We start from the raw sequence: 71,758 nt of genomic DNA on the forward strand, positions 1-71,758 counted from the left end.
CTTTTGCAAGTGATTGGTTTCAGCCTTAGTTTCCTTTTGAAAAAGAAATTTGGAGTGGTAAATGCTCTCCAAAGTCCCTTCTAATTATCAATCCTTTGAAAACATGTTATTTTCTTGAAAGCATCAAGGCCATTTAGGATCACATGGTTAATAGATTTAAAGCTGGAACGAACTTTAGAGATCATCTAGTCCAACCCTCTCATGAGAAAATGAGGCATAAGGAAATTTAAGTGGTAGATTCGATTTGTGGAAAAATTTTGGAATATTAGAACTAGAAGAAGGGCTTACAGACAGACAATACAAACTTCAAACCTCGCCTGAACTAGAATCCCTTCTGTAACCTCCTCGAAAAGTCGTCTTACAGCTTCTGTTTGAGTGTTGTCAGTATTCAACTGCAAAGACAACCCTTTCTGGTTTTGGACAGCTTTAATTATGAAGTTTCTTTTCCTTTTATAGAGATTGAATCTGCCTCTTTCCAATTTCTACTCATTTCTTCCAGTTCTGTCCTCCAACCAAGCAAGACAAACCTTCTTCTATATGACAGGCTTCAAATATTGGAATAGGTTTGCCCCTATTAAATTATGTCTTCTCCAGACCAGAGTTTGTTACAAATGTTTTCTCAGTTCATGCTCACAACCAAAAGATAGGTACTATTATTATTCCTGTTTTACAAATGAGAAAACTGAGGCATACAGGTAAAATGACTTACCGAGACTTAAATAGCTTCTAAGTGTCTGAGGATGGATTTGAACTTAGCTTTATCCTGATTCCAAGGTCAGCTCTAAATTCCATTCAGCCAGCTAGTTGTTCCAGTAGCAGTATTTCATTTTATTCCATCATATATATATATGCTATTACAAAAAAATGTAGCTAATTAAAGATTCTCTAGAGTTGATCATTTGGCATATAGTTTAGTAGTTGCTAGTGTCTTCTTGATCAGTTTTTTGAATGATAGTATTATCTATTTTCTTTTCCAATTTTTAGGACCATTATTTTTTTTTAGCATTTGTCAAGCACTTTATTTTTTTTAACATTTATTAATATTTATATTTTAGAAAAGTTAACATGGTTATATAATTCATGCTCTTACTATCCCCTTCACACACACACACACACACACCCATGGCTGATGCGTATTTCCACTGGTTTTAACATGTGTCATTGATCAAGACCTATTTCCAAATTGTTGTTAGTTGCATTGGTGTGGTAGTTTCGAGTCTACATCCCCAATCATGTCCGCCTCAACCCATGTGTTCAAGCAGTTGTTTTTTTTCTTCTGTTTCCACTCCTGTAGTTCTTCCTCTGAATGTGGGTAGCGCTCTTTTCCATAAGTCCCTCAGAATTGTCCTGGGTCATTGCATTGCTGCTAGTACAAAAGTCCATTACATTCTATTTTACCACAGTACAACGTTCTTCTGGCTCTGCTCCTTTCACTCTGCATCAGTTCCTGGAGGTCTTTCCAGTTCACATGGAATTCCTCCAGTTTATTATTCCTTTGAGCACAATAGTATTCCTAGGACCATTATTTTTTAGATATCCTGAAAATCTTTTCAGATTATCCTCAAAATTGCATAGCTTTCATTATGTATTTCATCATGCAGGTGCAACCTTTTACGGATTTAATTTTCCTGAATGACATTTACATCTCAGAACCAACACATCTGGTACTGAGTTAGAGTTCATATATTATAGTTTCAGTGTGATTGATTTTGAAAATAGATTTCTATTAAAATGTTGGCAGAGGGGGCAGCTGGGTGGCTCAGTGGATTGAGAACCAGGCCAGAGACAGGAAGGTCCTGAGTTCTAATGTGACCTCAGATACTTCCTAGCTGTGTGACCCTAGTCAAGTCACTTAACCTCCATTACCCCTAACCCTTACCACTCTTCTGCCTTAGAACCAATACACAGTATTGATTCTAAGATGGAAGGTAAGGGTTTAAAAAAAAGTGTTGACAGATCTGTTCCATTTTACATCTTTTTCCCTTCCAGTTTTGTAAAATGCTCTTGGAAAGATCTTGTTTATTTGTAAGATTTCTGTAGGCTTCTTTTCTTCAAGACTTTTAGTATTTTCTTTTATCTTTCTTTGTATTTGTAAATGCTTTTGTATTCCTTGACTGTCTTCTCTCTGCTTGGGAAGGAGGCTGAGGATTTTAGTTTGTTAGCTTTCTGGCCTTATTATTTTGATGATTATTTTATATCAATTAAATTTCTCTAAGAATGGTGATAATAAGTTGATGTCTTTGTTTTTATCTATATTAAAAACTAGTATTATGTTAGTACTTTGATCTTCACAATAACCCTCTGAGGCAGGGACCTACTACTATATCCATTTTACAAGTGTGGGAAGGCACAGAAAAGTGATTTTCCCAGGGTCCCACAGCTAGTAAGTATCTGAGGCAAGAACTGAACTGAGTTTTCCTGACTCCGCAGGTAGCAATATATCTACTATAAAATCTGTTTTTCTTTTTTTCTTTTTTTTTCAGAGCTAACGGCTTATTTAAATATGTTAGGTTGGAATTGTAATTCTACATTTTACTCATCTTTATCCTTTTTCTAATAGTTTGACCTTTGCTCTATTTCAGGACCTGATTGCATTCATACAGCTGATTCAATCAGCAAATAAGTATTAAATATCTACTGTGAGATAGCACTGTGCTAGGTTCTATTGATGCAGAGAAAAAAAGAAAACAGGTCCTGTCTGCAGGGGCTTTATTGTCTATTGGGGAAAAGGGGTATATAGCATATGCAAAATATATTAAAATATAAATATAAAGTCACAATTAGCATCTAGTTGCTTCTAGGAAATAGGGAATGAACTAAATTTAATCAGCATTCAGAAAGGATTATGTGTTGGTTAACTAATAGGCTCAGAATTTCTGTCTTCTAAGAGACTTTAAAGATCACCTAGTCTAATGCTATCTTTTCTTCTTTTTAGAAACATGCCTGTTATCATTCTTGGTCATTGTGTTAGAGGTACTTTATTCCTCCCATGTGAAAAGGAAAAACAAACAAAAATATTCAATAAAGCAAACCCTTCTGGCCACACACACAATATCCTATCCTATCCTAATAGTTCATTAACTTTCTGCTTTTTGGAGAGATCAGTAGTCTGCTTTTTCTGTTACTTTTGTGATCTTTTCATTTACATTGTTGTAAATGTATGTATATTGCATTTTTTTCTTAGTTCTTATTTTGTTCTGTATTAATTTATAAAGACATTCTTATTCTTCTGATTTAACCATTTTGAATTGAACAATAACGTTCCATTACATTCATAGACCTTAGTTTTTTCAACCATTGAAAAATTTATAGGTATCCATTTTGTTTTTCTATCTCATAGAGTGCTGCTGGGATTATTTTGATCTATATTGGTCCTTTGTTTTTATCTTTGACTTCATTGGGGTATGTACCCATTAGTGGGATAGCTGGGTCAAAGGGAGAGGTTGTTTTTTTATATATTTTTTTTATATAACTTTTCTTATATAATTCCCAATAGTCCTGAAAGTGGCACAGTGGATAGAATGCCTGGCTCAAGAATCAGGAAGAACTCATTTCAAATCTGGCCTTAGATTGTACTGTGTGACCCTTCATTAGTCACCTAACTTCTATCTGCTTCAGTTTCCTCAGTTGTAAAATTGGGATAATAATACCACCTGCCTCCCAGGGTTATTGGGAGGATCAGATGAGGTGTAAGCATTTTGCCTAGCACCTGGTCATCATATAAATGCTAGTGGTGATGATGATGGTGATGGTGATGACGATGATGATGATGACAGCCATAGTGGCTGGACCACTTCTCAGGTCCCCATCAGCATGCCTATTTTCCCATGGCCTCTCCACCACTGACTATTCATATCTTTTATCATTTTTGCCTGGTAAGAGCTGAAACCTCAGTTGTTTTAATTTGCATTTCTCCTTACTAATAGTGATTTGGAGGCTGTTTTCATATGGTCAAAGTTTGCAGTTCATGAGAATTGTTCATATTGTTTGACCTATTAGGGAATTTGATGATAATTAGATATTTGTGTCAGTTACTTCTATATATTTTATTGTTATTTCCATTTTAATGCCAGACCTTTTGGTTTTTTTTCAATGGATTTTATTCTTGTGTCTAGTTCAATAAGCATTAATAGTTTGGAATAGTACTGAATATGGAAATTAATTAAAAATCATATCATTTTTATTCTAGTGGCACAGATCAATCATGAACGCTATTGCTTTTGTTAATACTTGATGTCCCCGTGGACCATAGCTATCTATGAGGTTTTCCTGGCAAAGATTTTGAAGTAGTTTGCCGTGTCCTTCTCCAGTGGATCCAGGGTATCAGGCAATCAGAGGTTTGTCTAGGGCAGGGATCGGCAACCCTTTTGGCCGTGAGAGCCATAAACACCACATTGTTTAAAATGTAATTTCGTGAGAGCCGTACAGTGCTCACAGTGCCGCTCCTGTAACAGCGCCTGAAAAAAATTTATTTTATGGCTCCTGCAGAAAGAGCCATATGTTGCTGACCCCTGGTCTAGGGTCATACAGCTAGGAAGTGTCTGAGGCAGGATTTGAACTCACTTTATCTATTGAGCCACTGAGTATCTCTTTAATTTTTTATTTTGTAAAAAGTGTTTTATACTTGTAGTTGTGTTGATAGAAATCTTACATATATCTGGGTAGATTAACTCAGATTTTTTTTTTTAAACCCTTACCTTCCGTCTTGGAGTCAATCCTGTGTATTGGCTCCAAGGCAGAAGACTGGTAAGGGTAGGCAATGGGGGTCAAGTGACTTGCTCAGGGTCACACAGCTGGGAAGTGTCTTCTGAGGCCAGATTTGAACCTAGGACCTCCTGTCTCTAGGCCTGATTCTCAATCCACTGAGCTACCCAGCTGCCCCCTTAACTCAGATATTTTATTGTTATTTTTGTTTTATTTGTATTTTTAATGGCATTTCCCTGTTTTTTTGGTTAGTACTATAAAGAAATGCTAGTGATTTTTAAGTTTTATTTTGTATTTTGCTACATTGCTAAAGCTAGTAATTGTCTCAGGTGCTGTTTGGTGATTTCTTAGACTTTTGTAAGAACATTATTATGTCATCTACAAATAAGGACAATTTTGACTTCTTTTTGTTGAAATGACAATTATATTACCTTTAATTTTGTTCTCTTAACTTGTTGCTGTAGCTACTGTTTCTAAAACCATGTGAAATGATTGTGGCAAGAGGAGGCATCTTTGCTTTGCCCCTCTTTGTACTGGGAAACCTTCTAGGGTTTCTCCATTGCCAAAAAAAAATACTTCTTCATGATTTTAATTAATACTTGCTCTTGATCATAGACAGAATCCTTTTTAGGGTTTTTTAACACAAAAGAATACTATATTTTGTCAAGAGCATTTTCTTCAACTATTATAATTATGTTTTTTATTTGTCTATATAGTTGATTATACTAAATATTTTCCTAATGTTGCTATACTTACTGTCTTGATACAAGTCCAACTTGATCATAATGAATTATTTTCTACCTTTGTTGCCACTGGCACTTTTTGAGGATTTTGTTTGTAATCTACATCAGTATACATTAGTGAGATTGCTACTTGGTTCACTTTCTCTGCTTTTTTTCTCCCTGGTTTGGTATCTCAAAAGGAGTTTGGTACAATTTCTTCCATTTATTTTGAGAATATTTTCTGTAGCATAGGTACTAATTGCTTTACAAATGTTTGATAGAGTTTACTTGTAGATCCATCTGGATCAGGATTTTTTTCTTCAGCAGTTCATTTATAGCTTACTCAATTTCTTTTTTTCTAAGATTGGGTGGTTTAATATTTCTATTTTTTATTTTGTGTGGGTATTTTGTATTTTTGGACACATGATTTTCTTTGACTTCTCAATTCTTTTGGCACACAATTATGTACAATAATTTCTGATGACTATTTTTCTTTCCTCTTTTAAATTTACCTTGTTCATTTTTTATTTTAGTAATTTGATTTATTCTCTTTCTTGGTTAGGGTAGCTAATTATTTATCAACTTTTTAGCTATTTCAAAAAAACCAACTCAAACAAAACTATAAGTACTCTAATCTTTTTATTCTAAGGTTTTTTTAGTTCTCTAATTTTTCAAAATTGCTTCTTCTGTGCTTGTTTTAGGTTTGCTAATTTTTTAAATTTTCATGGTCAGTTCTTTGAACCTAATTTTGTTAATGTGAATGTTCATAGACACACATTTTACCCTAAGAGATGCCTTACTTGTGTCCAATATCCTTATTTAATAGTAAGAAAATTGATACTGAGTGAAGTCAATTAGATAGTCATATAACTAATTTATTTGTGAGAAAATTGGAAAAAGGGCCTTGTTTTGTTCAGTGACCTTTTTTGTTCCTAGTTAACAAGACTCCCTAAATAGTAAGTTGTAGATTATAGCATCACTTTAGTTAATGTTCACTGAATGCCCACTAGACAGAATGCTTTGTCACTATTTCACTCATACTAGGCACTCAATAAATGTTTGCTAATTTAAATACTAATACTATCCAGCATTTATATAGCACTTTAAGGTTTGCAAAGTACAGTATGTAATGTTATATCACTGATCCTCACAACACCCCTGAGAGAGCATAGTTTATATGATAAAGAGGAAACAAGAATGAGCAGATGACACTTGAGTCTCTCTTCTGAACTGGTTAAAGGAGGAAAGAAAACACCAACATATACAATTGAATATAGAAATGTGCCTTATCAAACAGTGAAATAAGAGTTAAAGAAGGGAAAGGGAGGATTATTAGGGAGGGTGGATCAAGGGAGGCATTAATCAGAGGCAAAGCATTAAAGAAGTAATAGGAAAAGTATGAGAATAGGACGAAGGGAAACAGTTAGCACTCATAACTGTGAATGTGAATGACATGAAATCATCCATAAAACATAAGACTATAACTGAATGAATTAGAAACCAGATTCCAAATATGTTATTTACAAGAAATACACTTGAAATCAAGATGTGCACAGTTAAATTAAGGGGCTAGAGCAGAGTATTACTAGTTGGCTAAAAGGGGGAAAAATGCAGGAGTAGCCATTTTAATCTCAAAAAAAAAATACAAAAATAGACCTAATTGAAAGAGATAAGTAGGAAAGCTACATTTTGCTAAAAGATACCATAGACAATGAATTGATGTCAATACTGAACATATGCACCGAATCATAGCATTTATATTCTTAAAAGAAAAGTTAAATGAGTTCCAGGGAGAAATAGACACTAAAATTCTTAATAGTGGAGAGATCTCAAATTGCCCCCTCTCCTACATGGATAAATCTAACCAAAAAATAAACAAGAAAAAAGTGAAAGACCTGAAAAGAATTTTAGAAAATTTAGATATGAAAGATCTCTGGAAAATATCAAATACAAAAGATTATACCTACTCTCAACTTTGCTTGGTACCTTTATAAAAGTTGAACATATATTGGGCATAAAACCTCACCAAAAATGCAGAAATAGGAAAACCTCATCAAAAATGCTGAAAAGCAGAAATATGAAATGCATATTTTATCAACCATAATGCAACAAAAATTAGATTCAGTGAAGAGCCTTTGAAGCAAAGGTTAAAAATTAACTGGAAACTTAAATAACTTAATCTTAAATAATGTGTGAGTCAGAGAACAAATCATAGAAATAATCAGTAATTTTGTTAAAGTTAATGACAGTGAGAGAGTATACCAAAATTTGTGGGATATAGCCAAAGTTATAAGAGGAGAAAGAGCAGGACAATGAGTTTGCCCTATATGATACTATCCTTGTCCTCATGTAGTTTAAAATCCAGTAAGAGAAATAAAATATATCCATATGTAACACAAATTATGTAGTACAGTGGAAAATATGCTGGTTTTGTAGTTGGGAATTGTGTTTAAATCTCAGCTGTACCCACCTACTGTTGATTCCCCCTGTTGAGACCTACTCTTGGATAGGGGGAAATCAATCAGCGTTTCCTATCCTTGAAATTAATAAGGTGGGGCCAGGCTCACAGCTTCATGCTATTTCGTTTATTCAAAGTCATTCCCTCACATATATAGGAAAATTGTGCTTAAAGACAATACACAGACAGGTGATTTATAAAAAGTAATAAAGAGAAAGGAGAAAGACACAGCTGCACCATGATGTTATAGGCTGTTTTAGATTACATATAGAGTACAAAGATTTCTTTGGTCATTCATATACAAGAATATTTTTAGCCCTGGCTCAAGGAAACCTTAAGACTTTTATTGTTTTCATGCTAGAAGACTCCTAGCCTACTTATGAGGAATGCTTTTATCAAGAGCTATTTTTGCAGCTTGTATCCTGAGATGGCCTTGCCAAATCTGAGGCAGACTTGCAAACATGTCTTTTGTGGCCACTTTACTCAATGGGTCTAAAATATCCTATGACTCTGTCAACCTACTACCTTCAGAACATTATTTAACCTCCCTGGACTTTAGTTTCCTTATTTATAAAATATAGATCTTAGAGACCTGAGAGGTTTCTTATAGGTCAAACAAAATTTCAATGCAGTAAGTGTTCAGAAGGTTTCAAAGGGTTATCAGAGAACCAAGGAAGGAGAAAATAGATCTAGCTGGTATGTGAGAATTTTATTTATTATTATAACTTTCTTTATATTATTGTATGATATTATAGTATAATAGCTAGAATATTTATATTACTGGCATGATTGCAACCTGATATATCCTTAGTTCAATTAGATTATGTCTAAGATCAGTTCCATTGTTCAACTGTTTTCAGCAATGTCCAACTCTTCATGATCCAATTTGTGGTTTTCTTGGCAAAGATCAGTATCTTTGTTGTTTGCCATTTCTTCCTTCAGCTCATTTTAAAAATGAGGCACCTGAGACAAATATGGTCAAATGACTTGCCCAGGGTGACACAGTATGTGTCTAAGTCTAGATTTGAACTCAGAAAGATGAGTTTTCTCACTCCAAGCCTGGCACTCTAACCACTATGCCACTTAGCTGTCCCAGCTGGATAGAATGCTAGACCCAGAGTCAGGAAGATTCATTTTAAATTCATTTAAACTTGAATCTTCTTGAGAGTCAAGTTCTATGCCCTATCCACCATGCTGCTTTATTGCAGGTCAAAGATAGAAAGATCCAATATATACCAAAATATTCATAGTAGCCTTTTTTTGTGGTAGCAAAAACCTGGAGACAAAATAATTGTTCATATTTGAGGAATGGTTAAACTGTGTTATTTATATATTACTGTGCTTTGAGAAATGAATATGAAGAATTCAGAGAAGGTTGGAAAGACTTACATAAACTGAAGAATAGTAGATCTTTTTTTCCCCAAGTGTATCCATACAATAATAAACCAAGAAGTCAATACTCAGTCCTTTGAAATCAGATTGATAGATTTATAGGGAGTGATGAGGGTTTGTGATCATTCATAGACAGACCTCCCAGGCTTATCTTGCACTGATGCCGGTGAAAATGGTATGTAGCAGAGTTTAGAGAAACATGGAATTCACAACTTGTCTGATGGTCAGAACTTGACCAAATCAAACAAAACGAAATCCCCAAAATGAGCAGTTTCAGTTGTGTCTGACCCCATTTTGGGATTTTCTTGGCAGAGATCCTGGAGTGATTGCCCATTTCCCTCACCCATTGATTTTACAGATAAGGAAACTGAGGTAAATAGAATTAAGTGACATGCCCAGGGTCACACAACTAGTAAGTGTCTGAGTTCAGATTTGAAGCTAAGAAGAGTCTTCTGGACTCCAGGCTTCGTGCTGTAGCCACTGTGCCACCTACCTGTCCTAAAATGAATAGAATTGATAAAATTCTACCAAGAATTGATAAAAGTCTACCAAGAAAATAGTTCAGGCAGATAAAGGTTGTTTTGTCTAGCCAACAGTGCTTGGTTTTTATATAGCCTCTGGGAAATATTTTGTATCTCTACCCTGCATTTTGATTTCTGTTTCTTGATGCAATTCTTTTTATTCTGCCATATTGTTTCTTTGTTTGTTGCTATTTTAATCCAGTTATGATGATCCCAAATTTTTTTTTTCACAATTTACTAACAGTTAACTGTAAATTCAGCATTACAACAAATATCCAAGGAGATATCTGTTATCTATGACATTGCCAGGAAAGCTGCTTTGCTAGCAAGTTAATTAAAATTTTAACTTCAATTTTCTAGCTTCGCCTAGATGTTGAAGATGCCAAAGTGAACACAAAGGAAGAAACTGATTCAGACAGTGGGCAAAGCAGCTGTGAAACAGGATCTCCAGGACATTCCAACACAAAAAGCATATCCCTGGTTGAAAGAGGTGTGTAATATTATCTGATCCCTTGTTTTCACAGGTACAACTTCCAGAGTTCACTTAGTACATAAATACGATTAAGTATTATCCTTTTTTGCAGAGGATACCATCATCTTCCCAATGACCCAGGTTCCTGGCTTCAGAGTCTTCTTTGATTCTTCCCTCTTAGTCTCCTTTTCCCTCCTATTAGTTTTCAAGTCTTGTTGCTTCCCCTTCCCCATCTTTTCCTGAATGTGTCTTTTTCTCTTGTCATATTATAACTACCCTAGTTCTAGCCCTCCTTTGCCTGGACTATCAAGGTAGCCTTCTAATTGGTCTCCCTGTTTCTAATCTTTTCCCTTTCCTATTTATACTCCTTATAACTGCTAAAATGATCTTCTAATGGCATAGAGTCTGACCCAAACCTTTACTGACTTCCTATTATTTTTAAGATAAAATACAGATTCTTCAGTTTGACCTTTAAGGTTTTCCATAGTTTGACCTGAGTTCACCTTTTCAATCTTGTTTCACACTTTCCTTTGAGCTAAACTGCTAGATATGCATTGAACTCACCAGGTTACCTCCTTCTGTGCATTCACTCAGGCTCTGTCCCCTTTGCTGTAAATTCATTGCTTCCTCATCTTAGCCCTTGTCTTTTTTTTGGGGGGGGGGAGGTGTATGTTTGTTTTTAAGATAAGCCATGCTTTTTTTTTTTTTTTTTTTTTTTTTTTTAAGACAGGTCAGAGTCCACCTCTTTTGCAAAATCTTTCCTATTCCTCCCAGTTGTTAGTGCTTTTCTTCTTCAAATTGCACTGAAATCCCCTGGGCACATTCTGTATTCCTTCAGAAGAATATAAGCTCATTGAGGGCAGGATCTGTTTCATTTTTGTATTTGTATATGTAGTAATGAGCACAGTAGCATAAACTTACTAAATATTTATTTAATTGAATTGAATTGACTTGAGATCAGATGTGTAATTCCATTTTGAGAATGCCCATATGCATTTTGCCTAGTTGAACATTGGAATTGGATTGCTGGGAATCGAGAGATTAGTTTGATGGGCATTAGGAGACCTAAATTCTAGTCCCAATCCTACGACTAACTCATGTAATCTTGGACAAGCCCCTTCCCTTCTAAAAGCTAGTTTTCTCTTCTGTAAAAATGAGAACATTGAATTAGATGATCTCCTAAGTCTCTTTTAGCTCTAAAATTCTATGATTTACAAAATATATTTGGATGAATTCATTCCAGCTACAATATCAGGATTGAAAATTTCATACAGACTTGAAATGTTTTCTCCACTAGGCTGTTAAAGTGTGGATAATTATATTTCTCAATATGTGGAAGCTATGTTAGGCTTGGGAAAATGTTTTCATAATGTGGATAAGGCTCAATTTGCTGTGCTAGAATAAACCTTTAGTGGTGGTTGAAAGATTTCACAAGCTGAAATAAATCTTTGATGCATCATAACCATCCACTTCTGCTGATGAATGTTTTGGGGGGGAGTAGGGACAAGTCCAAGTGACTAACATTCTTTCATCTTTCATTTATTTCAGACTCAGATGAAGAGATCTTTGTGAGCAAGAAATTCAAACGTAACAAGTTCCTCCTGCAGGACAGTGACAGTGAAGAAGAGGACAGAGATGCCCTTTCTAAGAAGACTGACTATGACAGTGAAGAGAGAGAAAGTGGGGAGAATAAAGAAAACCTATATGTAGGAAAAAAAGGAAAAGCCCAAAAGGTTTACAAAGCTCTGAGGGATAGTGATGAAAGTGATGTTGGGGAGCCACTGTACCAGAAGAACCTAGATAGTCGGGTAATGGCTCCTTTGACTGACAGTACCTTGGAATTGGGTTCCCAATCCCCAAAATCTATGACTTTGCCAGCAGGTGCCAGGAAAAGTTTCAAAGAATGTACTCGGAATAAAGAGCATGCTGGAGGAAAAGTAAAAGGGAAATCACAGAGAAGACTTGAGAAAGAAGCCAAAAAGATGGAAGTGATTAGTCGGCTGAAAAAAAAAGAAAAGAAAAATGAGGTATTTTTAAAGGCCATTTGGATATTTCTAGGATATATTTTATATATTCCATTTGTATTTTAGTTACTTATGTCCATATTTTGTTTTTCATTCCTTAAAAGACAGGGACCATATCTTCCATGTACCTTTTCCCTTCATCACCTAGCACAGTGTGAAGAGATGGGTAAAAAGAGTGAAAAAGAGGTTGGACTTAGAATTATGGGATCTGAGTTCTAATCCTGTGTTCTCCTGGTGGCCAAAATCCTATTAACTTTCATGACCTCAGTTTCCCTCATTGCAAAATGGAGATAATAGTTCTTATATCACAGGATGGTTTTTTAAGGAAAGGGCTTTGTAAGCTCTCAAGTGCTATGTAAATATGAGCAGTTAATGTAATAGACCAGTAATGGGCAAACTTTTCAAAGAAGAGGCCAAAGGAAAGGAAATGCTCATTTGTCAGTCTGTTTCTAAGGCAACTCTTTCGAAGTTTCATTGTATTGCGTCCTACTCGGTGTATTCATCAGATTAGGAATAATGTAGAGCAGCCAGATAGAACATTTCAGGGGGCTGCATCTGGCCCGCAGGCCATAGTTTGCCCATCACTGTAATAGACTATTAGTATTTGAACTGAAGAATGCAAGTTAACTTTGAAATGAAAGTATTTTTGTACTTCCCGTGTGAATTAGCATGCTTCTACCAATAAGAACTCTTGTTTGCTTAGTCAAAATTCAGCCCTAATTAGTTTTAAAAGTAAGCACCTAATAAATGTGATTCAGCTTCCCAAAAGCCCTTACTAATTTTAAAGTAAATTGTGGGCAGATGTTTGTAGAAAGAACTTCCCGTAAGTTGTGTGTGTGTGTGTGTGTGTGTGTGTGTGTGTACACGAGTGTGTGTGGATAGAGACAGAGAGTAAAGTAATTAATTAGCATAAGTCTTCATTCTGATAGTTAGAGCTGTTACCTGTTTCAGAATATTAACTCAAATACTTCAAAGTCCTTTCCAGATAGACCATACATCTTAAATGAATAAACAATCGAAAATGTTAAGTTGAAGAATGAACAGAAGATGGGTTTTGTTTTTATTTTTGTTTTATTTACATTTTTATAATACCACATAGGAAAGTGAAACCAAACAGCCGCTCAATGATAGTGGCTGTCTTCTTGGGGACAGTGAACTTTTTGAGACTGGATTGGAAGAAGAAAGTGATTCCCCACCAGAAGATGAAGAATCATTAGAATCAATACGAGCTTCTGTGAAAGGCAAAGTCAAAAAGCATAAGGTGAGCAAAGGGTTAATGGAACCAGCCCTTACCCACCATTGCCAGTCATTGTTTTCCCTCCTTAGCTTAGAGCTGGATGTTGATAATGATTTTTTTTTTTTACTTAAGAAAATCATGTGCTGATTGATTTAGGTTTTTCAGCGGTTGTTAATTTTGGAAACTGTTGTACAGGTGACAGACATGCGAACCCGTTGAGAAACTGGGGCTGAGGTAGTATTGCCATATTAGGACTGACTGATAGCAAGTGTTGCTTCAGATTCTGTAAAAAAGTTAAAATTCTCTCATGGGAATGGGGATGGTCATTAGGATGTTTTTCCCAATTTGGATGGTAAATCACACATACCTGATAGGAGGCAGTCAAAAGGTGGTGTTGAATTCCATCCAGGGATGTGAAGCTCACAGCCCAGGATGAAACAGGTTCCTCCCCTTCCCCTCCCCCTCTCCCCCCCCCCATAAAAACATTCCAGTTAGGAGGAATAGAGTACAGGGCACACAGGTAGGGTGAAAAGGGGACAACTCTCGGAGAACCAGGGAGAGATGACAATAAGAACAGCCTTTCCCTAAGCCTTCTGAAAGAGACACACTAGTGATAATTGTTTCATTTCAGACTCATCCAACCTTTTGAGACCCTATTTGAGGTTTTTTTTGGGCAAAGATACAGGAGTGGTTTGCCATTTCCTTCTCCAGCTCATTTTATAGATGAGGAAACTGGGACAAATTAGTTTATGGGACTTGTCTAAAATCAAATAGCTAGGAATTGTCTGAGGCTGGATTTAAAATCAGGTCTTCCTGACTCCAGGCCACTTGCAGTATCCACTGTGTTGCCTAACTACTCCCTGATGATGATTACTGACGTGTTCTTGGTGCTTTGAGAGGCAGCGTGACATAGTAGACAAGAAACAGCCTTGGAATCAAGGAGACTTGGATTCTCTCTTATGATGCATATTAGCTCTGCAACTTTGAGCAAGTCACTGAGAGCCCTTTACAATGTACTCATTTGGCCCTCCCAACAACCCTGTGAGACAGGAGGTGGGTGCTACAGATATTATTATCTCCATTTTATAGATGAGGAAATAGATTTATCTATGGTTACAGAGCTAATAAAATCACAGGCTGGATTGGAATTCAAGCCTTCTGACTCTAAGTCAGATATTCTATATACTTCACCATGCTGCCTCCTTTACAGGTCTTAGAAGCATAAGAGGTATTTGGAGGAGAAGAAACTGCTATTGAATGCTTATTACATTGTAAGCCTTGTTAAGGCCTATTTTCTGGACATTCTTATGAATGTGTGAGATCCAAGCAACTTTACATTCTTTGGATCTTTTATACCCATTAAGTAATCAGTTCATTCTGAATGAAGACAGTGTCTGGTATGCACACAAATCTGTGCTCAAAACTTATTGCTAAGAAACATCCTCTCCAGGGCAGCGAGGTGGCTAGAATTCCAGGTCCTGGGCATTCAACCCCTGTGGCCTAGCCCTTACTGCTCTTTTGCCTTGGAGCCAATTCTTAGTAACAATTCTAAGACAGAAGGTAAGAGGTTTTTTTTTTTAAAAAGGAAGGAAGAAAGGAAGAAATCCTCAATCTACTTAGACTTTTGATCCCTTGAGTCACAGAAGAGAATTATAACATATAAGAACTTGAAGGTCTCTAAGAGAGATCATCTGATAGTTAACAATAATAACTAACATTTAGATAGCATCTACTGTGTGCCAAGCACTGTGCTGAGTGCTTTACAATTATTTCGTTTGATCCTTACAGCAGCTCTGAGAGGTAATTGTTATCATTATCCTCATAATACAGGTGAGGAAATTGAGGCAAACTAAGGTTAAGTGACTTGCTGGGAGTTATACAGCTAGTAGGTATCTGATAGATCTGAACTCAGACCTTCCTGACTTGAGGCCCGGTGCTCTAACTAACTGAACTATTACCTTGCTCTCCTTACTTACCTGGTCTGACCACCTCATTTTCACAGAGAAGGAAACCAGAAAGAGGATATGCCAAAGGTTGTCCTGTACTGAGTTAGTGCTTGTGCTGGGAGGTCCGGGACTCTTCACTGTGCCATGTTAGCTCATCTATTTGAGATGATCACTTTGCTGTCTTCCCTTTTAGAAAAAGGAGCTGTCTTTGGAAAGTGGGGGCTGTTCATTTGAAGATGAAAAGGAGCTGTCAAAAGGAATGATAAGAAAGGTGAAGTAATGCTCAGAAGCCATGTTTGCTCCCTTTGATTTTTCTCTTTTGAGTTGTTCATTTCTCCCTCCTCATGTTTATTCTGTACTGAGTCCTATAATAGTCCTGACACCACCCCTCCTCCCCTCTATTCCTTATCCTCTTTCCTTATTTCCTTAGAAAGAACCTCTTTCAGGATGAAGTATCTATCTTTATGCAAAACACCAACACAGGTTTCCTTTTTTTCTTAAGGAGAGGAAGGCAGCCAAGCTAAGTAAAGAAGCTATGAAAAGACTACATAGTGAGACCCAACGCCTTATTCGAGGTAATGTTATCAATGCATTGCACTTTGTGGAAAACATAATGTCTTTATAAGGAAGTCAGTTTTGGCTCAGAGGATGCTTCTGGCATTCTTATGTCTAAATTTGGTTTATACCCCTGTTCTGCTCAGTATTTATTAAGTTTTTGGATGGAAGAAGCTGGAAGGGAGAGTGAAGTAATTCATATTACTCCCATACCACTATAGGATTTGCCAAGCACTTTGTTCACTCATAGCAACCTTGCAAGGTAGGGGGTACAAATAATATTTACAGAAGGTGCCAATAAATACTGGCAAATATGATTTATTATTACTTGCCTTTTATAGATGAAAAAATGGGAGCAATGATCATTTTAGTTTCCATAGCCCATCAGAGCTAGAATTCAAATCTCAATCTTTTTCTTCTAACTCTCAAGTCTAATGTTCTTTCTACTACCATTGCTTCACAAAGCATATGACTTGCCCACGGTCACATAGTACATAAAAAGACCTGGATCTGAAACCCTGATCAACCGAATCTTAGATCCAAAACTCACACTACTGTACTTTGTTGCCTCTATGTAGAGGAAGGAATGAGGAAATCCAGGTTCTGATCTTGACATTGTTCTTCACTGGATGACCTAAGGAAAACGTATAAGCTCTCTGAGTCTCAGTTTCCTCATCTGTAAAATAAGAGAGTTGAATAATATGATCTCTAAGGTACCTCCTAGCTTTAATTTTTTATATTTTTTAGCACTTTGGGATCATATTCTTAAAGGACATTCCAGGTATTATCCTAAGTGTTCCGTAAACTGAAGGGAGTTTAGACCTAAAATTCAATATGCCATCTCCCATAAATGGTTTTAACTTTATACTTGCATTCTTGTATGACTGTGCAAGTCTCATGTGTATGTGTGATTCTTTGTAGCAAAGAATAATATTGTACCATGAGCAAAAAAAGTCCATAAACGATTGCATTGGGTAATAGAATTGGAATTCAAAAGGATTTTAATGGGCTAGAATGACGACCAAATTGAATAATAGTAAATATAATAATGATAAAAGCACTTAACATTAAAAAATTTCAGCTGCATAAGCCTGGGATAGAGACATAGCTTAATAGCAGGTTAGATGGAAAAAATTTGGATCTTTGTGGATTTGTGAGCCCAATGTGATTTAGCCAAAAAAAGCTAATATAATCTTAGGCTATGTTAATATTCATATTCAGGACCAGGGAGGGGTGGGCCTAGGTACTCAGCTCTACTTAGTCCATATCTTGACATAGGTTCAGATATATTGTAGGAGAAAAATTGACAAGCTGGAGAATGTCCAGAGGCATGTGACCAGGATCCTTGTCCAATGAGGAATGGTTATAGAAACTGTGAATTTTTAACTTGGAGAAGGGGAGACTTTAAGGAAACATAATCATCATCTTTCTGTGTGTGAAGGGTTTTCTAATAGAAGAGGGATTAAACTGGTTGGCTCCAGAGAGTAATGCTAGTACTGTAGTGTTAGAATAACAGGAGGCAGATTTTAATCTCAACATAGGAGAGAATTCCCTATTAGAAAAAAAAATCTAAATGGACTATCTTGGGAAGTAGGGTATTCCCCATCACTGAAAGTATTTAAGACAAAGCTACATGACTGCTTGTTAGATGGGCATTTTGTAGAGAGAATTAATGACTCAGGTAGAGTTAGACCAGATGTCCTTTGAGATCCCTTCAGACTTTGTGATTCCATGTTCTTCAGGCCTAGAGGATCTTGGTGAAGAGTCACTGTTGGGAAACTCATGGCCTGTTAATATAAACTGAACTGCAGTTACCTTCGCTTCTCCATAAGGAAGATACCTTGTTTCCAGACCTTCCTTTTGTTGGAATGACTTTGTCTTTTCTTTCTGCTGGGGCTCTTACCCACTTGCCGTTGGTCAGTAGAGTTTCATGCACTTGTTTACTGCGCATTTGCTTGTCTTTGACTTTTTTGCTTTTGTCTTCTTCCATAGAATCTGCACTCTCTCTTCCGTATCATGTACCTGAAAGCAAGACCATTCATGACTTCTTCAAACGCAAGCCAAGACCTTCTGGCCAGGGAAATGCCATGGCCCTGTTGAAGTAAGAAGTTTCTGTTTGTAACTGAATATTGCTTAGACAGATTAGTTGAGTAACCAGTTGCTAGAGCAAGCAGGTATTTCACACACACCCCCCTGTCCTTGTTCCAAATAAAAAATTCTCAAAGTTGCAGAAAGACTGCATAGTCTAATGGAAAGAGCCCTGGACTAGATACTAATGACCCTGGCCTTGGTTTTTGAGTCCTGAGTTGGCCTTGAATAAGCCGAGTCACCCTAGTTGGGTAAATCATTTCACCTCCATCTATAAAATAGGGAGGCTATTTCCTGCCCTGCCTTCCTTACAGGGTTGTGGATCATGTGAAATGGAAGCACTTTATTAAGGGTTGAGACTATGCCACATTGAAATGGGATTCAATTCAGGCTGTTTCCCTCCTGACAGGTCATCTAAGTATCAAGCAAACTTCAGCAAAGAAATCAGCACTGCTAACCCAAGTGATATTTGCAGTGCCAGTCATGCCAGAGACTCTAACCAGGTTGTGGGCCTTGAACCAGAAAGTGAGAATGGTCAGCCCCCTTTAGCTCCTGAAGCTGCCCAGACCCCTCCTGACTCTGCTGGCCAGCCTGCTTGTGAAAATGTGGCAGAAGATGATCCAGGATGTCATGAGAATGAAGGACAGAAGGAAGACTTGGAGGCCACTACAAACCCTTCATTCAGAGACATGTCAGAGCATCAGCAAGATTCCAGTGTCTTCAGTAATATGGGGGTGGAACAGACAGAGGCTAGGACCCCTGTAGCACTTGAATTGAATGCTTTGGAGGAAGAGAAAGAGCCACAGGATCTTAAGAAAACAAAGGGAAAGATAGAGGAGGTCAGGCAGCAGCCAACAGGGGCAGCCAAACTTCCAGCAGAAAAAGGAAGGAAAGTCACACTGGATAAACTGCAGCGACTGGGAGTAGATCTCTCCATTAAGCCAAGGCTGGGGGCAGATAAAGATTCTTTTGTGACTCTCGATGAGCCTGAAACCAATAGAGGTAATCTTTTGATCTGGGTCTTGCCTTCTGAACAGCAGTGGTTTTCCCCCCACTTGAGATAGCTAATGCAAACAACCTTCATATATCTGTGATGATTTTAGATGGGGAAACAGGAATCATTGACATCATTAGGTAATTCCCTGACCTGTTAGCTAGCTAGTACAAATAGAATCTTATTTCAGGAAGCCTGACAAGACATTACATTCATACATTGTATTTAAGCAGCATAATGAAAGACTGTTCATATATAGAGTGCAAAAAAGAGTATTTTTTTTATAATGGAAAACCAATGTTAGGTATACATTTGTAAGAAATAAAATTAATATAGAGTGATAAAATTAAAAATATCATGGTTTCAAAGGGTTTATTGAAAGCCATTTAGAAAAATGAAGCCACATGCCTGTTGAGTTATTTTAAAATACACAGGTCCTGTTGCATCCTCCTCCCATCCTGGCTCCTGCTCTGGAGACAGAAAAGAGGAAGTACCAATTCTGTCCTCAGCCTTTATACTCCTGTTTATGTTATTATACTTCCTGTATACACGGTTATGCAAGAGGAATCATGGGAAATATAGTTTGAAAGAGATCTAAATGTCCACAGGAAGTTTAGACCAGGGACCTCAAAATTAGTTCAAGGACCCCCAAATTTCTAATATTACACATTGTAATGGCAAACAATAAATTAAGTTAAAGGATGGGAGGGGAAAGAGAGTCCCTGTCCTCAAGGAGCTTACTATCTAATGGGGAAAGACGATACATAAAAGGAAGCTGGAAAGGAGAGGTGGAGGAGGACAACAAGGAGAACCTGGTTCCACAGAGTTAGCTTCAATTAGTAGATTCTCACTAACCTGGGGGACTTTGATGTAGGATTTATTCAAGGCTGTGGTAACTCCTTAGGCAGCCATTCTACCAAATACAAGTAATAAAAATGGCCTTCTGGCTGAACCAGGAAGTTTAATCCACACAATTTAGCTTTATGTCCTTTATTCCAAAGTATTTTAGAATTTGGTCACTTGCCAGTATTTTCTTCAGTAGATTGGCTGCTAACTCAATTTGTGAGCACATCTGTTATGCAAGATTTCTTGCTCAACAAAATTTGTTTGGTCCACATTAGTGAAGTGGTTCTGGTGTGAGCTGTTGAAACAGTATAGCATATTTTGAAGACAACAGGGAAGTGATCTCATAGAATTCAGTAAGAAAAAATCCTACATATATATGTAATTTGTAAATGTAATTTTTTTTTACCAAGTCCTTTACAAAACCTTTTATAGCATTAACTAGATTAACCAGCTGATTGATTCATTTGCTCTTTACTGGTAAAGAAGCCCTTAAATTAAACAGTGGATTGGGATTTTTGGTTTAGAATTGGAAGCTTTGAAGGAGCGTTTCTGGAAGCACACTCGTCCCACAGCCAAAGCCCAAACCATGTCTGAACGAAAGATGAACCTGAGCATTATAGTGAAGGAGACAGGTGCCGATGGCAAGGAAGAGCTGAAGATCGACACAGTCCCCCTGACTTTGGCAACAGAGAAATTAGATGGCGGGAACTATGCAAAGCCAGGTATGGAGGGAGTTCTTCTGTTTCTAGGACTTTTCTAAGTCCTAAAGAAAATGCCATCTGTTGGCAGATCTTTGGGATATTATAGAATTCTAGGAGTTTGAGATCATCTAGGTTAAGCACCTCATTTTGCGGGTGAAGTCTGAATCTTCAGGTAAAATCAGGGAGACAATTGGCTCAAGGTTCGATGGTAAGCTTAGTGACTGAGCCAGGATGCAAACCTAGGTCTCTTGGCTCCCTATTCTAGTAGTCTTTCCAATGCAACCTCATCTGTTCTCCTAATCTTATTACTGGAATAAAGGATTCCAGGATACAACATCCTGACTATCTGCATTTTTTGAGATCTGTCTCCATTGATTCCAAGATGGCAAATGATTCATTTCTTTTCCCCTGGGGCCACCTGCCCCAAGGCCCCAAGTCCTCCCCCAGATAGTATTATAGCAATTGATGTTGTCCAGGATGTGCTCCACAAGCATTTAGATGGCTTACTGGGCCTGGAGTCAGGAAGACCTGAGTTCAAATCTTGCCTAGACATTCATTAGCTATGTGACCCTGGGCAAGTCATTTAAACTCTGTTCGCTTTAATTCCCTGGAGAAGGAAATGGCAGACCACTCCAAAATCTTTGCCAAGAAAACCCCATACAGGGTCACAGAGAGTTGGAAATGACTGAACAACAATAAGGGTATTTGTTGCCCTAGCTCTCAACTGTGGCTAGCATTCAACCAGCCTCCTACTCCAAACCTCTTTCCCTGAAAGTTTTATACACTAGGAGATATCTCTGTCTCTGTTCCTATGTGCTGCTTTGCCCAGAGACATGATAGTGGATCTGATGATCTTTTTGAGGGATCTCTCCTTGATAAATTCAATTCAGTAAGCATCTATTGAGCACTTACTGTGTGCACTGTTCTAAGTACTGGAGATACAATTATTAATAATTTTTTTAAAAAAGATAGTCTCTGCCCTTAAAGAGCTCATAATTTGATAGGAGGAAAAAGAACTCATTGTTCAGGGATACTGTAGAGAGGATTTCTGTATCAGATAAGAATTGTGCTAGATAAAGCTAGGATCCTTCCTACTCTACACTTCTATGACTCTTTAGATCCTCTGATTCATTCATTTATTGCTTTGTAGAATGTTCTGTTTAGTCCTAAAAGCAGAGCATCAATTTAAGAAGCCCTTTTACTAAAAGAAGAAAGACCTGAAACACCAGTCTCTAATTTTCCTTTTTAGAAGTAGCATTGCTGTTTGAATCTAGTTACCTGAAATTGCATGTTTATAAGGATCCATTGTAACATGTCTAATGTATTTGTGTTATGCATCCTTACCCAGGTGAGAAGCTACAGGTGCTGAAAGCAAAACTCCAGGAAGCAATGAAACTCCGAAGACTTGAGGAGCGCCAGAAGCGACAGGCGCTGTTCAAGTTGGATAATGAGGATGGGTTTGAGGAAGAGGAAGAGGAGGAGGAGGAGATGACAGATGAATCAGAGAAGGAGGAGGAAGAGGAAGAAGTGGAAGAGGAGGAAGAGGAGGAGGAGGAGGAAGGCAATCAGGAGGTCTCTGGCAATTGTGTAATTTTTTCACCTTTTTAATGCTTGCTGACTAAGTCATGATTAATGAAGGAAAGAAAATCAGACTGGTGGAAGATATTATTTCTGGCATTGTTGCCAGAGAAAGATAATAAGCATGTTCAGTTACTTAAGAAATTTAAGCTGCCCAGATTGAGGTGACGGCATTGCCTGTTCCACGATCCTCAGGGCTGTTTTCCAGAGTTTTCAATAGTCAGCACCATTTATTGAACACCTACAATGTTCAGAGCCTTGGCTGTGACTCTAATTTGTTGGTTTCTATTTTTGAATGTTAAAGTGATATTGAGACCCCTTTGCATAAATAGGATCTTGCTCTCCTTTAGTAATTTAATTAATTCTTTCTGTGCTTAGAATACAGGGGAAAAGTAACCTAGGCCATTATTAATTGCTGACTTTACTGGGTATAGGAATGAAATCTCAAGGCAGAGAAGCTTTTCTGAGTCAGTGATAGTCTAAATTGAGGGAATCAACCACTCCCAATCCTCTCATTCCCCTATCATGGAATTTCATATAATTATATTTACATGTTATGTCATTAGGTTTCAGACCTTTTAAGGATGGGGAAGGTGGTTGGTTTTGGAGAGGAAAAAATAGCTTTGTTATTTGATGCTGCCTGGTTGTACTGAAACAGACTTAATCATTGGTGTGGCCTATATAGAATAGTCTAGGGAAAAAAACAGTACTGGTTGAAGGGTTCTTCTATAATTGGGTTGGTTTAATGTCTGGAAGAGGAGGCTAAGAGGAGATCTAATTATCTGAAAGGTTGTTATTTAGGAAAGAGATTCAATTTATATTTTTGCAGCCCTAGAGGGCAGAACTAGGTGAATAGAAATTTCAGGGAGGCCCCTCCAGACCTGTAATAAGGAAGAGCTTTCTAACATTTGTAGCTGACTGGCAGGAGGCCTTGCCTTATGAGTTCCTTGTACCTGGAAGTGTTCGAGCAGAGCCCTGATGACTAAGTTACCTGTTGGGGGTATGTGACAGGAGATGGAACTAGATGATCTCTTAGGTCTCTTTAAACTATTATGATTCTGAGATTCTAGTCTTGGGCAAATCACTTAATTTCTTGGTGTCTTGGTCCCCTATCTCTAAGCTGGACATAACAATCCCTCTTTCTCTTTTCTTTGCCTCCTAGTGCCAAAAGAGTCAGATGAGATAATAGGTGCAAAAAGTGCCATGAAAAAGCAAGGATTAAATTATAATGGCCTTGGCTCAGAGCAGGCTTAATTTAGGTTGCATTTCTAGACTAAGAGAGAACAACTATCTTCCAGGCTAATGGTTTATTGGCTTTCTCTTTTTTGTGGGGGGGGTATGTGCTATTTTTAAAGACAAGAGAATTTCTTCTTGATGATGAAGAGTTAGAAGACAGTGGTATGAAAGAAGATAAAGAGATGGATATGGATAAAGAGAACATTGTTGGACATAGGGAAATTTTCAAGGCTGTTGACTGTACCTCTCTTCCTAAACCTCTGGCATTGGAATCTTCCCTGCTCCTATTCAAAGACAGTTCCTCCAAAATGGGGTAAGTGATTCTGTTTGGGGAAGGGAATTTCTATTCAGGATTTGTTGTCTCTGGTTTTCATATTTTCTTAATAACTCAAAATCATGCTTCCGAATACCAAATATCATAAAATATGCAAGGACTCTGTTGCCCTCAAAGGCTATTGAAAAGTTAAGGCTAGGAGCAGCTAGGTGGCTCATTGGATTGAGAGCTAGGCTTAGAGATAGATCTTAGGTTCAAATTTGGTCTCAAATCCTTCCAGCTGTGGGACCCTGGACAAGTCCCTTACCCCCATTTGCCTAGCCCATGCCCTTCTCTCTTAGAGTTGTTCTGAAGACAGAAAGTAAGAGTTTAAAAAAAAAAGAAATGTTAACACTATTTGCTCAAACTGGTTGGCCTCATACTGTTAGGCAGATTCAGGATAAAGTTATTGACTCTACCTTCCTATTTTGTAGATACTTCCCTGCTGAAGAAAAATCTGAGACTGATGAAAGCATAGGCAAAAGACCTAGTAAAATAGGTAAGTACTTGGTCCCCTCTTTTTCAGACTTTCTGAGAATGGGCTTCCTAGAGAATGGTAACCTCAAAGAATAACAATTCCTGATCAGATTCAACTTAGCCATGCACAATCATTTGGACATTAGTCTTTCATGTAGCCAGGACAGATCTTTTTGCATGAATTAGAAACAGCTTATCAGGATAAATTTAATGTCTTACACATAGGTTTTTTTTTTTTTAAGATTTAAATATTTTTTTAGAAAAATTTTCCATGGTTACATGATTCATATTTTTACTTTCCCCTTCACCCCCCTCCCCCATATCCAATGCACATTCCACTGGTTTTAACATGTTACACATATGTTTTTAAACATCGGATGTACAAATCCAAGATAGAAGAGACATGAAAGGCAATTTTAATAAGGAGCTCAGTATGAATTAGTATTATATGCCACAGCAGCCAAGAAAGCTAATTCAGTAGGGAGCTTCATTAAGAGAAGCACGTGGCCTGAAGAAGGGAGTGGCTAGTTGAACTGGCCTTTGTCAGACCATGTTTGGAGAATTGTTTTCAATTCTGGGCACTGTGGAAGGACATTGATAAGTTGGAGTATGTCCAGAGGAAGGTGGCCAGAATGGCCTGGAGACTATATCCTACAAGGATTGGTTGAAGGAACTGGGGATCTTTATCCTGGAGAAATTACGGGTTAGGAGGTGCATAACAACTGTCTTCAAGTATTTATGTGGAAAATGGATTAAATTATGTGGGAAAAGGGATTAAATCTATTTTGCTTGGCTGTTGAGATCAGAACAATGAATGGAAGATACATAGTGACAGATTTTGGCTCAATGTAGGAAAGGCTTCTGAACAATTAGAGCTATTCAGAAATGGAATGGACTGCCTCGGGGAACAGATGGCTACTTGTTGGGCATATTGTAGATAGAAGGCATTCCTGTTCAGGTACTGGTTGGACTGGATGATCTATGGGGCCCCTTCCAACTCTGAGATTCTAGGTTTCTGTCAAGATTCCAGAAACCTGCATGGAGTCATTTGCTATATAATTGCTGGGCACATAGTAGGTATCATCTAGGCACTTGTTGATTCATATGAATGATAGTGAGATATTTAACATCACAGGGTGGTCATAGCTAAGTGTAAAAATGGGGAATAGAAGCCTCTTTGATTAGCTTCATGAAAGAGATGAGAACTCAACAGCCTTGACTTAAAGTTACAATCTGTAATTGTAGGATTTTTTTAGGGCTTCGATATTTTACTCAAGAATTTACCTTCCTTTAATGTATTGGATCATGTAATTTGTGAGGATTGTCAGGAATTTTTCCTGACAGTTTAATTCACAACTCAACTTTGCTCCAAACAGACCCACCCCTATCCTATTTGTAGGATAATGCACTTAGAAGCTATTTTTCTTTATTTAGAAGAAGATGATTCATGTTCATTGCTGACAAAGGAGAGCAGCCACAATAGCAGCTTTGAGATGATTGGCTCCATGATTGCTCCCTATCAGCCTTGCAACAAACAATCAGGCCGTGGGACTGGCTTCTTCCCTGGGGTAGGGGGATTTCGATCCCCCTCCCCTGGGTTATTTCGAGCAAGTTTGATCAGCTCTACATCCAAAGTAAGATGGTGAACATTCCATTTCTCTTCCCTATCTCTGTTCCCTCTACTTCATTTCTCCAAAGAGTGTCTATGCCCACAGATTTCCACTTTTTTTGCTTCTCTGTTTGGGTGTATTGGAGTTCTCTGCCTCCATCCCTTTGTATAGGTGGTTCCTCCAGATGCCTCAGCCCCATCTTAACCTCCACCTCAGAATCCTTGGCTGCCTTCAGACTGCTTAGTGTCACCTACTACCATGTGAGGCCTTTCTAGGTTCCCTCCAGTTATTATCATTCTCTCCTTGAAATTACTTCACATATACATTCTCTCTCTCTCTCTCTCTCTCTTTTTCTTTCTCCCCCCTTATGTAATTATGTAATCTAATTATGTATTTATGTAATCTTAGCTTTCCCCAGGCAAATGTAATTTCATTGAGGGCCGAAACTATTTTGTTTTGTTCTGTGTTTTCTCAATACTTAGCACAGTGCCTCACACACAGTAGGCACATAATAAATGTTTGTCAAATAGATTTGCAGAGCCTAAAATATCTGCTCATCCTTCTCCTCCCCTAGATACCTCTAATACACATCAGAAAGGAGCCCCAGCAGCCTCCTTTCATTTTGGAGATGCCTTCCCTTCTTCTTTCATTACTGTACATTGTCCTCTTCAACTATAAATTCCGGGGAGTGGAATAAATGTTTCATATAGTAGCTTCTGTTGTTGTCATGGTGGTGAGTGACATTTGTAAAACGTTTTGTTTTTGTTTGGTTTTGTTTTGCTTCCAGAGTTCAGGGAAGCTGTCTGAGCCCTCCCTTCCCATAGAGGATTCCCAGGAGCTGTATAACGCCTCCCCGGAGCCGAAAACTCTCTTCCTGGGAGCAGGAGACTTCCAGTTTTGTTTAGAAGATGACACTCAGAGCCAACTGTTAGATGCAGATGGGTAGGTAGTCTTATGTTCCCGTGGGCGGGAATGCTGGTTGGGTGCTGCTTGATTTTGTTAAAAATAAAGTGAATTTCTGTCACTCCATCTGTGCTGAGTGTCGACTTCTGAGAAAGAGAAGGTGTGTGGACCACTAGGATAGTGTTCTGCAAGTTTGAACAAAGTATCCTCCACATAGATGACAACACGTAAATAGATTTTGTTAGGGTTGTTTCTTGGATAACTTGCTTCTTTGAAGCACACAGATGGTGTTCTATAAATAAACGAAATTTCCCTGCATCCTTCCTACTATTTTGTATAGTCACTATTTCATTAGAGTGAGGATTGACAGAGTTCTAGCACACTAAATGGACATGGCATATGGCCCATGTGGACCCTTGGAATGAATGTATGTTTTGAAACCCAGTCTAATCCTTATCCTTTAGAATAGTCATAATTCTTTGCATAAAGAACTCCATTTCAGAACCCCATTGGATGAGTAAGAAGTTGAAGTTTGGGTTTTTAAATTTTCTTATTTTGAACTGAATTCTGGTTTTTGTGTGCTTTTGGAGGCAAGAATGAGTTTGTTAAATCTTGTTATGGATGCTTTGAGTCATTCCTTCAACAGCTTTTCAGTTAAGCACCTGCCTTGAAATGGAACACTGTAGTAGGCACTGAGGGGAAAGGAAAAGTTTAGTTTTGCCCTCAGAGAGCTTACATCTCAATAGGGTGGGAGGTGGGGAGTTCAGGATAAGAGAACTACATTATACTATTATTCCATGATAAATATTTTACAGAGGGACAAACAGAATTCTGTGTGAGATCTCAGGGGGAAGATACTGAGCTAGAAGCTTTCCCCAGATAATTAACACAAGGTACGATATTTTTAGGTTCTTAAATGTTGGGAATCACCGAAATAAATACCAGGCTTTGAAACCACGGGTGCCATTGGCCAGCATGGATGAGAATGCTATGGATGCCAACATGGATGAGCTGTTGGATTTATGTACAGGAAAGTTTAAGTCTCAGACTGAAAAACCTTTGCCTGAGAAGGATGAGAGAAAGGAAAACATGGAGGAACTTCTGGGTCTTTGTTCAGGGAAATTCACTTCTCAGGGTAAGTACTGTATCTATAGTTCTAAATCTGACCATAACCTGATTTCTGCTTCACAAAAGAGTCTTGCTTTTCCTTAGGGTGACAAGGTCCCTAGATATAGTAGTGCTTCCTCCTAGATTGATGGTATTATTCTCTCTCATTTGAAGTGTTGATTTTCTCAGCATGATAAAAGAGCAGCTGTGAATTTTTTTAAGAATGAGTTGGGGCAGGGGGCAGCTGGATGGTTTAGTGCAGTGACGGGTAGACTACAGCCTACAGGCCAGATGTGGTCCCCTGAAATGTTCTATCCGGCTGTGCAATATTATTCCTAATCTGACGAATACAATGAGTAGGATACAATACAATGAAACTTTGAAAGAGTTGCCTTAGAAACAGACTGACAGATGAGCATTTCCTTTCCTTTGGCCCCTCTTTAAAAAGTTTGCCCATCACTGGTTAGTGGATTAAGAGCTAGGCCTAGAGACCTAGTCTTGGGTTCAAATCTGGCTTCAGACACTTCCTAGCTGGGTAAGTCACTTAACCCCGATTGCCTAGCCCTTACCGTTCTTCTGCCTAAGAACCATTTGACAGAAGGTAAGAGAGAGACAGAGAGAGAAGAGAGCGAGAACTGTGATTTGTGATTTGCTGCTTGTTTTTACCTATGGTAATTTATAGAGAAGGGAAGAGTCTTTGGTTTTCTGACTTTGAGATTTGGTGAACTAGCAGTTCTCTGGTTATAGGTGAGGAAATGTCCCTTGGTAACAAATCTTCCTTTCTTTATTTATGATAACAGGTTCTTCAACTCCTGCTCCTTCAGAGTCCTCCAAGCAGGAGAAGGAGATGAACATTGATGATCCGATGGCTGAAGCTCTTGCTCTTTGTTCAGGCTCCTTCCCAACGGACAGGTGATCATTGAGAATACTCTAGTCCTCCTTGGCATTAGATCCCACATGAGGAACTCCCAGGACTCTGTTCATGAAGCCTGGTGGGCTCTCATTTTTCATTATCCTGTGATTCTGTCTCCTGGGAAGGGGAGTTAGTTAGCCTTTCAACACATTGGTGTCATACTTTTGCATAATAAGGAGATGTCAGTGGCAGAAGGGTGTTGGAGTAGTTTCACTTGAGTTTGTGGGGAAGAGATTTAGCAGAAATAGTGAGCTTCATTAGCTGTCTCCTGAAATAACCATAGTAATGGGAGCAGGTTTGAAACCAGGAATTTAAACTCGGTTTGCCTTCAAGAATATTTTTTATGGATTTGCATTTCAGGGAACAAGAAGGTGAAGAAGAAGAAGAGGAGGAATTTGGTGATTTTCAACTTGTCACTGATAGCAATGTGTTTGATAGTGAGGAAGTGAGTATCAAGTCACTAAAGAGATGATTGGACTCTTTCGCATGGATAAATTGAAGCTTTCCTCCTGCCCAAGCATTATATCAGGAGCAATTCCCTTGACTATTGAGCAAAAGATTACAAAGCTTGCTTCCATTGAATACCCATGTTAAGTGTGTTTAGCCTCAGATGTGACTCTCTTTTACATGGCAGGAGGAACACCCTGAATCTGATGATGCAGCTTCTGAAGCCCAGCAAGATGATGATGAAGCCTCTGAATCTGAAGCCCATGAGGAAGAAGATGATGAGGAAGAACTCTTGAAGCAGTCTGAAAGACAAAAACGGCAAATGTGAGATCCTGCTCCCCTCCTAGAATTTCCCAAATGAACCTTATAGTTTCACTGGGTTAGGTCTGTATTTGTGAGTCAGCAGGTTCCTATTGGGGGAAACAGGGTTTCTCTTGAGTCACATTTAACTCTTTTCTTTCTGTCCTTATAGAATTCTAAGATTTTGGAAGGATATTAGAGATGATCAAATCCAACCTCCTGCCAAGTGAAACATTTCTTTCTATAACATGCCTTCTAGATGGTCATCCAGCTTATCCTTAAACATTCCTAATGATGGGCAGCTCAGTGGTATCATGAAAGGGAGTGCTGGAGTTGCAGCTAGCTAGCCAGTGGATAGAATACCAGGGGGAAGACCTGAGTTAAAATCTAGGCTTAAACACTTTTTAGCTATGTGGCCCTGAGCAAAGTCACTTAGCTCCAATTGTCTAGCCTTTGCCTACTTTTGTCTTAGAACTGATAAGACAGAAAGTGAGGGAGAAAGAAAAAATATTGGACTTGGAATGTTGGACTTGGAATCAGGAGAACTTGGCTTTGAGACTCAGATCTCACAACTGTGAACCTATGTTATTTTTGGCAGGTGACTTGACCTCTTCTCTGAGCTTCAGTTTCTTCATCTATAAAATAGGAATAACAACAATAATAATACTTGCCTGTGCTTGCAATAATACCTACCTCACAGGTTAGGATAAGGAAAACATTTCATAAACCTTAAGCATTATTGTAACATTAAGGTATTACATATGCAGCCGCTTAACTTAACTATTTGTGGTTCAAGATTTGCTCCCACAATAAGACACATTTCTCCACAGCATTTTTAAGTAAAAAGGTAAAAGGAAATAGGTTTTTTATTATTATTATTATTATGCAAAGATCTAGCAATTTAGCTTATAACAGAAAGCATAAATGAATCAATAGAAAGCATAAGTGAATATAACAACACCAGCAATAATAAGAGAGATAGAAAAAAAAGATACATCACTGAATAGGGGAAAACACCAACACCTGAATATTCCAGCTGAGGGGAGTCCTGGGGCTCAGCATTCAAGGTCCCATTCAGGAAAGTCCCAAGAAAAGCGTCCTTTTCCATGGGTGAGACTACAAAGTCCACCTTCCAGAAGGGAGTTTTATTGACCTTGAAACAAAGATGGAATTTTGCCAACTGTAGTTTTCATCACTGGTTCCAGGATCCCAGTGACCCAGGCAAGATCCCAAGCTCCCAGAAGCGACCAGGCAAAACATGTCTCAAAATTTAATCAACAGTTGTGAAGACAACACATTCTGTGAGACAAAGGTTGATCTCAAGAAGTATGTTTATCTTCCAGGTAGTCAGAGACCTTGGGAAGCTGTTAAGAACTTTGGCCAAAGTTCAAAGTATCCCCAGTCTCTGCTTGGTAAATGTGAGGTCTGTGATATACAACAGGGAAGATTTACTAAAATTTTACTTTAACCCTTCAATTATATAAAGGTGAATAGTATTTGTATACCATTGCATTTGAAAATGAACATTATCGTATTTGAAAATGGACAGTTCTACTTGATAAAAAATTCCTTTCTATTGACCCCAAATCTTCTTCCTTGTAACTTCTATATATGAGTCCTATTTCTGCTCCCTAGAGCTACAGGGAATCCCTTCCTCCATCTGTCAAGTCGCCTCTTCACTCAGGTTTTAAAGCATCCCTAATTCTCTCAACTCTTCCTCATAGGGTATGGTTTCCATTTCTTTCTTCTCCCCTACCTGCTGTATACCCTGGTTTGTTAAGCTTCCTAAAGTTTTGTCTGTAACTAAACACAGAACTTTACCAATGCATCATTTAGTGAGCTATTGCCTTCCTTGATCAGAATACTATGCTTTTTTTCACTTTTTTTTTTTTTAAACCCTTGTACTTCGGTGTATTTTCTCATAGGTGGAAGAGTGGTAAGGATGGGCAATGGGGGTCAAGTGACTTGCCCAGGGCCACACAGCTGGAAGTGGCTGAGGCCGGGTTTGAACCTAGGACCTCCCATCTCTAGGCCTGACTCTCACTCCACTGAGCTACCCAGCTGCCCCCTACTATGCCTTTTTTAAAGCAATTGACTATTACATTAGGTGTTTTTTAGTGGCTTAGTCACTGTTGATTTGTAAAATGCTTGCAGTCCACTAAAAGTGGCAGGAGTTTTTTCATTCTTACATTAGGTCAAGCCTTGTCCTGGGGTTATGTATAATACCTGCCAGGAGCTTAGACTGAGCAGATTGCATTAGAAATGTTGGAACCTTCTAGGTTGAGAGATTGTAAGAAAAACTGCAGCTGGGAATTTTACCCAGAGTTCTGTAACAGCACTAATAACTCCAGAAATGGGCTCATAAGCCATAGAGCCAGAGGCAGAAGGCAGGTGGGAGCCAGAAGCAAGGTCAGGACCTAATTCTGGAACAGTCTCTAGGGGCACAGTAAAGCCGTGTTCCAGGGTAAAGCTGCATGAGTTCAATACTGACATCTGATAGAAAAAGCCATTTGACCAAGAGTTGCCTCATATGGCCTCCAGTGTTTTCTAAATTTGCTACAACTGTACAGCTTTGGCTTCTAATTTTGCTCTTTATGGCAATCACTACTTTCAAGCGTCAGTTATCATGGTCTTCCTGGTCTTGTACTTAGAAAGTTGATTTGGGGGACCCTGATGGAGGATTTTACATTTACCCTAGATACTTTTTTGGCATTTCTGTTTTATTTATTTTTTGTTAGTCATAATCTAGACCAGGGATCAGCAAATGGACAGCAAGCCATACAGAAACAGATTTGGCCTTTAGGCCATAGTTTGCCAACTTCTGATCAAGACTGTCACCGTATTTTGGAACCTTAATGTTATCATTTGCTCTATCAGCAATCTCAATCATCTTCCTATAATCCACATACTTGATAAGTACGCTTTTCATTCAGGTTGTTGATGAAAGCCTTGAGCAGAGCCAGCCACACTGTGCACATAAAGGATGAGGCTTTGACACCAGGTTTAGTGGCAAACTCTCTTGAGTGTGACAACTAGCAGATCTGTTGTCAGTGAGAGCCAAAAACAGAGTTGCTCTGCGAACCTTACTTAATAATGCAGGGAAATAAATGCTGGGCTTGGAATCAGAAGGCGTGAGTTTAAATCACCTCTGTGACCCTTGTCAAGTCGCTCCCCTTCTTGGGCCTCAGTGGCCTTTCATAAATTGATCTCAATCATCTCTAAAATCTTAAACTCTTTGGTGCTCATTCCTAGTGAAAATTAGGCTGGGGTGGGGACTCGGGGGGAGAGGAACAGGCGCATCTGAGAAGCTGTGAAAGGAAAGCCTTCATACCACCTGCCTGTGCTCTCTGTTTGTATCCAGTCTCTCTTACACCCATTAAGCCTCCCTTGACGGACTGTAATTGAAAGCAAAGTATTGTTGATTTGATCCGTCCAGCAGGTTCCCTGATTGTAAGATAGCCTGTTGGGGGTGGGAAAGGAGTCTGCTTTTTTTTTCCAGTGGTTCCTTAGGGGTATGTGTGTGTGTGTGTGTGTTTGTGATTTTGTGTGTTGTTTTTTAATAACCTTCAAATTTGCTCTCTAGGAGGCTGAAGAAGTACCTGGAGGATGAGGCAGAGGTGTCAGGGAGCGAAGTGGGGAGTGAGGATGAATACGATGGGGAAGAGATCGATGAATATGAAGAAGATGTCATTGATGAAGAGCTTCCTTCAGATGAAGAGCTGCAGGATCAGGTCAACAAAATACACATGTCAGTGTCCTGGCGAACTTCTCTGAGGGCGGGTGTAAGGCTCTGCAGGGATTTTTGCATTTTGTCCCATTGTTGATTGCGATTATGGCCTCCTGTTTCTGATGGCTGTAGGAAAGCTATGTTGGATGATGACAAGCGACAGCTGCGCTTATACCAAGAGAGGTACCTTGCTGATGGAGACCTGCATAGCGATGGCCCTGGACGAATGAGGAAATTCCGTTGGAAAAACATAGGTAAGTTTTGGGGCAAGGAACACATGCTTTGTGGATGTCTATCCTGTGCAGGATGAAAGGGGAGGCCAAATGTCGTGCTAGAGAAAATGCCTAAAACTTAGTGCCAATCACTCTCTTCCCTCAGTGGCTTGGATAAGTTTTATATTAATACAAGTGAATTTATGCATGCCCCAAGGCAGGCGTATGCACCTGCCCAGTTTTTGTCTCTAAAACCAATCCCCATAACTCTCGATTTAGATGATGCTTCCCAGATGGACATGTTTCACAGAGACTCTGATGAGGATCAGAGTGAAGAACAGTTTGATGAGACAGAAGCCAAATGGAGGAAAGAGCGGATTGAGCGAGAACAGTGGCTTCGGGACCAGGTACTACATCTATGGGAAATTTGCTGAGTCTTTGATCACACCATCCAAGTGAAAAGGCGCAGGAGTAAGATTCAGCCCTAGTCTCAGAGTCATACCTTACTGGCAAGTCTCTTGTTTTTTTAAACCTTTGCCTTCTGTCTTAAAATCCATACTAATTATTGGTTCCAATGCAGAAGAACAGTAAGAGCTAAGTGATTGGATTAAGTGACTTGCCCAGGGTCACACAGCTAGGATGTATCTGAAGCTAGATTTGAATCCAAATTTGAATCCAAGACTTTCCATCTCCAGGTGCTCTATCCACTAAGCCACCTAGCAGCCCCTACTAGCAAGTTTCTTAACCTTTATGGACCTCAGAATTTTCTTCTATTGGGTTAGACTACACAGTGTCTATGTTGTTAAAGTTCTATGACTGGGGGGCAGCTGGGTAGCTCAGTGGATTGAGAGCCAGGCCTAGAAACTGGCTGTCCTAGGTTCAAATCTGGCCTCAGATGCTTCCTGGCTGTATGACCCTGGGCAAGTCACTTGATCCCCATTGCGTACCCTTACCACTCTTCTGCCTTGGAGCCAATACACAGTATTGACTCCAAGACAGAAGGTAAGGGTTTAAAAAAAAAAGTTCCAGTGCCTCCATCAGTGCCCATCATCAGTGCTCATGACAGTGGCTCATTGGGTAGCTCTGTTCATGGCACTAACTTCTTTGATTCATGTTTCTCAGTCCCTGAAGTCTTTGTTCCAGGAAGTAATGATCTCCAGCTATTCCTTTGTAACTGCCTGTGTAACCAAGGTTACTTGATACAGCTCCAGAAGCCAGAAGAAATACAGAAACAAACCTCTGTGTCAGCTTGTTGCTTAAAAACATACTGCATACTGGCTGTTCTGTAGCCCCAGCCTCATCACCCCAAATTTGACAGGGCAGCCTTTTGGGAGAGTTGTGTGATTTTTCTGCTAATGACATATGAATTTTATTTTCAGGCTCAGCAGGGGAAAATTATAGCTGAAGAGGAAGATGAAATTGGAGAAGATAGTCAGTTTATGATGCTGGCTAAGAAAGCTACTGCCAAAGCACTTCAGAAGAAAGGTGAGCTGGCTGCCCACCTTTGGGCTAAGCTTGCTTGGATTGATCACAGAAGGAGACCAACCCAGGCTGAAGGAATAATTATGGCACCTTAAAGCCTCATGCTTTTAATTTTTCTGGCTTATTTGCATAACGTTCTCCAAACACATTATATCAAATGATTATGAGGCCATACAACAACCCCAGCACAATTCCAACATGGCACAGGGATTACCTGGGCACTTTTCTAATCTTGGAAAGAAAATCGGGGACACTATCCATCTTTCAGGAGAGCCAAAGGGCTGCCTACAGTTTTCAGTCATGTCACATTTTCTTTTTTTCCCCTTTTTATTTCTTTTCCTTTTATTTTTTTTTTACCAATGACATGTAATAACAATTGCCATACTAGTTTTCCTAAGTTATATAATTAAACTTATCTTCCTCCCTCCCTTTCCTTCCCCCCTCCTGGTGCTGGCACGTGATTTGATCTGGGTTATCACGTCACATTTTCTTAGGGCTCCATTGCCTCCTGATAATCCTGCTTTGCAGAAAGCCTATCCACAGTGTTATGGGAAGGGTCTTTGTAACCTAGAATGTTATGGGAGGGGGTCCTACTTTATTCTTTTTTCCCTTTTAACCCTTGCCTTCTGTCTTAAAATATCGATTGCAAGGCAGAGGAGCAGTAAGGGCTAGGCAGTTGGGGTTAAATGACTTGCCTGGGGTCATACAGCTAGGAAGTGTGAGGTCAGATATAAATCTAAGTCCTCCTGACTCTAGGCTTGGTGCTCTCTCCATTGTGGCACCTAGCTGCTCCCTACTTTATCCTTAGAACAATAACAAAACTCATATTTCTCGAGTGCTGTAAGGCTGACAAAGTGCTTCCCTCCCAGCAGACCTGATACAACAGATTTCTTATGGTCGCCTACTCTAGTCTGAGCTACTATTATAAAATTATCACAGTACCTGCTTCCAGGTTCATAGGATCATATATTTAGAGCTAAAAAGGATTTCCTGCCATCTGCCATCCAGTGCTTGGTTTATTTGCATGGCTGGCTAGACAGTTAAGAATTAAAGGCTTACTTATGCAGCTTTGCTCAGAACAAATTTCTTCCATGCCATCACCGAGAAAGATATATGCTCATTTTTCTGTTTCCAGCCAACCATGTCGTTGTTGCTCAGGAAGCAAAAACCTTGCCCCGGAGCCCATTTGAAGCCATCAGACCTGGAAGTGCCCACCAGGTTGGTTGATTCCCATTTTCAAAGGTCCTTCATACCCAAGTTATGCCTTCTAGCCATGGATGTCCCTCGGGGCTCTGTATTTTGCCTTTCTTTGTATCCCTCAGTCCTTAGCATAGTGCCTCGCACATAGTAAGAAACGTTTATAATGACATGCAGGCAAGCTGTATCCTCTTACAGCCTGGGGCTTCTTGTGCTTCAGTTGCTGGTGGGAGGAGAAAGTCTGTAGACGCTACCTTGTTAGGGGTGGATGGAAGCAAAAGGAGAATCTGTATTACTAGTGCAATGAAGCAGGGTGGGCCCTGGAAAGGGATCCTTACCAAAGCCCAAAGAAGTGAAGGATTCCTCTCCACTGATGCTACCCCACAATATTGGACATTTGATACCCAGCTTCTTGTCTCTCTCCTCAGCTAAGGACAGGTTCACTGCTGAATCAACCCAAAACCCTGCTTCAGAAGTTGTCGGCCCTCTCTGACCTCAACCCTAGTGCTCCTCGAAACTCCAGGAATTTTGTTTTCCACACATTGTCCCCAGTCAAGAATGAGGAGGCAAAGGAGCCTTCTAAGCCTCAGGTAGGGAAAAAGAGCAAGCTGATGTGGGAAAGTCCCTTGGCACAGTGAGTGCTAACGGGGTGACTTGGATCATCCTGGGACTTCTGAATTATGTTTCCTCCTTTTGTGACTTAAGCTGCTGTTACAGTGGCTAATCCTTTCGGTGCCGAATTCCCATATCCTCCAGCATGTCCCCTCAAGCAGTGATACACTCAGTATGATCAGTGTGTAAGCCTGCCCAGAAAGTATGTATTTTGTTTCACTGTTAACCTATTTTGATTTTAGTGGCATCTTAGTTAAGAGTTAAGTTCATTGGTTGTGTGGGGCTGTTTACTGACTCCGCGTCTCTCTTCTAGGTGAAGAGAAAGGGCCTACCTTTGGCTTCCCCATCTCCCAAGCACCTCAAAGCAGACAGCACTTTAGGACAAAACCGGAGCATCTTTAAGTACTTGGAGAGCTAACTTTGTTGGGCTTTGTTGCCAACAACCACCTCGAATTGAAAAGTCAGAATCTGAAGCTCTCTTGGGACATTCCTGGCACCAAGAGCTGGAATCGATTTCTGCTCCATCCTGCTCTCCTTCTTTCCCAGTCAGCACATCAAGAAGAAACTTTAAGGACCGAGCCCAGTCCTATCTGCCTTGCCTCTCTGAATGCATGGCTTACCTTTGCTGCTGTAGCAGACTCTAGGTTGACCGCAGGCTTCTGCTGCAGTGCTTGGGATGCCGGCTCTGGAATAAGTGGCTGACTCTTCCCTCCTCCATTCAATACCTGGTAGACTTTGTCCCTACAGAGGCCTACAATGATGGTGGGGGGTAAACTAAATATTGAGATTATCATTTAAAGAAGTATGGCATTGAGGAAGAAATCAGTGTTAATAGCAGTGGCACTGGCATTGGCAGTCACTGGTAGAATTCTGTTCCCTTCAAAAAGATTCGGGCTGATACAACTTCAGAGACTGATCTTATATACTATTATATACTAAACCCTTCTCTGTGTGAATATGTGTGTGTGTGTGTGTGTACACACACAAAAATTGTATTTTAATTGTATTTTTCTAGGGCTGAATGCATGACCCCAGACCAGGGCAGTGGCATTTTTATCTTTAATTAATTATTCTGAGAGATCGTGCCATTGAAAATTTTTCTCTTTTGCTAAAATTTAGGAGCTTTGAGGTTGAAGAGATCCAAGCCTCCTTGTTCTCTCTTAGCCTCCCAAGGTTCCTGGAGCTTTTTCTTGACCTGAGGAGCTCAACTATCTCAAAGAGAAAACTCTGAATGCTTGGGAAGGTAGCACAGATGGAGCTGTTCCAACTGGGAAAGAGGTTCTTTCAGGGCTTGCTGGTACTAATAATTCTGATGGCACACGACAAAGAAAGCTATTTGTACATTTGTAATTTTATAAAGGGGGAAATCTGTAAAAATGGTTTAATGTATATGTAGTTTGTAATAAATGTCAGTGTGGTGACCCATAGAACAAGTTTTTAAATTCTCGGTCAGGTTTATCTCTCTTTTTAGAACACATCTGCCCCATTTTTAAAAATTAGGAAGACTACCTTTTCAAAGAGCTTTACCCTTAGCATGCTGGACCAAAGACCTGCTGCAGTTTTCTCTTTGTTGGCATCCTGGAATCAATGAAATATGTATTGATTAGAAAGCAGGCTTATATCCAGCCTTTCTTTCTTGGGTTTTGTATCTTTCAAGACTATTCCTTATGTTCTCAGTGGCTTATTTCTGACTTCTGTCTTTATTCCTGGGCCTGCATCCCCTGCTGTGGCTCAAAAATTTTTTTCCTGCAGAGAATCCCAGAATTAAGGATCCTCAACCGTCTCACATTGGGAGAGAAAGGGCAACTAAAGCATGGTATGTAGCTGATTCCTTACCCAAAGTGGCACCGTTTGGAGAGAGGCCTGATCCCAGCTAGGTTTCTATTCCCTTTTCTTTCAGACAAGGAGGCTCCTTCTTCTCTAGCCAGCTCTCCGATGACAGCTTCCTCACCTGGTCAGGTTGCACTCCCTTTTCTCTATGTGGCTGGACAGAATCAATGTTTTCTGCCCTTTAATGGGAGAGGATTCAGTCTGAGTCATTAATATGGGAGTCAGCAAGTCATTAAACATTTCCTAAGCGCTTATTACTTGCCAGTCATTGTGCTAAGCTCTAGGGATACAAATCCAAAAAAAAGGAAAGACAATCCTTGCCTTCAGGGAGCTTATAATCCATTTGGGAAGAATCAACACCCTAAAGGGGCTTAAAGGGGAGATGGGAAGGAAGGCACCCAACACCTGGGAAAAGGACAATCCCAAAGCGGTAGTCAGGTGAGATGTGAGATGTTCTGAGCTGTGTTTCCTTTTTAAATGGAGCTTTGGGAGTCCATGTCACTGGGGCAAAGCGTGGTGATAAGGTGGCATCTCAAGGCTGAGGGGATCTTACCAGATGATGAGTTTTTCCCCCACCACAGACTTGCTGGGGCCTGGTGGAATGAGTCAAGGAAATCCCAAAGGAGCAGGCAGTGAGAAATGAGGTGGTTGAGGCAGGGCCTCCCTCTAACACTGGCCTGTTTGTGTTCGCTGCACCTGCCCCTTGGAGTGGACCATCCAGGGATGGGGCAGAGGCAGGAGTGCTGAGTGTTATTCCAGAAGGCTGTTATGTGGCCTGAGCTTGGGGATCAGACTTTACTCCAGGGTAGACTTTTCTTTTGAGTTTGGTTGAATAATGATGTGGAAAACAGCTTCTCTCCCATCTTGCCAAGCATATAACCTTCACACCGGAACAAGTGAAAGGAAATTGAGGGAGCCAGTGTGAGTGGCCTGTTAGTACCTCCGCATTAGACTGTGGGCTCCTGGAGAGCCCAGACCATCTCTTCCTTTCTCTGTCTCCCCCACACTTACTCTACCACTGGGGATCCCTTGTTGATGGGGGATCTAACAGCTAGATAGATGCCTGAGGGATACTGTGCTGGTTATGGCAGTCAGGAAGACCTGCGCTCAATCTTGCCTTGGTAACCAGTTGTGTGACCCTAGATAAGTTACTTAACTGTTCTCAACCTCAGTTTCCTCATCTATAAAACGGGTGAAATAATAGCACCTGCCTTTCAGGGTTGTTGTGAGGATCAAATGAGGTGTTCAGCCTTGCCAGTCGTGTCAGACTCTTAGTGCCCCCATTTGAGGTTTTCTTGGCAGAGATCCTGGAGTGATTTGCCATTTCCTTCTCCAGCTCATTTTACGGATGAAGAAACAGAGGCAAATTGGCTTAAGTGACTTGTCCAGGGTCACCCAGCTAGGCAGTGTCTGAGACCAGACATGAACTCGGCAAAAGCAATCTTTCTGACTCCAGGCCTGGGCACTATCCACTGAGCCACCTAATTATTTACAACCTTCTAGGGCCGTAGAAATTGTATTTTATTTCTCTTACTATTCTATCACTTATTTCACTCACATTCTAAAAAATATCTTATGGTTCCAGAGTGTTTCCTATGTAGATATTTAGTGATAACAAGTGTTCAAAGCCTCCTACTAGCCCCCCGAAGGTAGCAGCATCCATCTAAGTATCCCTGCTTTGCAGATGAGGGAAGACTCCAAAAGGCAGAGGCTTCATCCAAGGTTGTGGCAGCGGCTCCGGTCCGGCACTTTCCCCTTACGTCGTGCCGCCCCTCAGTCTTTACTCTGCCCCAGTTCAAGGCTGAAGCTTCCAACCCACCATTCTCTACAGACAGTCATGGGAGTTGTGCCCAGCTCCCTGTGGCCCAGCGGTCTGGCCTCCCGGGGAGCCGGGGAAAAGGGAGAGGGAGGGAGGCGGGCCCTGGGCATTCTGCCCTTCCTTCGACCTTGTGCTTCCTTCCATGCTTTCAGCGTGTTGGAAAATGAAAACTTGGGCCTTTCCAGGACAGAAGGATGGCTCGGGCCACAGAAACCTGTGGAGTAGGTGCTCTTTTGCTCCAAATGGCTTCCTTCAAACTCTCAGTGGCCACTTGAGTCTGGGGCCTTGCTGATGGGGAGGGGAAGGGTTAGTGATGACCCTCACCCTGCCCCAGCGGCCATTCGGCCAACCCCAGTTGAAGGATCTTGGCTTAATCGGCCCCAAGTGACGAATGTGGAAGAAGTAACTAGGGAGGGAAGTTGCTGTCTACCTGCTGTACCCCATTGAGGTCTGGGCTGAACAGCTCAGCTCCTGTTTGGGGATCAACGCTGGCTTGAGCCTTTTGGCTTCAGAGAAGTAGCTTGAGGTAGAGGGAAAGTTCCTAGATTTGGTATCAGAAGACTGACGTGTGCCCTTGAGGGAGTCCCCTTCTCCAAGTCTCAATTTCCTCATCTCTCCAGCGGGAATAATAGTGTGGTCGATACCTACTTCCTTGAGTTGTCTTGAGGGTTGGCTGCGATCTCATCTAAGGGATGCTGTACAAATAAAGTATGGGGCAGCTAGGTAGCACAGTGGACAGAACACCAGGTCTGGAGTCAGGAGATCCTGGGTTCAAATTGGCTTCAGACACTTCCTAGCTCTGTGACTCTGGGCAAATCGCTTAACCCTGTCTGCCTACCCCTTGCCACCACTCTGTTGTCTTAGAATTAATACTGGTAGAGGGTATGAGTTTGTTGGTGTTTTTTAGGAGGTAGCTAGGTAGCTCAGTAGATAGAGCTGGGCATGGAGGGGAAAGATCCTGGGTTCAAATTTGACTTCAGATACTTCCTAGCTTTGTGACCCTAAGCAAGTCACTTAACCCTATTTGCCCAGCCCTTGCCACTCTTTTGTCTTAGAAATAAAACTGACAGAAGGTATGTATTTTTTAAAGAGTGATTTTTAGGAGGTAGCTAGGTAGCTCAGTGGGTAGAGCCAGATCCTGGGTTCAAATTTGACCTCAGATACTTCCTAGCTTTGTGATGCTAAGCAAGTTACTTAACTCTCTTTGCCCAGCCCTTGCCACTCTTTTGTCTTAGAAATAATACTGACAGAGGGTATGAGATTTTTAAAGAGTGATTTTTAGGAGGTAGCTAGGTAGCTCAGTAGGTAGAGAGTCAGGCTTGGAGGTAGGAGATCCTGGGTTCAAATTTGACTCCAGGCCTGCCACTCTAGTCACTGACAAGACCATTCCAGGCACCGGGGGCAGCGAGCACCCACAACATCACAGGCCAGTGTTCAGACACCCCCTTGGTGTGTGATCCTGGGCAAGTCATTTAATCCTCATTGTCTTGTGCCTCGGAACCAATTCTTCACGTCGATTCTAAGCTGGAAGATAAGGGTTTAAAATAAAGAAATCAGGGAATCAGTGGATGGCGGGGGTGTTGCTGGTCCCCTTCATCAGTGGCTGCTCCTGGAGCGTGAGGGTGGCTGAGAGCTATGGGATGCGTTAATGAGGAGTGATCTGGAAAGGAATGAATGGAGCCAGTGGTCTGAGACCCAGAACCCTTGCTCGAGAGTAGGAGGTTGGAGGCAAATCCAGGTTTAATGAGCTCTCTATTCCCTTGCCACCTCATTACTTTAACACAGATTAACACAAGCCCTTTAGGGGTCTCTTTATATGTAGCCATGAGGTTTTTCTGCTCAGTTGCTGAGGTCCTGTGTCGACAAGGTGCCTTTAGTCCTTTGTGTTTTTTGGGGGAATCTGGGAGGGGTTGCAAGCATCTCCTTAGCCCCCCTCCTTGTTCGCCTTTCTCTGCTTTCAGAATGGATTTTAAGTGGCTCAAGCTGGATGTTTTTGCAGGTGACAAGAGGCAGGGTTTGGGTTGGTGTCATGGGGTGAAGCAGCCAAGGATTCCCTGAGACCTTGTGTCCCGGGGTCTAGAGAATCCCCTGCACGGGGCTCTGGGCTTATTCCTAGGGAGTAAGCGGTATTATACTAACACAACTAGAGCGTGAGCTCCTGGAGGGCAGGGACTTTATCTCTTTTAACCATACCCTCCTCCATCCCCCCCCAAGCACAGGTACAAGATCTTCAGTCTGTCCTTCTAGAACAGATTCTCTTTTCCAGCACTTAGCATGATGCCTGGCACATAAGTGCTTCTTAATAAAATTTTGATTAACTTCCTCTTTTTTAGGATTATTTGATTTGATTTATTCGATTAACTTACCATCAGAGGGCTGTAATCCTATGTAATCCATACAATGAGCCTGGGTAGGGATACTATTTTCATCGTGTTGATGGGAAAGCTGAGGCCTGGAGAGGAAAACATAAATGCTAGTTAGTAGGCATCGAGGTGGCAAAGGGACTAGAGTGCCAGGCCCCGAGTCAGATTTGAACTTGCTGAATTCTCCTTTGATACAGATTATGTGTGTGCAGTCATACAAAACCTTTCCATATTAACCATGTTGCAAAAGAAAATTCAGATAAAAAACAGAAGAAGAAAACCAACCCTGCAAATACAAGAATAATAAAGTTTTAAAAGTAAAATAAAAAAATAATTTGCTGAATTCAAATCTAGCCTCAGACACTAGCTGTGTGACCCTGGGCAAGTCACTTAATCCTGTTTCCATTTTCTCATCTATAAAATAAACTGGAGAAGGAAGTGGCAAACCACTTCAGTGTCTGCCAAGAAAACCCCCAATGGGGTCACGAATAGTCAGACATGACTGAACAACAAGGAAAGTTAGGACATGGATGTGGTTCCTATTTGAGGGCTATTTCCTCTAGATTAAGCTGGGAAGGGAGTTGGGGGGTAGGGGAGAGACAGGAGCACTAAGAGAAGTTCAGTCCCTAAACCCAGCTAGAAGAGCCATTTCCACTTCCTCCCATGGACCCCTGAAGGATTCTCCTGAATTTTAGAGCCAGCAGGAGCACCAGAAGTCGTCTAGCTTAGCTCCTGCATTTTCCATTGGGGAAACCACAGCCCAGAGAGCAGGGACTTGTCCGAGCTTCTACAATGATGCCCTTCGCACGTGCCCATGGGCTGGATTGGTAGGAGGCTTTGTAAACCTTAAAAGGGTTATAAAAATGTCAGCCACTCCCAGGGTTTGGGGTAGAGCCTCGCCTCGTACCGGGTACTCCTATTTGAATGAACTCAGAGTGAATAAGCCTTGTAGGATGATCAGCCTCCCTCCAGCCCCTGGGCTGTGGCATCTGACAGAGACAGGCTTTGCTTGGGCTTCTTCCGGGCTCCCTCCCAGACTGCCCCATTCTGGGAATTTGAGCAAGATCGGATGTGCTGGTACCTCTGGAGAGTTTGCCTGGTTCCCCAGCAACCCGAGTCTGGGTCGCCGGATCTCTTTTAATGGCTGCATCCAGACCGCCTGGCCAATGGCGCTCTGACCCTGCCTTTGCCTCTTCCCTCTCTCCCTCCCTCTCTCTGCTCTCACCTCAAAGGCTTTTCATTTCCAGGTTATTGATCCGCTTCTCCCCTGTGGTGGCAGGCGATGCAGGAGGGGCTCCAGTTTCCCTCAGACACTTGCCCACAGCTGCTGCCTGGGGGCACCGCGAGAAGGAGTGTGGGGGTGGGGAAAGGAGACCGGGGGACCCAGCTTCCGCCCCCCATGGCCCAGAGTGAGAACTATCCCGAGGCGCTTCAGGGCGAGGGTTCCAGCCTATGTACCCCGCTACCCCAGGCTCTGGCGTCTGCTTTGTTTAAAGGCGATGAAAAGGGGCTCCCCACTACCGGGGACCAGGGGAGGGTCCTCTGGGGGCAGAGACCGAGCTCTGAGGAGTAATGGGCCTACCCTGAGCACTAGGAAGGTACTGAGTCCCGTCACGGCCTGACCCATATTCTGTTCCTACTCCCCCACCCCCACCCCCTCCACTTTCTTCCTCTTCCCAGGGAGGAAAGCCAGCCTCTGCCTACCCCAACTCTTTGTCTTGTCTAATTTAACTTACGTTATTTATCAAAGAGACAGGTTATTTGGCAAACCAGATGGACCCAGGCAAAAATCATCTGGGTTTTCCAAATGCGAAAAATTAGATCCCAGTGGCCAGGAGGGAAACTTGAGCCTTTGGGGCGCGTGGGGGGAAGAGGAGTCTCGTGTGACTGCCGGTCAGACCAAGATGACTGCTGGGGCGGGGGGCGCCTGTGAGGAGGGCTCGTTACCCACAAACTGCCCCTGCGCCAGGGTTACTGGCATCTTTCGTTCCCAACGCCCGTCCTGGGCTGGGAGCCGCTCGGGGGCCCGGTTCTCTGATGCAGAGGTCTGTGAACCGTCTGGGACAAGAAGGGAACATTTCTCGGACCCTCTACCTTCGGCCCCCTTTCCTTTGGATTCTTTGGGCTCTGAGGCCAATAAGAAAATTGAACAGCCGTCGTAGGGAACAGAAAACAAATCCTGGTGTTGGGTGGGACGAGGGACTCGATGTGGCCGTTTCTGTCTCCGCCTGGCTTTCCTCTTCCCCCACCCCATCTGGACAGCCCAGATACAACCTGAGCCTAGCAAGCTGAATCCTCCCTGGCCCCCTCTGATTCATATAGGATTAAATAAATCTTTTTTTTTTTTTTTAACTCTTACCTTCTCCCTTAAGATCAATACTAACAATCCATTCCAAGGCAGAAGAGCGGTAAGGGCTAGATAATTGGGATTGAGCGACTTGCCCAGGGTCATGCAGCTAGGAAATGTCTGTGGCCAGATTTGAACCTAGGACCCCAGGCTAATAGGCCTAGCACTCTATCCACTGTGCTACTACCTCATTGCACTGATCAAATAATGCTTAATCACGGCAGACAGAACCCAACTTAGACACCAGGAAAAAATTCCCACAACTGCTCCCTGGCTAACTTGGTTGGGTGTGGGATTGGGGATTTGTGGATGGAAGTGAGGTTTTCTCTACAACTGTATTCCTTTAAAATATTAAAAAAAAAAAAAAAAAAGGCACCATTAGCCTTCTGGAACCATTGGCTCATACTTTCTCTGCGTGTCTGTTTCTTCATCTGGAAAATGGGCTAAGTGGTCTAGATAGGTCTTGGGGTCTTCCGTTCTAAGTACTGGCCAATTCACTGTGCATTAGCTGTTCCCCGTGCTTGGAAGAATTAATTCAAGGCTTTCCTTCTTCAGGAGGCTTTTCCTATTCCCTCCCTCCACCCGGCCCCTAGTCACTAGTATCTTCCTAGACAGATCCCTTTGTTTATATTTTGCATATCTGTGTCTATATCTATATCTACATGTGCACCCATGCATTCATCACCCCCTAGAACGTGAGCTCCTTGAGCAAGGCAACAGTTTTGCTTTTATCACTATCTCTAGGACTCAGTACAGTGCCTGGCACTTAACAAATATTTAGTTGATTGAACTAATTTAATTCCACAAGCATCTATTAAGGATCTGGTATGTGCCCAGCCTTAAAGGATCAGTGATTCCCTTTGTGTTTGGGTATTCCCTTCACCAATCCAGATCTCAGCCCCGCCAAACATTGATAGAGGGCCTTGGCCATGGCCAAAAATTTCCTCTTGCTGCTGACAAGTTCCCACTACCTTAACTAGGTGGTTCCTCAGAGGATAGAAATAAGCCTTAATGCACAATTTTTTTTAACCCTTGCCTTCAGTTCAAAGACAGAAAAGAGGCAAGGGCCAGGCAATTGGGGTTAAGTGATTTGCCCAGGGCGACACAGCTAAGAAGTGTCTGAGGTCAAATTTGAACCCAGGTCCTCCCAACTCCAGGCCCAGCTCTCTGTCCATTGAGCCACCCAGCTGCCTCCTTGATGTGCTGTTTAAGCTCTGCCTGTTCTCATCAGTCTCAAAGTCATTGCAGATGGGTAGACCCTGCCAAGGTTTACCAGTGTCATAGGCTTGAAGAACCCAGTCACCACCAAGATAAGACATTAAGAGATCACTGGAGGGGTATCTTAGGAGATGCAACAGACACAGAACTGTAATACTCATTATAAGCTATAATTTATTAGAGACCACCATGTACAGTGCTACAGGAGTTCAGAATTAGAGCTGGAAAGCTCTTTAGAAATCTATCAGTCCAATTCTTCATTCTACAATTGGGAGAACAGTTCAAGGGGGTGAAGTGACTTTTCCAGGGTCATACACAATCAAGGAGTAAAGGAGTAGAGATGCCATTACAGGTCCTCTGACAGCACTCTATAGGGTCACTGAGAGAGGAAAGCAAGGAGGGCATCATGGAATAAAAGGAAATAAATTAAAACCCCAAGGCTTCAAATGTTTCAGGTGAAGGCTTTCTGGAGGAAATTTACCAGAGATAAAACTTCCAGGTACCTAAACTCTCCTTTCTGATTCTTCTGGTCCTCGCCAGTAGCCTGGTCTAGATGAGACTACTTGGGAGGGTTATGGGTAGGGGTGGCCTTATCAGTAAAATTGTCCGACAATTATTTATTGCATTGGACAATGCTTCCCAATGATATTGGGAGTTGAGGTCTTGGAGGTATTATTCTACAGCTAGGGGCATAGGCAGGATTTGAACTCCACATCCACAGCTATTCATTATTCCACTCAGTCTCTCTGTACATGAGTCTGAAAGTCTCTGAAGAAAGACTCAAAAGAAAGGGATCCAATGTTCACTGGTTGATGGAGGAAAGTACAGGATCTCCAGAGGTTAGAAATCTTAGCCCAGGAGTAGTGAGGGCTTGTCCTGCCTAAAGAACCCTGATGGCCAGAGGAATCTGGCATTTGAGCTCCTCTGGGGACAGAGTATGGGCTTGGAAGCACTCAGGGGAAGAGAGTGTCCAGGAGGGAGGGAGGAAGGAAGGAAGAAAGGAAGGAAGGAAGGGAAGGAGGGAGGGAGAGAGGGAAGGAAGGAAAGAAGGAAAGAAGGGAGGAAGGGAGAGGGAAGGAAGGAAAGAAGGAAGGGCCTCTTCCTGGGGTACACTGGCACTGGAACATCAACCCCCCATAGGCATGGCACTTGAAGGTTCTTCTCTCTCCTTTTCATAATGAGGAGAGATTATTGCACCTGCCCAAGAGACCCCCGGGCTAGAGGAGAGTTTGGACAGAGAAGGATGCCCCCGGGCAGAAGCGGCTCCCAGCAGGCACCTAGGTGTTCAGTGCTCTCCCAGTTACTGGAGCCGACTGTTGATTTCCTAGCTGCTATCAGACCGCCAGAGGGCAGCAATGCCACAGCTACTTGGCACAGCCAGCGCTGCCCGAGGAGAGAGGGAGGAATCGGTGTAGGAGGAAGGTCTGGCTCCCGTCCAGTCTGTCCGCTTGTTTGAGCCCTCGCATGGGGGCGCTGGCTCATGCCTTCAGCTAGAGGCTTAGTTGTACACCAGCCAGATCAGACTGAAGCTCTTCCTCAGGTGTTCGGCCTTTATTCGCAATTTCCTAGCCTTTCCCCATCCCGATTTCCAAGAATGTGAACGGGAGCCTCCAATATCCTCCCCACCCCACCCCGCACCCATTGCCAGGTGACCTGCCCTCTCCATTGGCATCCCATCCTACCCCTCTGCCCCTCCTCCATCTCCCTGTATGAACCTTCTGCCCATTCCAGAGCGAAGTTCACCAGGGAGAGGCAGGTCTCTTCCCTTCACTTTTTGAGCATCTCACTTCATCTTGGAGGGCCCTGGGGGTGGGGGTGGGGGATATAGGTGATGGTGGGGGTGGAGGGGGTCGGTCCCCCTAGCTCTAGCATTAATGTCCTGTCATTCACTCATAGCAGCCCAGTTCTACTCAGCCCCCTGGCCCTCCCTATCCCACTCCAATGTCTCCCACCTCTCTCTCCTGCCAACCAAGACAGATTGGTTTTCTCCAAGACAAAGTAATTACTTGGGCCTGAGGGCCCTGGCTAGGCTGGGTCCTGGCACTGTGGCCCAGCTCTCCCAGGCCCACTCCTGATATTGATTTTTATTTTTATTTATTATGATGATTTGTGTGTGAGAGAAAAACAGAGAAAAAAGGAAAGGGAGAGAAGAGAGAAAAGAGGGATACAGGGAGATAGGAGAGAGAAGAGAGACAAAGAGAAAGAGAGGAGGAAAGAAGAGAAACAGAGAAGATATGAGAGACAAAAGGAGAGAGAAAACATGAGGAAAGCTGGAGAGAGAGAAGAAAAAGAAGAGGGATACAGGGAGATAGGAGAGAGAAGAGAGACAAAGAGAAAGAGAGATGGGGAAGAGAGGAGGAAAGAAGAGAAACAGAGAAGATATGAGAGAAAAAAGGAGAGAGAAAACATGAGGAAAGCTGGAGAGAGAGAAGAAAAAGAAGAGGGATACAGGGAGATAGGAGAGAGAAGAGAGACAAAGAGAAAGAGAGATGGGGAAGAGAGGAGGAAAGAAGAGAAACAGAAAAGATATGAAAGAGAGACAAAAGGAGAGAGAAAACATGAGGAAAGCTGGAGAGAGAGAAGAAAAAGAAGAGGGATACAGGGAGATAGGAGAGAGAAGAAAGACAGAGAGGAGAGATGGGAGAAGAGAAGAGAAATTGAGAGAGAGAGAAGAAATGAAAGAGAGAGGGAGCAAGAGAAAAAAGGGAGAGAGAAAGAGTGAGAAAAGATAGAGAAGAGAAAGAAGAGGGATTCGGGGAGATAGAAGAGAGAAGAAAGACAAAGAGAGAGGAGAGATGAGGAAGAGAGAAAGAGAGAGAGGAAGGAGGAGAGGGGGGAGAGAGAAAGAGAGGAGAGATGGAGAGAGAAGAGAGATAAAAGAGAGGAGAGAGGGAAAGAGAGGAGGGCTACAGAAAGAGGAGGAGGAGGAGGAGGAGGAGGAGAGAGAGAGAGAGATTTAGCTATCATGGTCTTGGGATAGGGAGAGGTAGATAAAGCAATTTCTTACTATCACAATATAGTTTCTCATGCTTAGCCTAAGTCAGCCTAATGACAATTACCCCTCTCTTCTTTCTCAGCTCCTCATGCCTCTCTTTCCCAGATTCCCAAGAATCTCCTTTTATCCTTATCCTCAATTCCCAGCACTCTACCTTAAACTTAATAAATGCTTTTTGGATTAAATTGAATCCTTTCCCCTTCCCCAAGCTCCCTTCATGAATCTCTTTCTATTCTCAATCTTCCCTCCTTTCCCCAAAGCTGCTACAAGTGAGTCTCGTCTGTCAGGGCAGGATTAGGAATGTGCTTCACAAAGAGAGGGTAATGGACAAAATGACCTCTGACCTCTCCTCCCCTCTCCCCCCAGTCTGGGTTTGGAGCTAAGGGAATAAAGAATGATGACATTTACTATCACTTCCCAGTTTAGGGCCACAAAACTAGGTCTAAGCATCTTCCCTGTATCAACCCTTCTCCCACCAAGTCTGGGACCTGGAGTTAGGAGGTGGGTGCCAGGGGGACAGTCCTTAGCAGTTTACCAGTTACCACTCCTCTTCAGCTCCCTGGGGAGGGCGCTCCATCTCCATTCAGACCCAGGGGCAGTCCTGGAACAAGTTCAATTCAATTCAGCATTTTGGGAGCATCTTCTAAAGCCCATGCTCCCTGTTCTTCAGATGACAATAAAATAATATTCTTATTTAATTTCCTTCAAAGTTATTCTTATGTGATTCACCTGAATGATTAATTGGGTGTTATTGCTAAAAGTAACTCTAAGAAAATATCTAGGTTGGTTTGACTTTGCTGATAGGCCTGGCTAATAACTCTTACTAAAAGAAACCATCAGAACAAATCAAAGGAATCCATATCAACTCTTCCTAAAGCTGAATTATTTTACTTCTCTATGCTAGTTACTATGCTAGATACCAAACCGACCCACCCCAGACTCAGCCCTCAAGGAGATTACACTCTACTAGAGAAAAACAATAGGAACACAGGTAGCTGTGTACCAAATGTATACAGAATGAATATGCAATGATTTTCTTTTGTACTTTGAGCTAGGGATTCTTAGAGACAAAGATGGGAAGGAAGAACATTCCTGGGACAGGGAATAGCCTGTGCTGTGCTTCATCTACTGTCTCAGTTGGTTCCATTTGTAAAATGGACCTATGTGGGAATCTTCAAAGACTGGCTAACCTGTTGTCAGCATATTATAAAGGAAATTCTTGATCAGGTATGAGTTAGACCAGAGAAAGGGTTCTTAATCTATTTGTGCATAATGGATCCCTCCGGCCATTATTCTTCTCAGACTAATGTCTTTAAACACAATGAAATAAAATTCATAGGATTTCCAAGGAAACTAATTTTACTTAACACGGAGATGTAATTCTTTCCCCATCTACATTCAAAGATAAACTAGAATCTATCCATAAACCTTCTGGGATTCTGTGGACCCCAGGTTAATAAAGCTTAGATTTGAGGGTAGCTGAGGTCTCTTCCAACTTTTGAATAATGGGAAACTGAGGAACGGAGAGAGAGCTGTGGATGACCCTATAAGGTACCTCTAGGTGTCCCATTGTAGTATAGTTTGGTTTATCTGGAGGACATGAGTTTTAGACTAAGGTTTACAAGTACAAGAAGATGAGCTGGAGGCAGGGGAATGGAGACCCTCCCAGGGGTAGGGGAATGGAGAAATTACGTTCCCCTGGCCGCTATCTTAACAGATCCCCAAGAGCCAAGGAGCTTTCTGCAGGAATAACTGAGTTCAATGGTCCCTGCTCCCCCTGCCCATCCCCAGGCCCCTCTCGGGTCCATAGGGATGAATAAATCATTGCTTAATAAAAACCAAGAGGCAGCTGCCTGGTTTGTGACACCCCATCCTGGTCCTTACAGCCCGCCTCCTCCCCGCCCCAGGCACATGCCCTGACTATTGAGGGCTGGTGAAGCAAAGCAAATGATACACCCAGCTCCCGAGACCCATTGAGACCGGGCCCCTTCGCACGAGCCGCTGCTCTGGGCCCATTCATTTGGCCCTTTGTGCTGGGGGTTAAGTGGCTACACGTGGGGGGCCCGAAAGGGCCCATCAGCCTTTGAAAAGACGCTTGACACTGAGCCCTTCTCTTCCTCCTCCTCCTGCTGCTGCCGCTGCTTCATGAGGAGGAGGCAGGAGAGGTGGGCGGCCCCCCGGAGGGCCCATGGATTAGGGAGTCTGACCAGGCAGCTGCTGGGAAGGGGGATGAGTCCAGGCTCCCCCTTGCTCTCACCCCCTCCTGCCCTGCTCGCTCATTCGGAGAGTCTTAGCAGTACAGAGCTGGAGAGGGACCCGGGAGCCATCACCTCCTCTGGCTCTCCCCAACCATTAGGTCTTGCTCTCCGTCCATTGCCCACCGGCAGACCCAGACCCACGCTGACACTTTGAGGTGCCAGGAGCGTTTGTACCATCTTCTGCCGCTTGGCACGGGGGCTAGAGGTTAGGGGAGTCTCTCTGGAGAAGGTGTTGGCTAGATCTCGGTAGGCAATGGTGTGATGGGCACAACAATAGTTCTGGTTTAAATTCTCTCCTGCTCTCTCATTCTTGATGTTCTGGGAGTCGAGGAAATAAGCATTTATTAAGCACTATATTTATTATAGGCAGTTGAGTGGAGCCATAGTGCAAGGAAGGCTAGCCCTGGAGTGAGGAAGCCTTATCTTCCTGAGTTCAAATCTGCTCTCAGATACTTAGTGCTCCTGGGCAAGTCACTTAACCCAGTTTGCCTCAGTTTCCTCATCTGTAAAATGAAGAAAGGAGGAGGAAATGGAAAAACCACTCTAATATCTTTGCTGAAAAAACTCCACGGACGTGACTGAAAATGACTCAACAACAATAACAAAGTCCCTCATTTGATCTTCACAGCTCTGTAAAGTAGATGCTAAGGATCATCAGATCTCCATTTTACAGTTGAAGAAACTGAGGCAGAGGTTAGGGAGTGTGCCCAAATCACAAAGCTAGTGACTGAGGCAGGATTCAAACTTAGATTTTTTGGGCTTCAGTCCCACTGCTCTATCCACTCTAACACCTAGCTGTTTCTTAGCAGTTCTGCTCTCCAAGCCGACTTGTAGGTGAGCAAAATGTGCCCTGAACCATGAATAGTTTATGGATCATGAAAACTGTCCACAGACTGGTACTGGAAACTACTGAACTTGGAACTCTCTAATCTTTTCAACTCAGATGTTCTAGGATTCATAACTGAAGTTGGAAAGGAAGAGATGAGTCATTTCTTCGTTGTTGCATTTCCAAGGCTTCTTTGGAACTCTTCCTTCTTCCGAACCTTTTTCCCTAAGAACTTACAGCCACAGAACCAAAAAACTAGAGATTAGAGCTAGAAGGGACCCCAGTCATAGAATTTAAAAGTGGAAGGGACCTCAGTGGCCTTCTCCTTCACCCATACCTGTAAAGGAATGCTTTCTACAGTATTTCCAGCAAGTTGTAACCCAATCTCTAACCTGAAAAACTCCAGGGATGGGGAACTCTGTTATCCTTTTTTGTTTGTTTGTTTAAACTCATCTTCCATCTTAGAATCACTACTGGGTATTGGTTCCAAGGCAGAAAAGTGGTAAGGGCTAGGCAATGGGGGTTAAATGACTTGCCCAGGGTCACACAGCTAGGAAGTATATGAGGCCAGATTTGAACCCAGGACCTCCCATCTCTAGGCCTGACTCTCCATTCACTGAGCTACCCAGCTGCCCCCTAAACCTGTTACCTTTTGAGGTAGTCCATCCCATTCTGGGACAATTCTACTTGTTATAAGAGTTTTCCTGACATTTCACTTCATTTAGTTTCAGCAACTTCCATTCCATTGACCTGGTTGCATTCTCTGGGGCTAAAGCCTAATCCTTCCTCTACATCAGCGATGGGCAACTATGTACCTGCATGTGGGGGTATAGTTTGCCCATTGCTGCAGTCTACATGATACTCCTTCAAATACAAAAACTGGAAACAGCTCTCATGCTCCCTGAGTTGACCCTTTTCCAAGCTCAATAGCTCCTCCTGAGCTTCACACGCCACAGTCTCAGACCCCTAAACTATATCATGTAGATGTATGGACAATCCATTGTGTAATTAGAAAACCTTGAACCCTTGGACTTCATCTCCCAGAATCCTCTTCCTTTTGTCCACATAACGTCCTTACATGTGGTAAATAAGTTTGCTGGAACCCTACCCTCTCACTCTCTTCTCTCATGACTGCAACCAGAGCTGGGTTAGCTCTCTTTTTACTCTAGCTTTTTATTTTCTTTTACTTCAAGTTATTATTAATCAATCTTGTTAAATATAATACTTGGAGATATTGTATATTAATTTTTAAGCTTACATTATAGAGCTGGCTCATTGGTATGTATATTCTGGGCAAATACTGCAATCAAATCAATCACCAAGCATTTACTGAATGCCTGGGGTATATGAGGTGAACATAGGGATATAGGGAAGTGCCTCTGGTAGGAGGACGTGCTAAGCCCTGTTCATGACTGCTTTCTTCCTTTAAGTGTTCACCTGCCTCCCAGCTCTCACCTGTGGTCCCAAGAAGGGGTCCCATCCTAGTAAAGTGAGCTAAACCAAGTGGAGGGCAATAGACAGGCCTCCAACCAGTTGGGGGAATTGGTGGGATGTCTACCCCAGGCGAGTGAGGAAGAGGCGGATAAGAACAATTTGTTCCAATGGCTATGAGGGCTGTGGAGGAGCACTTTGGGCTTGACAAGACATTAAAAAAGCCAAGGTCATCTGCTGAATCATGAGCCATCACCAGTCATCTTGACTTTTGTCTTGCCACTGGTCTTTGATGACTCTGGAGAGTGAGGCTAATGACTTTGTGCAACTCTGCCTCAATCAAACCCCTTTTATCTGAGAGTCAAAAGACATCACCGTGATGTCTTTTTGGTCCTCTCTGAGTACAAAGAACAACTAACCAACCAACCATTAAATATCTTCTATATGTCAGGTCCTACGCTAAGTGCCGGGGATAGAAGGAAAACATGAGATTGTTCCTGTCCTGGAGGAGCTTATAATCCAGGGGAAGAGAGTGAAAGGATGAGATAGAATATATATTCTCCACCTCCCAACGGGCACTCTGTCTCCCTTCCTGGAGCCCCGAGCCCCTGATTAATAAGAATTCACCACAGAGACCCAAACCTGTCATTACTCTATACTATGATCATTTTTTTGTTCTGCTGCCTCCACTACCCATGTAATGTAAAGGACATTGCAATCAATTATCCTATGAATCTACTCATCAATCCTGTGACTTCTCCCTGGTCACTAATCCCCTTTATTATGTTATGTTTCCATTTTAGAACATAAGTTCCCTGAGGGCAGAGACCCTCTTTTGTATTTGTATCCCCACTGCTTAGCACAGTGCCTGAAACATAGTATTTACTTACTTTACTTAAGTATTTGCTTAAAAATGTTTTCTCCATCATTAATTAAGATATAAAATATACAAGATAATTTGAGGAGCAGGCACTGGAAACCTGGGGGATTAAGAGGATGTAGAAGGTGGGCCTGGAACTGAACCTTGAAGGATTGGTAATTGTCCTTAATACTTGAAGAAGACCAAAATGGCATCACTACATGAGGGTCCATATATTGAGTGTGTCTGAGCTCAGAAGACTCTACCACAGGTCTGGCACAATTAGCCCATAACCTTGAAGGATAGACAAAGAAGGAAGTGGGTGCAGAATCGAACAGGAGGAAGCTTGCTTTGCCAGGATCCTGTCTCTATGGAGATTTTGGATGCTCCACCAGACTTGGATTCCTGCTTGCAAAGATTCTCCAGGGCTCTATGATTGTCTGTTTTTTTTATAAACCTTTTTAGCTTCTTTTCCCAATAATAACAACATTAATAGCATATTCCAATAGCACTGTAAGGTTTTCTTTGGAAAAAAAAACCCTCCTTAGTGGGTGCCTCTTTAGTGGGAGATTGAATTTGTAAAGTACCAAGCACAGTGCCTAGAACATAGTGGGTGGTTAATAAATGTTTGTTCCCTTCCCTTCACCCATGTGACTTAAAAAAGTCACTCAACCTTTGTCTGCCTCCATTTCCTCGTCTATAAAATGGGGATAGTATTAGCCTCTGTCTCTAAGAGTTGTGAGGATCAAATAAGATAATCTTTGGAAAGTGCTTTGCAAACCTTAAAATAATAGAAAATAGTACTTACTGCTACTACCACCACTCCTCCTCCTCTAATGATCATAGCTGCCCTGAATCTTTTGTCTTCCAGGCTAAACAGCTCCAGTTCCTTCAAATGATCGATCTGTGCCATGGTCCTGTGTCCCTTCACTGGTCACCTTCCTCTTGTGAAGACCTTCTGAGTTTAGTCCAGAGCTCTTTCTGTGTACCACAGACGTGACGACCTCCCCATAAAGCATCAGCGCTGTAGTTACTCCTGGTTCCAAGCAGCATCTAGCAGATCCTTAGACCTGAAAGTTTGTCCTGCCCATTTCCCTCTACTCTGTTCCAGAACCAATGTGGAGATCTGGCAGGTGTGCAATGGAAAGAGGATAGAATGAGGGATAAGAGAGAGGAATACTCAGAGAAGGGTTGACTTTTCTTGGGACTGGTCCCCACCTGAGACCCCCAGGGCCCTGCTTAGGGGAAGCTTATGGGTAAGAAGCAGAGTGAACTAGGTGTATACTTTAATTACAAAATAACAGAATAGGTAAAAGGAATAAAGATGGGTTCAAATCTGGCCGAAGACACTTCCTAACTGTGTGACCCTGGGCAAGTCACTTAACCCCATTGTCTAGTCCTTACGCCGTTCTGCCTTAGAACCAATACACAGTACTGATTCTAAGACAGAAGGTAAGGGGTTATAATTAAATAAATAAATAAATAAATTCTACAGAGCATATCATCTTAAGAAAGATGAGAAACTGCAGGGAATAAAAACAATTCCGAAGAGGAAAAATAATGAGAGAGATAGCTACAGACTGAGTGGGTGCTCAGTGAGCTGATCAAAAACATTGGATTTTAAAAAGAGAGGGTGGAAGTAATGTGGGTGGATGTGGGGGATGATGGAAGAGGAACACAATAGAATAGCCTGGAAATTATTTTGTGAATAGTGTCAGTAACACTGAAGCTCAGAATGAGTGATGGATGGGTTAGTGAAGAACGCTTGGGACAATAACAACATCAGGGGATCTTTTAGCTGACAGGGAAAAGGAGAAGGCTGATTCAGTTGCTCAACAAGTATTTATTATTTTAAAAAAAACCCTTACCTTCTGTCATAAAATTGGTGCTAAGTATCCATTCCAAGGCAGAAGAGCAATAAGGGCTAGGCAATTGGGATTAAATGACTTGCCCAGGGTCACACAAGAAGGAAGTGTCTGAGGTCTGATTTGAACCCAGGTCCTCTCGATTCTAGGTCTGGCACTCTATCTATCCACTGTGCTGCCTAGTGGACCCTCATCAAATATTTATTAAGCATGGATGCTCAAGGCACTCTTCTAAATTTGGGGGATACAAAGACCGTCCCTGGTTTATATTCTATGGGGGGGTTGGGAGTGGGGCTAGGAGACATTAGGGGATGAGATGTGTGTGTGGGTAAAACGGAAGACCCCACAACATTTCCCCAGAGAAGAAAATGCAAGATAGCTTTGGGAGCGAGAGAGAGAATGAACAATTGGTGTGATCAAGAGAGGCTTCTCTAGGAGCTGGCAGGTGAATTGGTCCCTTCAGGAAGCTGAAGATTCGAAGAGAAGGTGGTGATGGGGGGAGCTCATTCTCAGCTGGAGGAAAAAGTTTGTACAAAGGTGCTGGACTGAGAGATGGATCACTGGTTCAGGAAACGAGTAGGGCAGTTTGGCTGGAATGTTGTGTATGAATGGGAGTAATGGGCAAGGAACGTGGAAAACTGGTCTGGAGTCAAGTTGTGAAAGGCTTTAAACACCAAGCTGAGAAGTTGGTATTCTAGACTAGAAGCAATAGGGAGCCAGTAGTCAGATTTAGGAATTAGGAAGATTATTTTGGCAGCAGTGTAGAGGATTGACTGGGGAGAAGAGAGAGTAGAAGCAGAGCTCATTTAAGGTAATAATGCCGTAATCCAAGAAGCCATAGGCTCACCTTGTCTCACCATTTCATCACTGGATTTATACTTTTATATTTATATTTATACCAATTGTTTTCCCATAATGTCCAACTCTTCATAATCCCATTTGTGCTTTTCCTGGTAGACATACTCAAGTGGCTTGCCATTTCTTTTCTCCAGTTTATTTTACAGATGAGGAAACTGAGACAAACAGAGTTAAGGGACTTACCCAGGATGGCACAGCTCAGTAAGTGTCTGAGGACAGATTTGAACTCAGGTTCTCCTGACTCCAGGTCAAAGGGCCTTTTGGAGTCAGAGGATCTGAGATCAGACCCCACCTCTGAAGTTTACTACTTGTGTCACCTCGGGCAAAACACTTAACCTTGTTGAGTTTCTGTTTCCTCATCAGTAAAATGAAGAGAACCAGACTACATGATCTCTCCAGCACCTCCTAGCCCTATAATCCTATGATGACCTTAACAAAAGCACCCACTTCTGTTCCTTTTTCTCTATTCACATAGTTTTGGCTCTTTCATAATCTCTCACCTGGATCATGACAAAAAGTCTCTTAATTGCACCCCCTACTTCCTACCTTTCCCCTTTCCAATCTAATTAGATTTAATCCAATTCACAGAACTGCCAAATAATCCACAAAAAACACATCTGACCACATCACTCCTCTGCTAAAGAAACTTCAGTGGTTCCCTATTGTCTCTAGAATGATATACAAACTCCTAAGTGTGGCATTAAAGACTTTGAAAACCTGGGTTCGACCTGTATCTCCAGACCTATTACATAGCGTACACTCTTCTTTTTAAAAATCCTTACCTTCCATCTTAGAACCACAGAAGAGCTGCAAGGGCTAGGAAGTGTATTTGAGGTCAAATTTGAACCCAGAACCTCCCATCTCTAGTCTGATTCTCAATCCACTGAGCCACCTAGCTGCCCCTATATCATTATTAATATTCCAGCCAAATTGGCCTTGCTTTTCACCAAACTTGATACTCCAACTCCAAGCCCTGTACCTTTGAATAAAATGTCCTCCATACCTGGAATACATTCCCTCCTTGACTCTGCCTCAAAGTATCCCTCCCTTCCTTTATGGCTCAGTGTCCCCTCCTACAGGAAGACTTTCCAGATCAATCAACAAGACCCCCTTAGTTGTGTGTGTTCTCTTTCTCTTCCTCTTCCTCAAATGATCATGTCTATACTTATCTCTTTATATGTCATATGCTCATAACCTTCTAGTAGAATGTAACCTCCTCAAAGACAGGGACAACTGTTTTTGTTTATTTGTTCGGCTTTATCTTTGCGATCCCAGAGCCTAGCACAGTACCTGGGACATTCGTGGTAGGTATTTGTGAGAACTTGATCTGAGAGAAGAATTGAGAAAATACACCTCCTTCCTTTCTTTGCAGAGACAGGGGATTATAGGTGTGAAACAGTATATGTTATGTGTACCAAAAGTCTTGATTCTCTCTTGACAACAAAATTCTTAATATAATATTCTTGTTTCTCAGTCCCATGGAACTTTTTGTGACCCCAAGGATAATAGCACTCTAATACTGTCCATGGTGTATTCTTGACAGACTGGAGTGGTTTGCCATTTCTTTCTCCCGCTCAATATTACAGATGAGGAAACTGAGGCAAACAGAGGATAAATTACTTGGCCAGAGTAACACAACTAGTATGTGTTTGAAGTCAGATTTGAATTCAGGTTTTCCTGACTCCAGGTCTAGTGTTCTATCCATTGAGCCATGTAGCTGCCTCTGTATAATCTTAGGTTGCATTCAAAGAAACAGTGCCTGGAGGGATAAAACAAAGCGGACGGTGCCATTGTACCCTGCTCCCATTTAACCACCTCTGGAACATTATGTTCAATTCTTAGTGCCACACTTTAGGTTTGGGATTGACAAGTCTCATCAACTCATCAATGACTTAGGTGTGTCTAAGGCTGATGCTGCAAGTCTCTAAAGGACTTGCCTGGGATCACTCAGTTGATAAGTCTCAGAGTCAGGATTTGAACTCAGGACTTCATCTGTTGGTTTGCTTCCCCCCTCCTTTGATTGAGATAAAATTTAGTAGACTTCCACTCTGTACAAGGCGAAAAGCCTATTTTTGTGCATTTTGGTAGTTGATGCTATCATCTGCATTGATGCTATGAGACTGGGAGATGACAACAAATGTAAAATAAAGAGAAACTTATTGTAGACAGAACTGTGTTGAAAAACTAATAAATTATGAAAAAAATTTTTAAAAAGAGTCTAAGCTGATGTCCAGAAGAAGGTGATTGAGGTGATAGGAGATTGTCATGTTAAGATAAGTTGAAGGACCTTGGCTTATTTAACCCAGAGTAGAGAAGCATATGTGTGGGGTTTGGAGTTAGAAAGTCCCAAAGCTGCCATTTTATTACCCTTATGGCCTTGGGCAAATCACTTCCCCTCTCCCCTCTCTGAGTTTCTATTTCTGACAAGATGAAGATGATAAGTGGCCTTTAAGGTTTCTTCAAACTATAAATCCTAGGCTCTAATGTTCCCTGAGTCAGGAAAGTGGAGGAGGGAGAGGAGAAAAGAAAAGGAAGAATAGATAAAGGAATGAGGGAAGGAAGGGCATCTGTTCCTGGTGAGAGTTTCCTGGTGCTTGTTTGGGTTCTGAGGTTAATGAAAAATGGAGGAGGGGAATCCAGAGTGGAAGGACAATTTCTATCATCCACCATTTGAAATTTCTTCATTTAGCAGCTGATCCCAAAGTCTTGGGCCCAAAGGAAGAGGTTTCCTTTGCCACAAGAGGGATTTAACATTGACACTGGGTTTTTCAACAGATCTGACCCTCCTTCCTATTCTGAGACAAACACCTTTGCCCAGGTTTTCTACCTCCCAAAGAAAATGATGTCCTTCTCTCACTACCTCAAGGAAGAAGGACTCCATAATCCTTCCTGCTTTTGAGTTCTATGTCCCTATCTGCCTCAATTATCTTCTCTCTACTCTGCCTCTCCCATCCCCTACCACAGAGCCAGACCATTACTTCCAGGAAGCCCACCTGACTACCAACACTTGCCTCAGCTTAGTTCTATAGAGAATCCTCCCATGTTTTCAATATTCCCAATGCACTGAGCCAATGCACCTTTCTTCTACTTGCATATGAATGACCCAAAATCTTCTGGGAAAGTCCACTCTTTGGGGGGACTCCCAGTGGCCATAATGAAAGGAACCTATGAGCCTTTGATTTCTCCATCTTCTCCTCTAGGGGTCTCTGGAGTCCCCATCTCCTATTCTGAGGATCTCTGGCATGCCCAATCTCTACTGAATAGCATCTCTAGAGTCCCTCTGGGGATCTCTGGAAGGCACCTGGGGAGGACAGCTTCCACAGAAGGCCTCTGCCCAGATTATACTGGTTTAAGAGTCTTCACATTTCAAGAAGTGATTTCATCTGTGTGGTGACTTCCCTCCATGAATACAGAGCATCTCATTCCCTGTAGAGTTTAGGATATGGTCTTCCAGACAGACTAGGGTGGGGAAATGTATGTTTTGGAGGGCAACCTGGTAATGAGCCTTTCAGACTTCTCTAGACTAGTCCTCAGACCAAAGCCATAGGGTATGTCATGTACCATGAAGCCTTTTAGAAGACTTCTTGGAAAGCAAACTACCAGGGATTGTGTTCTGATGGCATGGCTTTTGAGAATCCAGAGTTAAATCCATATCACGATGCAGCATCAGCTAGAATTTCAGTGGGAGGGAGGGTTGTACAGTGGCAAAAGTACTAACTAACTGCCATCACAAGATCTGGTTTCAAATCCTGGCTCTGATGCTTAAAACCTGTGTGACTTTGGGCAAGTCACTGGGACTCAGGTTCTTCACCTGTAAAATGAGGGGGTTGACCAAGATGTCTCTTCCCATCTATAAGTCTATCTCTGTTGTAGTATTCAGTGTCCCTTATGGGTCTGTTTGGGGTTCTGGACTCCCTTTATAACAGACAGGGTATTTTTATATTTCATATAGATCAGTGGTTCCCAAAGTGGGTGCCACCACCCCCTGGTGAGTGCTGCAGAGATCCAGGGAGGCGGTGATGGCCACAGGTGCATTCGGGGGCAGTGAATAACTATAAGGGGGCGGTGATAGTATGTGACAGGGGGCGCCAAGTAATATTTTTTCTGGAAAGGGGGAGTAGGCCAAAAAAGTTTGAGAACCACTGCTATAAATTCATACAGATAGGACTATCTTTCCTGCTCAGACACAGGTCCTTGAGGACTGAGCCTCTGTCTAGCCTTTCTCTTTTAACCTCATAGAACCCAGTTCTGGTTGGGTTGCTCCTGCAATCAGAAATCAGGAGGAGAAATTTCTTGGAAAACAAACAGCCCAAAGCTCAGTCTCCTCTTAGGAGAAACATTAAAATAGAAAGATGAATGAGGGAGGTGCCTGACAACCTGAGGGCAGACACTGAACTGAAGATATAAGAAATACCTAGGTCCCCAAGGACTTTCCTTTCTGTGCCCCTTCTTTACCCTTTCCTTGCTACCTATCTCCAGAGAACCCCCTGCCCAACCTCCTCACCTTACAGATAGATGAGAAAACTGAGACCCTAAGGCAGCATCAATCATCACCACAACCACAAGCGAATGTTCAAATGTTCTTATTCATAGAATTATAGAATCTGAGCTGGAAGGGACCTCAGAGCATGTCTAATAAGATCACTGAATTTGGAAACAGTGTTATTTTATTTTTTGTTGTATCTGACTCTTTGTGACTCCATTTGGGTTTTTTTTTTTTGGCAAAGATCCTAGAGTAGTTTACCACTTCCTTTTCCAGTTCATTTAAAAATGAGGAAACTGAGGGACATAGGCCTAAGTGATTTGTCCAAAGTCACAGAGGTATTAAGTGTCCAAAGATGGATTTGAACTCACAAAGATGAGTCTTCCTGAATCTAAACCCACTGCACCATCTAGCTGGAATCAGAATATAATAAAATCTCCATCTTTGTCATTTACTAATTTGATCTCTCAGGTTCTCAGTTTTCTCATTTGTAAAATGATGGGGTTGGAGTAGATGACTTCTAAGATTCTATGAATCTGTCTTCCAGTCATAACTATACAGGAATATTCTCTCCAACATCTAGCTTCTACTTGAGTGCCTCCAGTGATGGACAATGTATTTCCCTCCCAGTCCCCAGTAACTGAATGGGTGGAATAGCTCTTCCCTGACTCAGGGTCTTGGTTTATCCAGGGATCTAAGGGACTGTCCCATGCCAGGGAGCCTCCTTAGACATCATTCATTAACTCATCAGTCCTGGCATTCTGGGTTTTGCCAGCCCTATTATGTGCTTTAAAGAAATGCTATCAAATCAATTCAAAGTCCAAAATTCTTTGAGCTCAGAACAAAAGACACAGAGACAGAGAGTGTTTTCCCAACATTTCAAACATTCTGTTCATTATGCTCTCACTTACAAATGTACATTCCTTTTTATTGAGATGAATCATAAATAAATATTCTTGATAACCATTTTCTTAGGTGGCTGTGGGGTCAGAATTCAGGTAAAGAATCTGGTTTAGGAGGCAGAACTAGAAGTCAAACCCAGGAACCAGAAGCCCTGGTTTCCAATGTCATTTCTGCTACCAACTCACTAATGTGACTTTGAGCAGGTTCCTTCCCCTTCCTGGACTGTGGTCTCCCCATCTGCCCATTGAGAGGTCTGAAGCAGAAGCATCTAAGGCTTTCCCAGTTCAGACAAGCTATGCCTGTATGCAGGGCAGCCACAGCTGATCAATCTCTTTCCTGTAGGGAGTGATGGGAGGAACAATTCAGATTACTCAAATTCTGGATAATCTGAAAATACTAGCAGGGAAGCACAGGGTGTCTGGGGAGGGCTATGGTGGTGCTGGGAGCCTTTCTATGAAGCAGTTATAGAGTGGAAGGGAAAATGAGGAAAAGCAAGGAATCCACCAAAGAAAATCATGAGTCCTTGGATAGTTGAGCACAGCTTGGTCCAGGAGTGAGACTGAATTTAAGAAGCAATGGGTCACAGAATGGGGAGGAGTAGGGGACGGAAGATGGGAGAAGATCAGCGTTCAGCCTCTGTCTTGAGGACGTGGTGGCAGCCCCTGCTGGAGGCCTCGGATGAGTTCCTTCCGGTTGTCTAGGATGGTGTCGAAGCTCTCTTGCAGCCGGGCCTGTTGGCCGGCCAGCCGGCACTGGAGGCCTCGGATCCATTGGAGCAGAGCCAGACGACGGTACATGACCAGGTGAACGTGGTGTTTTTCCTTCTCTTGCTCCTTGTATCGCTCCCGAGCCAGCAGCTGCTGGACCGCCTGGGTCACAGTGGGGAGGAAGGTGTCAGGGGCTGGGCCAGGCTCTGGGGGGCCAGGGCAGGGGCTGAGGGTGTCCCAGGAGGGCCCTGGACTGCTATCAGGACTGTCTACACTTAGGGAGCTGCTGGCATAGCCGATGTCTTCCAAGGGGGAGCCAGCAGCAGCTGTGGCTTCCACTCTGACATCCTTCTCTGGTTTGGGCCCTGCAGCCATGGGAAGTTCAGCCCCTTCTGGTGGGCTGCGTATCTCCCCTACTGTGGGGAGGAAGAAGTCATCAGGCGGGGAGCCCGGGAGCCCAGGGGCAGAGGGCTGCCTCTTGCCCAGGACAGCTTGGTTGTCCGAGGGCAGGTTCTGTGTGAGGGCCAGCTCCCCGCTGCCTAGGTCAGAAGCCCTGGCTCCACCAAGTGCCCGGCTCCAGTTCTCATTGGCATCATAGGTGCTGGCCACAAAGTTGGAGTTACTATCAGGCTCATAGTCATGTTGAGACACAGAGGCAGGTGGGCCCCCCAGGAATGGGGGTTCAGGAGGCCCCGACTGTACTGCAAACATCTTGACTGTTGAAGGAGGAAAGGAAAGAGAAAATATTTCATCTTTTGTATTTGTACTGCTCAACATGGGATCTTATTATTGGTAGGTGATTACCATTTGTTGAATTTAATTATTTATGATAAGAGAGAGAACTGATCAGGACCACTGTGTAAGGATTCTAGAGCGTGAAGAGGAGGAGAGGACAGGAACCTTCCCAGTATGCCATCTCTCACCTCAATGCCTTTGTATAAGCAGTTCCTCATGCCTAGAAATGTCATCCCTCTTCACTGCTTTCTCAAAGCTCTGCTGAAACACCACCTACTAGATGGTCCTGTCCTGTTCCCTTTGGCTCCCAATGCCTCCTCCCACTCCTACCTCTTCCATCCCTAGTACTACCTCTTCCAATAAGTTCCTGGAGAGCCGGGATGGTCTTTTGTCTTTCTTTGTATCCCCAGGTTTAGCAGAGTGCCTGACACATAGCAGGTGTTTTTAATAAATGCCTGTTCACTAACTGAAATTGCCTTGTGGATAAACTAGTCAATAAACACTTACTAAAAACACATGCTAGTGCCTGGCACTGTGCTAAGTGTTGGGGAATCAGATACGAAGAAAGACAAAAAAAGTACCTTCCCTCAAAGAGCTTACCATCTAACAGGATAAGTCAACACCCAAAAGAAGACTGAAAACAGGTGAGGCATCCCTAGGGATCTCAGTTGGCCCTTTACAGGGGAAGAAAGCTATAAAACTTTAGAAACCTAGTCAACAAGGTTTAGAATTAAAAAAGAAAAAAAGCCCCATACAGATGCAGAGCTAAAAGGAACCTAGAGAGCCTCTGCCCACCCTCAAGCCAGCTTCTTTCTTTCTACTCACTCACCCAACCCCTTGCAATCTGACTTTTTTTTTTAAACCTTTACTTTCTGCCTTAGAATCAATACTATGTATTGGTTCCAAGGCAGAAAAGTAGTAAGGGCTAGGCAATGGGAGTGTGACTTGTCCAGGGGCACACAACTAGGAAGTATCTGAGACCAGATTTGAACCCAGGACCCCCTGTCTCTGGGCCTGACACTCTAACCACTGAGATACCCAGCTGCCCCCTGCAATCTGCCTTTTGACCTCCTAACACCACTGAAATTGCCCTTCTCTAAGGTTAAGAATGATATCTTGGTTGGTAAGCCCAGTGCCTTCTTCTCCATCTTTATCTTTCTTGACTTCTCTCCAGCATTTCTGAATACCCTTCACCACCCCTCTCCTGCCTGAGTTTTTATGATATTGGTCCCCTCTTCTGGCTCTCCTTCTACCTGTTTGGCCATTCTTTCTCTGACCCCTTTGCTGGCTCATCATCAGTGTCAAATATTCTTCCTTACCATTGTAGAGATGCTCAAGGACTTTGTTCCTAGTCCTCTTCTTTCTCCCTCATTTCTTGAAGTAGTGATGTCATCAAGCTTCCATGGAATCATCATCTCTCTATGTAAATGGCTCTCAGATCAAAATCTCCAGCCCTGGTCTCTCTCCTGAGCTCTCCTCCCACATTACTAATTACCTATTGGACATTTCCAAGTGAATGTCCTGCAGGCATGTGATTTCAAAAGGAAAAGCTAGCTTTTAGGATTTCTGTAATTAACATCAATACATAATGTTTATTAAGAAATCCCAACTTTTAAAAGAATTTTGGAAAGAGAATGTCAGGCTGTTTATTTTTTACATTGAAAATATAATTTTAAAAGCTATTTTTTTTATCATTTGCCAAGGATGGCATTTGACTGGGGGTGGAGGTGAGGGGGCACCAAAGGATGTTCTTTGTTGCACAAAGTCCAGATTACAATTGGTTTAAAATAGGAGATCTATAGTTCAGTCCAGGCATGAAGACTGAAACTAATCTGCTAAGATGTAATGGCTGCATGTTTCAGCACTTCACCATTTGCACTGTGGGCAGAAGATAGTGTTTTCATAGTGTTGAGCTTCACTATCCCTGCATATTGTCTGAAAGCCTTGCATATATACTCCAATTACATATTGTCTGAATAGCCTTAGCATTTAACAAACTAGCATGAGGCTTTTTGTATCCAAATGCTACGTGATAGACAATATCAGCTAACCACTTATTGCATGTATGAGATTCATAAAGACTTTCAATCATTCAAGTTTCCATTTATCAACTGAAATTTTGTTTAGTATGTGAATTTTTGAAATGTACAGTGAATAGGATGTTGCACTGGTGGCAATTCATCATGGAGCATAATAAAATGAATTTGACCCAAAAAACAAAACAAAACAAAACAAAAAAGGTGTCTGAGCACTGGATATGAATTCCTAACAATAGAAGCAACATACCAAACAACTTGGGACTTATTTATTTATTTAGAAAATCCTCATCTTCTGTCTTAGAATCAATACTATTCATTTCAAGCAGAAGAGTGGTAGAAGATAGGCAATTGGGGTTAAACAACTTGCCCAGGGTCTTACAACTAGGAAGTATCTGAGACTACATTTGAACCCAAGACTCCTATCTCCAGGTCTGGCTATCTCTCCACTGAGCCACCTAACTGTCCCCAACTTAGACTTTAAAAAGAAAAATACAGAAAATGAAAGCAAGACCAGGTAACAGAGGATGAATATAACAGCACAGCATGGTCCTGTAAAAATAGTATCAGAAATGCTGAAGCTCAGAATGAGCTAAGGCTGGTGAGGAGAAGCTAAGCACACACACACACACACACACACACACACACACAGCTTCTTTTTTTTTTAAAACTATATACAGAGAAAAAAGATCAAAGAAGGGATAGGACCTTTACTTGAGCTAGAGGGGACGATAATAACTGACAACAGAGATAATAAGCCAGGGCTAATCCATTCCCATTTTGCTTCCATTTTCTGTGTCAAGGAGAATGGCTTTTTCAGTGCAAAGGACAGAACATACATGATGAGGAGGGAGCTGATAGCCAAGAGAAGTAAAAAGGTGGGAACTTGTTCTTGATGAAGTCAAGACATCTGGCCCAGCCTCCTACAGCCTCTGGTCCTGAAGGAAGCAGGAGATGTGATTACTGAGCTACTGAAGGAAATCTCTGACAGACTGTAGGAAATGAAAATGGTTCCTTAAGTCTGTTGAAAGGCAAACGCTGTCCCAATTTTCCCATATAGGTCATCCTGACTTCAGTTTCGGGGATCATTAAATAGGATCATTAAGGAGGTGGTGGGGGAACAGACAGAAAAGGAGCCAGTGCTTACACGTGAGCCAGAATGTTTTCATCAAGAATTGGTCTCAGGGGCAGCCAGGTGGCTCAGCAGATAGAGAGTTAAGCCTAGAGATGGGAGGTCCTGGGTTCAAATTTGACATCAGAAACTTCCTAGATGTGTGACCCTGCACAAATCACTTAAATCTCATTGCCTAGCCCTCACTGCTCTTCTGTCTTAGAACCAATACACAATATTTATTATTAGTAGTAGTATTGATTCTAAGACAGAGAGCAAAGGTTGTTTTTCTTTTCTTTTCTTTTTTTCAAAGAATTGGTCCTGTTCCCTCTTATTTCCTATTTTATTACCAACTAAACTATGATAAAGGATCATACTAAATTTATAATTTACCTATATTTTAGCAAAACATTTTACAAAGTATAGTAGTTAGAATAATGATAACATTTAATTGAATTTTAAATATTTGCAAAGTACTTGAGGAATATTATTTCATTTAATCTTCACAAAAACCCTGGAAGGGAGGTGTTATTATTATTATTATCCCCATTTTACAGATGAAGAAGCAGGCATATAGAGGGTAAGTGACTTGCTTGGGGTCACACAGCATCTGAGGCTAGATCTGGATTCAAATCTTCCTGAATCCTGACCCAGAGCTCTATCCATTGTACCACATAGCTGCACCTAAAGGCATCTCATACATAGAGAATAGATGACAATATAATTAGAAGACTTCAGAACTTATTTATTAACCACGTTGGACAGATAAGAATTTATGGTTCAATGTCAACATGGTAGAAATCTTCCAGTGGGGTCTCCAAGAGAGCTATAATAACAATATTAATAATTATTACTACTATTTTTACATTTATATAACACACACTATGTGCCAAGTACTGTGCTAAGCCCTTTACAAAGGTAGGTGCTATTATTATCTCCATTTTATAGATGAAGAAACTGAGGCAAATAGAGGTTTAAGTAACTTGCTCAAGATCACAAAGGTGATAAGTATCTGAGACTAGATTTGAACTACTCTCTTCCTGACTCCAAGCCTTATACTCTATCCATTAGTCCACCCAAATGCTTCAAACTGTGCTTCTCCCTGTGCTATGTATAATAAGATCATAAATCTAGAGCTGGAGGGGACCTTATTGGGCCATCAAGTTCACTCCTTCATTTTAGAGAAAAGTAGAATGAGAGTCATGAAGATTATTGAACTTGCTCTGGGTCACGTACCTAGGAAGCCTCCTAGGCAAGATCCAAAGCTAAGTCTTCTCTTAGTGCACCTGGCACTCTATTTAGTAAGACATACTGCCTCAATTATTGATGATTTGGATAAAACTATCCATGTTTTACATACTCAGAAAATTTGCAGATGGCACAAAGTTGGGAGGAATAGATAACATAATGGATAACATTTCTGCTATAACAATAATAATAACCAGAATTTATATAGCACTGTATGGTTTACAAAATGCTTTATGTGTTATATCAGCTGATCTTCCTAATGACCCTAAGGTAGGTTACTATTATTATACCCATATTATAGATGGGGAAACTAGAAGGGGTCATACAGCTAAGTGTCAGAGTAAGCATTCTATTTGCCAATAGGTAAGAGCACTGCTTTGGATCTAATAAGGTGAAATTCCAAGAGGATAAACAAAGTCCTGAACTTGGGTTAAAAAAAAAAAAACCAGGATGGGGAGGCATGGTTAGACAGCAGTTCAAAAAAAAGCCTAATTTAAGTGGATGACAAATTCGATATGAGTTAGCAGTGTGATGTGGCATCTAAGAAAGCTAAAGTCACCTTGGATTGCATTATTAAAAGAGGCACAAGAAGGGCAGCTAAGTGGCTCAGTGTGTTGAGAGCAGACCTAAACACGGGAGATCCCAAGTTTAAAACTGAACTCAGGCACTTCCTAGCTGGGTGATCCTGGGCAAGTCACTTAGTCCCCATCACCTAACCCTTATAGGCTCTTCTGCCTGGGAACGAATACACAGTATTGATTCTAAGATGGAAGGTAAAGAGTTTTATTAACAATTTAAATAATAAAAAATTTAAAAGAGGCATAAGCTTCTAGGAATAAGGTGGTGACAATCTACCTGTACCTTGCCCTAGTGAGACTACTTTTAGTGTTCAGTTCTAGATGCTGTTATAGGTAGATTATAAGATAGCAATGAAGGTAAGCTAGGAAGCAGGCAGCCAAAAGCAAAAACCCTGGCTGGGTTTATGGACATTCCAATATGGAATGCAGAGAAAGGCTTGAGTTGAGAGAGTGAACTTGGCTGTGCTGGAAGGAGGAGTGTGGAACTGTTATCCAGTCAGCTGAGTCTCTACAACCTGTGGATTTGGGGATTTGTGAAGAAGATAGGAGAGACCATCAAGCAAGATAGCCTAGGATGAGCAAAGGTTACAAATCTGCAGTTGGTGGACAACTAGCAGATAGCCTTGAGCTCCCTAGTGCCTTACTGGATTTACTGGCCGAGCAAGGATTTAGTTCCTGTGTCCTGTATTCATCTAAGGATCGGCTTGGACCAATGTTGTGAGAATCCCAATCTCCCAGCCCTCTCCAGCTTCAGTTAGGGTTGCCTGTCTGTCAGTGCTTAGTTTAGCAGGGAAGCCAGCTGAATACTTAACATTCTATTAACAGTTGGTGCTTCCCAAATAGTTAGACAAAGCCTCACCCTCTTTCCCTACTTTAACAACATTAAACTTGCTTCATATACTTCCTGTTGTTCTCCTCTATGCCAATAGAACCCACAATAAGTTATTGTGTTATCCTTGGTTAGTTTGGTGGGCAGTTAAACTGCCAACTGTCAGTTACCCAGCCTAGTATTTCTCTGTCATCACCCATTCCCCAAATCCCCTGTGTGGATTATTTAGTGTATGCATTCATTCCTTTCCCTTGTGGGGTATGGGTGTGTTCCCAACTGTATTAATCCCTGTCTGGCCCCAGTCTGACCCACTTGCCTATTTCAGTGCCACTAAAGGCCATTTCTAATCTGAAGAATGGGGCAGCTAGGTGGTGCAGTGGATACAGTGCCAGACCTGAAGTCAGGAAGACTCATCTTCCTGAGTTCAAATCTGGTCTCAGATTCTAGCCTAGACAAGTCACTTAACCTTGCTTGCCTCAGTTTCCTCATCTGTAAAATGAGCTGGAGAAATAAATGGCAAACCACTCCAGTATCTTTGCCAAGAAAATCCCAAAAGAGGTCATGAAGAGTTGAACATGACTGAAAAATGACTGAACGACACCAATCTGAAGAACATCAGGGCAACAAGGATAATAAAGTTCTTGAGTTGGGATGTTTAGTTTAGAGAAGAGAGGACTCAATGGAGACACATGAGAGATGCTTCAAGTATCTGAAGGGGTTATCAAGTGAAAAGAATAGATTTCCTCTGTCTGTCTCCAAAGGATACAACCAGAAGTAATTGGAAGAAATGGTAAAAAATCTAGTTCAGGTTTGTTTTCAGGAAAATGTCATAATAATAATGGAGCTACCCAGAAGTGGAAAGGGCTGCCTGCCTGAGGGACTGTATGATTCTTTTTGGAGGTCTTTGAGTAGTTCCTGGAGACCATTCGGCCTATTTGTTAAAGCGAGATTTCTTTTGTACATGGGATGGACCAGGTGGCCACAGGTATTCCCTTCCAAGTCTCAGATTTTGTGATTCTCTAATTCTATATCCACAGCTGCCAAAGTAATATTCCTATAGTATAGTACAGATATCCCTTCTACATCATAAAGGTTAGAGGTATGGCACCCTTATGATCTAGAAAATCTGTGTAAAAATTTTTTACTTTCATAGTCTTTTGGTAAACTTTAACTTTTTACTTATGTTAACTTTAAAAAAAGTTGTATGTATTCATGGTATTAAAAGATAAAATATGTTGATGTTACACAATACTATAGATCTATTTAATTAATTTCTTTTTAAACCCTTACTTTCTGTTTTAGAATTGATACTAAGGCAGAAGAGTGGTAAGGGCTTAGCAGCAGTGGTTAAGTGACTTGCCCAGAATCACACAGCTAGGAAGAAGAGCAAATTTGAATCCAGGACCTCCCATCTTTAGGCCTGGCTCTCTATCCAATGGGTCATCTAGCTACCCCCATATAAATATAGTTTATGTTTTCCTGAGTTTCTAAACTTTTCTGTGTTTTCTCCCAGCCTTCGTGTGTCATCTGTGTTTCAAAAAACTCTCCTAAAATTCCCATTTAATTTCTTATGGTGAACCGCAGTGGAGAAAGTTAAAATTTGGAAAGGATAGCTGTACTGCCTAAGTTATTCCCCAGCTCAAGAAGTTCCAGTGAAATAAAATTGATGTAAACAAGATTAGAGG

General features: G+C 41.8%; 2 protein-coding genes across 2 annotated transcripts; one reads left to right on the forward strand and one right to left on the reverse strand.

Annotated features, from left to right (window-relative positions):
• The first annotated feature begins 9,436 nt into the window (after nt 1-9,436).
• On the forward strand, nt 9,437-37,192 carry CLSPN (claspin). The gene is made up of 25 exons (XM_044668782.1): nt 9,437-9,451; nt 10,158-10,287; nt 11,818-12,296; nt 13,393-13,554; nt 15,670-15,747; nt 15,979-16,051; nt 18,024-18,132; nt 18,529-19,121; nt 20,484-20,681; nt 22,009-22,232; nt 23,594-23,787; nt 24,222-24,286; nt 25,699-25,898; nt 26,662-26,816; nt 27,686-27,912; nt 28,685-28,796; nt 29,158-29,242; nt 29,432-29,568; nt 33,128-33,292; nt 33,404-33,525; nt 33,763-33,890; nt 34,863-34,968; nt 36,101-36,183; nt 36,591-36,752; nt 37,088-37,192. Exons 1-25 carry the CDS (start codon nt 9,437-9,439, stop codon nt 37,190-37,192), a joined length of 4,107 nt encoding a protein of 1,368 aa, XP_044524717.1.
• Nucleotides 37,193-62,790: 25,598 nt separating this feature from the next.
• On the reverse strand, nt 62,791-64,252 carry C3H1orf216 (chromosome 3 C1orf216 homolog). Its single transcript, XM_044671511.1, has one exon. It carries the CDS (start codon nt 64,245-64,247, stop codon nt 63,459-63,461), a length of 789 nt encoding a protein of 262 aa, XP_044527446.1. The 5' UTR covers nt 64,248-64,252; the 3' UTR covers nt 62,791-63,458.
• Between the last annotated feature and the right edge of the window lie 7,506 nt (nt 64,253-71,758).

Source organism: Gracilinanus agilis, chromosome 3 (genome assembly GCF_016433145.1).
Source record: "Gracilinanus agilis isolate LMUSP501 chromosome 3, AgileGrace, whole genome shotgun sequence".
Lineage (NCBI taxonomy): Eukaryota > Metazoa > Chordata > Mammalia > Didelphimorphia > Didelphidae > Gracilinanus > Gracilinanus agilis.

Bases quoted from the DNA above. Each gene is read 5' to 3' on its own strand.
- C3H1orf216 (XM_044671511.1), bottom strand. From the start codon at position 64,247: ATGTTTGCAGTACAGTCGGGGCCTCCTGAACCCCCATTCCTGGGGGGC.
- CLSPN (XM_044668782.1), top strand. The intron at 19,122-20,483 runs GTAATCTTTTGA...TTTTTGGTTTAG, and splicing joins TGAGCCTGAAACCAATAGAG to AATTGGAAGCTTTGAAGGAG. The intron at 36,753-37,087 runs GTAGGGAAAAAG...TCTCTCTTCTAG, and splicing joins AGGAGCCTTCTAAGCCTCAG to GTGAAGAGAAAGGGCCTACC.